We start from the raw sequence: 72,089 nt of genomic DNA, 5'->3' as shown, positions 1-72,089 counted from the left end.
CCGCAACTAACTCATTAGTCGCATTGCTTGCAAGGCTTATCTGATGTGCATTACCGAGAGGGCCCAGAGATACCTCTCTGATACTCGGAGTGACAAATCCTAACCTCGATCTATGCCAACCCAACAAACACCTTCGGGGACACCTGTAGAGCATCTTTATAATCACCCAATTACGTTTTGACGTTTGATAGCACACAAGGTGTTCCTCCGGTATTCGGGAGTTGCATAATCTCATAGTCAAAGGAATATGTATAAGTCATGAAGAAAGCAATAGCAATAAAACTTAACGATCATTATGCTAAGCTAACAGATGGGTCTTGTCCATCACATCATTCTCCTAATGATGTGATCTCGTTCATCAAATGACAACACATGTCTATGGTTAGGAAACTTAACCATCTTTGATTAACGAGCTAGTCTAGTAGAGGCTTACTAGGGACACTGTGTTTTGTCTATGTATCGACACATGTATTAAGTTTCCGGTTAATACAATTCTAGCATGAATAATAAAAATTTATCATGATATAAGAAAATATATAAATAACAACTTTGTTATTGCCTCTAGGGCATATTTCCTTCAGTAAGAAGACATGCAATTGCGTGCCCATTGTGGGACATGAAACTGGCAAAGTCGGAGTTACAACCAAGTTATAAGACATGCAGTTGTGTGCCTAGTGTGGGGCATGCAACTGGGCCCCTCTCTCTCTCTCGATGCCGTCACCTCCGACAAAACAAAGGTCCCCCAAGCTGCGACCAAGTTAGAAGACATGCAGTTGCGTGCCTAGTGTGGGACATGCAACTAGACCCATCTCTCTCGACGCGCCCCCTCCGACAAAACAAAGGTCCCCCCAATTGCGACCATGTAAGAAGACATGCAGTTGCATGCCTAGTGTGGGACATGCAACTCAGCCCAATCTCTCTCGGCGCCGCCCCCTCCGACAGAATAAAAGGTCCCCCAATTGCGACGAAGTTAGAAGACATGCAATTGCGTGCCCATTGTGGGACATGAAACTCGCAAAAGTCGAGTTGCAACCAAGTTATAAGACATGTAGTTGCGACCATGCTCGAAGACATGCAATTGCGTGCCTAGTGTGGGTCATGCAACTGGGCTCCTCTCTCTCGATGCCCCCCCTTCGACAAAGAAAAGGTCCCCCCAAGTTGCGACCAAGTTAGAAGACATGGAGTTGTGTGCCTAGTGTGGGACATGCACCTGGACCCATCTCCTTCGATGCGGCCCCATCCGACAAAACAAAGCCCCCCTCCCCAGTTGCGACCAAGTTAAAAGACATGCAGTTGCATGCCTAGTGTGGGACATGCAGCTGGGGCCATCTCTCTCGACGCTGCTCCCTCTAATAAAACAAAGGTCCCTAGTTGCGACCAAGTAAGTGTTGGGGAACGTAGTAATTTCAAAAAATTTCCTACGCACACACAGGATCATGGTGATGCATAGCAACGAGGGGGGAGAGTGTGTCCACGTACCCTCGTAGACTGAAAGCGGAAGCGTTAGCACAACGCGGTTGATGTAGTCGTACGTCATCACGATCCGACCGATCCAAGTACCGAACGTACGGCACCTCCGAGTTCAGCACACGTTCAGCTCGATGACGTCCCGCGAACTCCGATCCAGCAGAGCTTCACAGGAGAGTTCCGTCAGCACGAGGGCGTGGTGACGGTGATGAAGTTGCTACCGACGCAGGGCTTCGCCTAAGCACCGCTACGATATGACCGAGGTGGAATATGGTGGAGGGGGGCACCGCACACGGCTGGAATAGATCAATAGATCAACTTGTGTGTCTATGGGGTGCCCCCCTGCCCCCGTATATAAAGGAGAAAGGGAGAGGCCGGCCCTAGAGGGGGCGCGCCAAGTGTGGGGAGTCCTAGTAGGATTCCCCTTTCCTGTCCGGAGTAGGAGAGAAGGAAAGAGGGGGAGAGGGAGAAGGAAAATGGGGCTGCACCCCTTGTCCAATTCAGACCAGAGCGGGGGGGCGCGCGCCTCCTTCCTTTTGGCCTCTCTCCTATATTCCCGTATGGCCCAATAAGACCCAATACTTCTCCCGGTGAATTCCCGTAACTCCCCGGTACTCCAAAAATACCCGAATCACTTGGAACCTTTCCGATGTCCGAATATAGTCGTCCAATATATCGATCTTTACGTCTCGACCATTTCGAGACTCCTCGTCATGTCCCCGATCTCATCCAGGACTTCGAACTACCTTCGGTACATCAAATCACATAACTCATAATACAAATCGTCATCAAACTTTAAGCGTGCGGACCCTACGGGTTCGAGAACTATGTAGACATGACCGAGACACGTCTCCGGTCAATAACCAATAGAGGAACATGGATGCTCATATTGGCTCCTACATACTCTACGCAGATCTTTATCGGTCAAACCGCATAACAACATACGTTGTTCCCTTTGTCATCGGTATGTTACTTGCCCGAGATTCGATCGTCGGTATCTCAATACCTAGTTCAATCTCGTTACCGGCAAGTCTCTTTACTCGTTCCGTAATACATCATCCCGCAACTAACTCATTAGTTACAATGCTTGCCAGGCTTATAGTGATGTGCATTACCGAGTGGACCCAGAGATACCTCTCCGACAATCGGAGTGACAAATCCTAATCTCGAAATACGCTAACCCAACAAGTACCTTCGGAGACACCTGTAGAGCACCTTTATAATCACCCAGTTACGTTGTGACGCTTGGTAGCACACAAAGTGTTCCTCCGGTAAACGGGAGTTGCATAATCTCATAGTCATAGGAACATGTACAAGTCATGAAGAAAGCAATAGCAGAATACTAAACGATCAAGTGCTAAGCTAACGGAATGGGTCAAGTCAATCACATTATTCTCCTAATGATGTGATCCCGTTAATCAAATGACAACTCATGTCTATGGCTAGGAAACAGAACCATCTTTGATCAACGAGCTAGTCAAGTAGAGGCATACTAGTGACACTCTGTTTGTCTATGTATTCACACAAGTATTATGTTTCCGGTTAATACAATTCTAGCATGAATAATAAACATTTATCATGAAATAAGGAAATAAATAATAACTTTATTATTGCCTCTAGGTCATATTTCCTTCAGTCTCCCACTTGCACTAGAGTCAATAATCTAGATCACATCGCCATGTGATTTAATATCAATAGTTCACATCATCATGTGATTAACACCCATAGTTCACATCGTCATGTAACACCCAAAGGGTTTACTAGAGTCAATAATCTAGTTCACATCGCTATGTGATTAAGACCCAAAGAGTACTAAGGTGTGATCATGTTTTGCTTGTGAGAGAAGTTTAGTCAACGGGTCTGCCATATTCAGATCTGTATGTATTTTGCAAATTTCTATGTCAACAATGCTCTGCACGGAGCTACTCTAGCTAATTGCTCCCACTATCAATATGCATCTAGATCGAGACTTAGAGTCATCTAGATCGGTGTCAAAGCTTGCATTGACGTAACTCTTGACGACCAACCTTTTGTCACTTCCATAATCGAGAAACATATCCTGATTCCGCTAAGGATAATTTTGACTGCTGTCCAGTGATCTACTCCTAGATCACTATTGTATTCCCTTGCCAAACTTATGGTGAGGTACACAATAGGTCTGGTACTCAGCATAACATACTTGATAGAACCTATGACTGAGGCATAGGGAATGACTCTTCATTCTCTTTCTATTTTTCTGCCGTGGTCGGGTTTTGAGTTTTTACTCAACTTCACACCTTGTAACACAGGCAATAACTCTTTCTTTGACTGTTCCATTTTGAACTATTTCAAAAACTTGTCAAGGTATGTACTCATTGACAAAACTTATCAAGCGTCTTGATCTATCTCTATAGATCTTGATGCTCAATATGTAAGCAGCTTCACCGAGGTCTTTCTTTGAAAAACTACTTTCAAATACTCCTTTATGCTTTGCAGAATAATTCTACATTATTTCTGATCAACAATATGTCATTCACATATACTTATCAGAAATGTTGCAGTGCTCCCACTCACTTTCTTGTAAATACAGGCTTCACCGCAAGTCTGTATAAAACTATATGCTTTGATCAATTTATCAAAGTGTACATTCCAACTCCGAGATGCTTGCACCAGTCCATAGATGGATCGCTGGAGCTTGCATATTTTGTTAGCACCTTTAGGATTGACAAAACCTTCTGGTTGCATCATATACAACTCTTCTTTAATAAATCCATTAAGGAATGCAGTTTTGTTTATCCATTTGCCAGATTTCATAAAATGCGGCAATTGCTAACATGATTCGGACAGACTTAAGCATCTCTACGAGTGAGAAAATCTCATCGTAGTCAACACCTTGAACTTGTCGAAAACCTTTTTGCGACAATTCTAGCTTTGTAGATAGTAACATTACTATCAGCATTCGTCTTCCTCTTGAAGATCCGTTTATTTTCTATGGCTTGCCGATCATCGGGCAAGTCAACCAAAGTGCACACTTTGTTCTCATACATGGATCCCATCTCAGATTTCATGGCCTCAAGCCATTTCGCGGAATCTGGGCTCATCATCGCTTCCTCATAGTTCGCAGGTTCATCATGGTCTAGTAACATGACTTCCAGAACAGGATTACCGTACCACTCTGGTGCGGATCTTACTCTGGTTGACCTACGAGGTTCGGTAGTAACTTGATCTAAAGTTTCATGATCATCATCATTAACTTCCTCACTAATTCGTGTAGGCATCACTGGAACTGATTTCAGTGATGAGCTACTTTCCAATTCGAGAGAAGGTACAATTACCTCATCAAGTTCTACTTTCCTCCCACTCACTTCTTTCGAGAGAAACTCCTTCTCTAGAAAGGATCCATTCTCAGCAACGAATATCTTGCCTTCGGATCTGTGATAAAAGGTGTACCCAACAATTTCTTTTGGGTATCCTATGAAGATTTACTTCTCCGATTTGGGTTCGAGCTTATCATGTTGAAACTTTTTTCACATAAGCATCGCAGTCCCAAACTTTAAGAAATGACATCTTAGGTTTCTCGCCAAACCACAGTTCATACGGTGTCATATCCACGGATTTAGATGGTGCCCTATTTAACGTGAATGTAGCTGTCTCTAATGCATAACCCCAAAACAATAGTGGTAGATCGGTAAGAGACATCATAGATCGCACCATATCTAATAAAGTACGGTTACGACGTTCGGACACACCATTACACTGTGGTGTTCCAGGTGGCATGAGTAGTGAAACTATTTCACATTGTTTTAACTGAAGGCCAAACTCGTTAACTCAAATATTTTACCTCTGCAATCATATCGTAGAAACTTTTATTTTCTTGTTACGATGATTCTCCACTTCACTCTGAAATTCTTTGAACTTTTCAAATGTTTCAGACTTGTGTTTCATCAAGTAGATATACCCATATCCGCTCAAATCATCTGTGAAGGTGAGAAAATAACGATACCTGCCGCGATCCTCAATATTCATCGGACCACATACATCAGTATGTATGATTTCCAATAAATCTGTTGCTCGCTCCATTGTTCCGGGGAATGGCGTTTTTAGTCATCTTGCCCATGAGGCATGGTTCGCAAGCATCAAGTGATTCATAATCAAGTGATTCCAAAAGCCCATCAGCATGGAGTTTCTTCATGCGCTTTACACCAATATGACCTAAACGGCACTGCTACAAATAAGTTGCACTATCATTATTAACTTTGCATCTTTTGGCTTCAATATTATGAATATGTGTATCACTACGATCGAGATCCAACAAACCATTTTCATTGGGTGTATGACCATAGAAGGTTTTATTCATGTAAATAGAACAACAATTATTCTCTAATTTAAATGAATAACCGTATTGCAATAAACATGATCAAATCATATTCATGCTCAACGCAAACACCAAATAACATTTATTTAGGTTCAACACTAATCCCGAAAGTATAGGGAGTGTGCGATGATGATCATATCAATCTTGAAACTACTTCCAACACACATCGTCACTTCACCCTTAACTAGCTTCTGTTCATTCTGCAACTCCCGTTTCGAGTTACTACTCTTAGCAACTGAACCAGTATCAAATACCGAGGGGTTGCTATAAACACTAGTAAAGTACACATCAATAACATGTATATCAAATATAGCTTTGTTCACTTTGCCATCCTTCTTATCCACCAAATACTTGGGGCAGTTCCGCTTCTAGTGACCAGTTCCTTTGCAGTAGAAGCACTCAGTTTCAGGCTTAGGTCCAGACTTGGGCTTTTCACTTGAGCAGCAACTTGCTTGCCGTTCTTCTTGAAGTTCCCCTTTCTTCCATTTGCCCTTTTACTTGAAACTAGTGGTCTTGTTAACCATCAACACTTGATGCTCTTTCTTGATTTCTACCTTCGTCGATTTCAGCATCGCGAAGAGCTCGGGAATTACTTTCGTCATCCCTTGCATATTATAGTTCATCACGAAGTTCTAGTAACTTGGTGATAGTGACTAGAGAACTTTGTCAATTACTACCTTATTTGGAAGATTAACTCCCACTTGATTCAAGTAATTGTAGTACCCAGACAATCTGAGCACATGCTCACTGGTTGAGCTATTCTCCTCCATCTTGTGGCAAAGTACTGTCAGAGGTCTCATACCTCTTGACATGGGCATGAGTATGAAATACCAATTTCAACTCTTGGAACATCGTATATGCTCCGTGGCGTTCAAAACATTTTTGAAGTCCCGGTTCTAAGCCGTAAAGCATGGTGCACTAAACTATCAAGTAGTCATCATACCGAGCTTTTGTCAAAACGTTCATAACGTCTGCATCTGCTCCTGCAATAGGTCTGTCATCTAGCGGTGCATCAAGGACATAATTCTTCTGTGCAGCAATGAGGATAATCCTCAAATCACGGACCAAGTCCGCATCATTGCTACTATCATTTTTCAACATATATTTCTCTAGGAACATATAAAAAGTAAACGGGGAGCTACATCGCGAGCTATTGATCTACAACATAGATATGCTAATACTACCAGGACTAAGTTCATGATAAATTAAAGTTCAATTAATCATATTACTTAAGAACTCCCACTTAGATAGACATCCCTCTAATCATCTAAGTGATCACGTGATCCAAATCAACTAAACCATGTCCGATCATCACGTGAGATGGAGTAGTTTTCAATGGTGAACATCACTATGTTGATCATATCTACTATATGATTCACACTCGACCTTTCTGTCTCCAGTGTTCCGAGGCCATATTTGCATATGCTAGGCTCGTCAAGTTTAACCTGAGTATTCCGCGTGTGCAACTGTTTTGCACCCGTTGTATTTGAACGTAGAGCCTATCACACCCGATCATCACGTGGTGTCTCAGCACGAAGAACTTTCGCAATGGTGCATACTCAGGGAGAACACTTATACCTTGATAATTTAGTGAGAGATCATCTTATAATGCTACCATCAATCAAAGCAAGATAAGATGCATAAAAGATAAACATCACATGCAATCAATATAAGTGATATGATATGGCCATCATCATCTTGTGCTTGTGATCTCCATCTCCGAAGCACCGTCATGATCACCATCGTCACCGGCGCGACACCTTGATCTCCATCGTAGCATCGTTGTCGTCTCACCAACTTATGCTTCTACGACTACCGCTACCGCTTAGTGATAAAGTAAAGCATTACAGGGCAATTGCATTGCATACAATAAAGCGACAACCATATGGCTCCTGCCAGTTGCCGATAACTCGGTTACAAAACATGATCATCTCATACAATCAAATATAGCATCATGTCTTGACCATATCACATCACAACATGCCCTACAAAAACAAGTTAGACGTCCTCTACTTTGTTGTTGCAAGTTTTACGTGGCTGCTACGGGCTAAGCAAGAACCGTTCTTACCTACGCATCAAAACCACAACGATAGTTCGTCAAGTTAGTGCTGTTTTAACCTTCTCAAGGACCGGGCGTAGCCACACTCGGTTCAACTAAAGTTGGAGAAACTGACACCCGCCAGCCACCTATGTGCAAAGCACGTCGGTAGAACCAGTCTTGCGTAAGCGTACGCATAATGTCGGTCCGGGCCGCTTCATCCAACAATACCGCCGAACCAAAGTATGACATGCTGGTAAGCAGTATGACTTGTATCGCCCACAACTCACTTGTGTTCTACTCGTGTATATAACATCTACGCATAAAACCAGGCTCGGATGCCACTGTTGGGGAACGTAGTAATTTCAAAAAAAATTCCTACGTGTCATGGAATTGTCACGGCAGATGTCCTCGTGCAAGGACTTAGTCGTGGAGCCATCGCAGCTAGGAAGCTTAAAGGGGTTAAACGGGACAAAGGACACGAGGATTATACTGGTTCGGCCCCTTACATTGAAGGTAAAAGCCTACTCCAGTTGAGGTGGTATTGCTTAGGATTTCGATGACCAGGAGCTAAACCGCTCTGCTTGGCTATCGATCTGATCTTCCTTGTCCTGAACCGCCGCCGGGTCGTCCCTTTATATAGAAAGGTTAACGCCCAGCGGCTCTCAGAGTTCCGGCCGGCTCATAAACTGTGTCCGGCTTGGACTCTTAACTATTCTTGCCTTACACTACAAGTCATGCCACAACGGCGGTTTACCACTACGGGCCTTAAGTCGCCTCTGGGCCTTAGGCCTATTACTAAACCGCCATCCTTAACCTGTCCTTGGGCTTCTGAACGAAGAGCTGTCGCAACGTAACCCGGCCCATCTTGGGCGGGTTACACTAATAGCTATATCCTCAACATTAGGCCCCAGATTGATTTGTACCGGTTCATGTCAATCTTCAATACCTTAAGAAAAAATCTGCCGGCTTCTGTTTGCGCAAAGGTTATAACCCGCCATGATGTCATCCTCTGGATTCTTGGTAACCCGCCATGACGTCATCCTCCATTAATGCACGTTCTGCCCAACGTATCTCAACGGATCCTTATCTTTAATAATTATCCCAAAAATCGAGGCGCCTCAGCAGCTGGATAATCATGTCTTCAGCCTCCTCGTTTCTCGCGCCCACTTAACAGCCGTCCCTTATAAATAGGCCTGACCGGGTCCTCTCTCACTCTTCCCTTTTCATCGTCTTCCTCCTCTCAACACCTCAGAGCCCGAGCTCCGCCGCCGCCGCGCCTCTCGTCTTCCTCAGCCTCGGCCGCTGCATCAACCTGAACTAGTAGAGAACGGCGGCGACTCTCCGCAGTGAACCTACAACTGTAAGTCCTCTTCTTCTCAAACGTCAGATCCGCATTAGGGTTCCATGTTCCTCCCTGTTCTTCGTAATTCATCTCAGTTCTTTTATAGTTCTTCCACCGCGACTTCTTTTGATTCGAAAAACAGTACAGAACTCCTGCGGCAGTGGTTTCGCACCCATTTCCAATACTAGCAGATCCCTTTTGCTTGCAAAAAGACCTCATTAGAACTTATGAACTTCTCTGTGCCAGTTTTTAGGTCTAGAAAATTTTCCTTTCTGGACGACCGTTTGATCCAAAATAATTACTGCAACCTGTGAAACTTGTTTGTGCAACACTCCGGCAAAAATTGCATCTGTTAGCTATGGCGGCTCATATCACCGGCTTAAAAAAGGCGATGCTTCATGAATATTCCGGGTCATCCATAACAGAGTCAAATAACTTAATTGCTCATGATATCCATAGCGGCTTAAATGACCTGACACAATTGGCCATATATCATTAGGCCCCTTCATAAGCCGCCACCTTAAATACTGAACCAAAATTTTCCTCCGGCTTAAATTTGAACCGAAAATTTTATTTTGTTATAGGCTTCCATCCTTCACAATGCCGCCCAAGGCTCCCAAGGCGCCCATTACATGCAACTGGGTTAGATCCAACGTTACTGATAGCACCTTAGCTGACTTCGTGAAAACGGGTTACCTGCCCAAGAAAGAGGTCATGTCCTATCGTGCTCCTGACCCGTCCGAAGAGAGACCTCAACCCAAGGATGGAGAGGTTGTCATATTTGCTGATCACATGAGCCGGGGCTTTGCTCCTCCCGGCTCAAAATTCTTCAGAGATGTTCTGCACCTTTTCGACCTGCGACCTCAAGACATTGGACCCAATTTCGTGTCAAACATTTGTAACTTCCAAGTGTTCTGTGAGGTGTACCTTGGAGAAGAGCCCAGCTTGCTACTCTTTAGGGAGTTATTTTATCTGAACCGCCAGAATGAATGTGCCAACGGGCCTAGCTTGGAACTCGGTGGAATCTCAATCCAACGACAGAGAGATTGTCTCCTCCCTTATGCTGAGCCGCCAAGCCACCCAAAAGATTGGAACCAGACATGGTTCTACCGCCAAGATACTTCTCCGGCTGATGAAAACCCTCTGCCCGGCTTTCGCGCCCTGCGTCTGGAGTCAAATCACCCCCTGCCAGACAAATTATCAGCTGAATGTCAACCACTTATTCCCACCATCAACAAAATCAAAGCTCTTCTGGGGAACGGCCTAAATGGCATTGATCTGTTCCGGGTCTGGATTGCCTGGCGGGTGATTCCTTTAAGCCGCCGCCCCGGCTTAATGTGTGATTACACGGGCCGGAAGGATGATCCTCTTCGGCACAGTCCTGATGACTTACCTGAGGACGTCATTGATGATATGACCAAGTCTCTTCTGAACGAGAGCCTGACAGATTGCGGGAGGACAGGCTTAAGTCCTTTCTGTAAGGCTAACCCGGCCCCAGCGGTAAACTATTGACCTGAACACCTCACCTTCCATTTTAATGATTTCGTCTTAACTTCAAAAACCTTTGTTGTATTTTACAGGCTAATGAAAAATTCTGGAAGGTCAAGTATGACCATGAAGCTGCTAAGAAAGCCAGAAAGGTTAAAAAAGCCGCCAGGAAAGCCGCTCCCCGCAAGAAGGGGAGTAAACCTAGCGCCTCGGACCTGCTTCACCTAGAAGACACCTCCGAGTCAGAGGTAGCCCTTGAATCTTTAGGCTCCTTTTTTAACCATCTTATTGACATGGATTATCAGCAGGAGGACACCGGAACGAGTCATGAAGTGATTGAAGAGGTAACTATAATTTCCTCCGACTCGGAGCCCTTGCTAAGACTGAAAGTCCGAAGAGTAACCCGGAAAGTAAGATTTTCACATCCTTTAGCTTATCAAGATCCTCAATTTCTTTTGAAGCGACAGATTTATGAAAATCGGAGGCAGACCCGGACCAGCAAGGATGCAGACCTCTCCTCCGGCTTACCCGAAGCATCAAGGAAGCGCCAGACTGAGGTTATCTCCGACTTATATCCTTTTCATCCTTTGGCGGGTGTCACTCGTCAACCACTCAATTCTTCTGATTCAAACTACCAGGGAACTTCACCTTCCTCCGGCGACTCCATGCAGTCTAGCCTGCCGGCTTTCAAAACCGCACCCGGGTAATGATGATCAGCTTATTTTGTGCTTATCTTACTCATGTTTTTGCACTAACCCTTTGACTTTCAGTGTACATGTAAAGCCCAGCAAGAGGGCGAAGAAAAATAAGCCGGCCGAAGAGCCGGTCCTGACTGAACCTGATGCTTCTGCTCATGAGCCGCCGTCTGCACCAGCTCCTGAAACCGCCACTGCTCCATCTGATGAACAAGTTATGGAAGGTTCTGATAACCCGGAGATCCCCAGCCCGGCTCATCCAGATGATCCGGACGTTGTAATTACCCGGACCGAGTTTGTTGAACCGGGAAGACCCACCGTGTTGGCTAGGTGCTCTGCCAAGGAAGAACTTCTGGAACGCCGCAGGGCCAGGCTGGACATCACTGATTATGCTCATCTGAGCATTGGAGATATTGTCTCTGGCTATATTAATCAAGTGCACAACAGCCGGGACCTGGAAATTGATATGGTGAAGCAAATACAGCAAAAGTCTGAGGTATAACTCTCTTGCTTACTCCATAATTATCCTTACCATGCCAGCCCCCAAGTCTATTACTTATGATGAAATATGTTGTAGACTTAATGCCGGCTTAGTAATCACTGCAAGAAAACCGGCTTACCTGGTAACACTCGAGGGCCGGTTTAAACAGCATAGTTGAACCGGTCCTTACCTTGTTTTAATCAAGTAGTTGAGCAGCTTTACGCATTAGCCCCCAAGTGCCAAGTACCTTTGCCTGCAAAGTGCTTGGGACTTATTTTCATGATCCGGCACTGTAAACAGAGCTCTTCAGCATACATTAGCCCCCAAGTGCCAAGTGTCTTTGCTTGCAAAGTGCTTGGGACTTAATGTTGCATTATAATCACCCTAACCGTAACCCGGAATTTGTACAGGCCGTCTGTAAGAAATTTGAATCGGAAAACTCTGATCTGAAGAACCGCCTGAAGACTCAGGAAAGTGAAACCCAAAAGGCCAACTCTAAATTTGAATTCAGTGTATCTACACAAGAGAAACTGAAGAAAAAGTTTGAAGCAGAAAGAAAAGCCTGGGCAGATGAAAAAACTGCTTTGCTCAGCCGGGCCGAACAAGCGGAGGCCACTCTTACTGAAAGAACCGCCGAGCTATCCGGCTTAAAACGCCATGTATCTCAGATGGTCTCCGCAATCTTTGGTAAGTTACTCTGTAAGTTTCTAACTAGTTTACATCGTTCATTTCCCATAAGTATCTCAATTGCCATCAGCTCACCTGACTTTGTAATGCAGGTCCCAGGAGTTCCAATCTCAACCAGAACGTGCTGACCAAGCTGAAGGCGGTTTATACCTTGGTAGAACAACTTTACACCGGGTCACAACGTGCCTTAGCCGTTGTGGCTCTGTCAAACGAAGTTCCCACTCATCTGGCAGATGTACTCAGGCGGCTTGCCGTGCTTCCTCAACGCTTCCAAGAGTTAAGACGAGCTTCTGCAAGAGCCGGAGCCATAGCCGCTCTAAGCCGGGCCAAGGCGTTTCTACCGGAGCTAGACCCGGCCGACATCGCCCTTGGGTATCCTAGCTTGAAGGAAGATGGCACTCCCTTTGACCAGAAAGACTTCGCCGCTTGTGTGAAGAGTGTACGCCCGGTGGCCACTTTGATTGGTAATGATACAGACCTTACCAAATATCAACCGGGCTATGACGCGGAGAATCAGAGGATCCAAGCAGTCAGCCTGATTCCTCCGACTCGTAAGCATACCTTCGCCCCTGAAGTTGACCCGGCCGGGTTAATTGATGATGAAGCTCAATTTGAAGCCTTGAGTGGCATTGACTGGAAATCATCAACCTTCCAGGACATGGAAACAGCCGGAGGAGCGGAGAGGGATGAGCCGGTAGCTTCAACCCAACAAGCACCTTTGATTTCTTAGGCGGCTCATGGTTATGTCTCAAAAACAATGCCTCACCTTTTGGACTCGGGGAGTCCTGTAATAGAGTAGGACGAACACTTAATTTTGTCGTGCCATCGTGCACGTGTGTAGCGCTTAATTCTATTTAAACTGCCCTTTTATATTCTTCCGGGTTATGTTTGATCCTCTGCTTTCCTTAAGTTTAAAGAGCTGTCTTTAATTGTCCTGCATAGAAAACAAATCACAAGTCCCTAGGCGGCTCACCGCATGGAGAGTCATATATCGTACATATAACCCGGAATATGAATCAGAGTCATAATAACCCGGTTCTCAATTATATCTTGGAGATAACCATAACAGCATACCTGCGAGCTTTCGAGTATACTTCCGGTTTATGTAACCCGAATAATGAGGTTAAGAACTCAACTCCGGTTCACCAGCACATATAATGCTTATTATGTGCTATCAACATTATTAATCAAGGTTAAGCCGGTGGAATAAGAACCACCCTTGAACACTTTTGATATGATCAAAAGAACTTGTTTGCAACAAAAAGATTTCAAAAATTTAGGGGCTTCTGATTCGAATACGACCAGAGAACCGTCCCAAAGGGGTTAAGCTAAGATTCGAATGCGATCATATAGCCCCCAGTGGCTTGGCGTTGCCGATCAAGAGGGTACCGACAGCTATGTTCTCTTTGGTTCGAATACGACCTATGTTTGAACAGGAAGCCCCCAAATGACCTTGAGAGTTGTTTAACGACGCTGATTCGAATACGATCCACGTCGGTTCTCAAAGGGGGTTGAGCTATGATTCAAATATGATCAAGCAAAACTCCCCAATGAGCTCGGCAATATGCCAATCAAGTGGGTATCGACAGCTATGTTCTCTTTGGTTCGAATACGACCTATGTTTGAACAGGAAGCCCCCAAGTGATCATATTTTTAACGGCTAGATTCGAATACGATCATAAGCCGGACCAACCTCCAAGTGACCATGTAATATTACAATGAAAATAACAATGATACATTTACCTTTGGAGGAAAAAAGGATAGAGGTCCTGCTTTATTATTTATCACAATATATACATGGCTATAGAAATATGTACATTATGAGAGCTGGTGGCTCAAGTGTAATAAGGCTGAAGCTGAGCTATGTTCCATGGCCGGCGGGTCTCCTCCTCCGACTTACGTGAATCTTTGTGCTCTCGAACATCGATGAGGTAGTATGACCCGTTGTGCAAGTTCTTGCTAACCACAAAGGGCCCTTCCCAAGGTGGGGATAGTTTGTGTGCATCTGTTTGATCCTGGATGAGCCGGAGCACCAAATCACCTTCCTGAAAGACCCTGGACTTAACCCGGCGGCTGTGATAGCGGCGCAGGTCTTGTTGGTAAATCGCCGAGCGAGCTGCTGCTACATCACGTTGTTCGTCCAACAAGTCAAGAGCATCTTGACGCGCCTGCTCATTATCCGCCTCGACATAAGCCGCCACTCGAGGCGAGTCATGACGGATGTCGCTAGGGAGGACCGCCTCAGCTCCGTAAACCATGAAGAAAGGTGTGTAACCCGTAGACCTGTTAGGAGTAGTATTGATGCTCCATAATACAGAAGGTAATTCCTCCACCCAACAACCCGGCGTCCGTTGCAAAGGGACCAAAAGCCGGGGCTTGATGCCCTTCAAGATTTCCTGATTGGCTCTCTCAGCTTGACCATTGGATTGAGGGTGAGCCACTGATGAAACATCAAGCCGAATATGCTCTCGTTGACAAAAATCCGCCATGGCGCCTTTAGATAGATTGGTACCATTGTCAGTTATAATGCTGTGTGGAAAACCAAAGCGAAATATCACCTTTTTCATGAACTGAACCGCCGTGGCTGCGTCACACTTACTAACTGGCTCTGCCTCAACCCACTTTGTGAACTTGTCAACCGCCACCAAGAGGTGGGTCTTCTTATCTTTGGACCTTTTGAAAGGCCCAACCATATCAAGCCCCCAGACTGCAAACGGCCAAGTGATTGGAATCATCCTCAACTCTTGAGCCGGCACGTGAGCCCGTCTTGAGAACTTCTGACAACCGTCACATTTACTGACCAAGTCCTCTGCATCAGCATGAGCCGTCAGCCAATAAAAACCATGACGAAAAGCCTTGGCCACAAGGGATTTTGAGCCGGCATGATGGCCACAATCCCCCTCGTGAATCTCACGTAAAATTTCTTGACCTTCCTCAGAGGAAACACAACGCTGAAAAGCTCCAGTGACACTGCGATGATGCAGCTCGCCATTGACAATTATCATTGACTTAGACCGCCGGGTTATTTGTCTGGCCAAAGTTTCATCCTCAGGCAATTCTCCCCGGGTCATGTAAGCCAAGTATGGCACTGTCCAATCTGGGATAACGTGGAGAGCCGCCACCAACTGTGCTTCTGGGTCAGGAACAGCCAAGTCTTCCTCTGTAGGCAACTTGACAGAAGGGTTATGCAGAATATCCAAGAAAGTATTAGGCGGCACCGGCTTTCGCTGAGAACCTAACCGGCTTAATGCATCAGCCGCCTCGTTCTTTCTGTGATCGATGTGCTCTACTTGGTAACCCTGAAAATGTCCAGCAATGGCATCAACTTCGCGGCGATAAGCCACCATGAGCGGGTCCTTGGAATCCCACTTGCCTGATACTTGTTGGGCCACCAAATCTGAGTCGCCAAAGCACCTTACCCGGCTTAAGCTCATCTCCTTAGCCATCCGAAGACCATGGAGCAAGGCCTCGTACTCAGCTGCATTGTTAGTACAGGGAAACATCAACCGTAGTACATAACAAAACTTGTCACCTCGAGGGGAAGCTAACACAACTCCAGCCCCCGAGCCCTCCAATTGCCTGGACCCGTCGAAGTGAATAGTCCAGTATGTATTATCCGGTTTCTCTTCAGGCACCTGCAGCTCTGTCCAATCGTTGATGAAATCCACCAATGCTTGAGATTTGATAGCAGTGCGTGGCACGTACTTTAGACCATGAGGCCCAAGTTCTATGGCCCACTTAGCAACTCTTCCTGTGGCTTCTCTGTTTTGGATGATATCTCCTAGGGGAGCAGAACTAACCACAGTGATAGGGTGGCCCTGGAAATAATGCTTAAGCTTCCGGCTTGCCATGAACACCCCATAAACAAGCTTCTGCCAATGTGGATACCGTTGCTTGGACTCAATGAGTACTTCGCTGACGTAGTAAACCGGCCGCTGAACCGGATGTTCCTTACCCGCTTCCTTACGCTCCACCACCACAGCCACACTGACGGCTCGTGTGTTAGCGGCTACATACAACAATAAAGGCTCCTTATCGACAGGAGCAGCAAGGACTGGCGGCTCAGCTAGCTGTCTTTTCAAATCCTCAAAAGCAGCATTAGCAGCATCATTCCAGACAAAGTCATCTGTTTTCTTCATCATCTGATATAGTGGCATGGCCTTTTCACCCAACCGGCTTATAAACCGACTCAAAGCAGCGATGCGACCCGCCAGACGCTGGACGTCATTTATGCACGCCGGCTTAGCCAGAGAGGTGATTTCCTTGATCTTCTCCGGGTTAGCTTCAATGCCTCTGTGAGAAACCAGAAAACCCAAGAACTTGCCTGCAGGAACACCAAAAACACACTTGGCCGGATTAAGCATCATCTTGTAGACCCGGAGATTATCAAAGGTCTCTTTCAGATCATCTACCAAGGTTTCCTTCTCTCTGGATTTGACCACAATATCATCCACATAAGCATGAACGTTGCGCCCAATCTGATTATGAAGACAATTCTGCACGCAACGCTGGTAAGTCGCCTGTGCACTCTTGCGCCCGGAAGTCATAGACACATAACAAAAGGCTCCAAAGGGAGTAATGAACGCCGTCTTCTCTTGGTCCTTAACAGCCATTTTGATCTGATGGTAACCAGAGTACGCATCCAAAAAACTCAAACGCTCACAACCTGCCGTAGCATCAATAATTTGATCAATACGGGGGAGAGCAAAAGGATCAGCCGGACAAGCCTTGTTTAAATCCGTATAGTCCACACACATACGCCAGGTGCCATTCTTCTTGAGCACGAGCACCGGGTTAGCTAACCATTCTGGATGAAAGACTTCAACAATAAACCCGGCCGCCAAGAGCCGGGCTACTTCCTCACCAATGGCTTTCCGCCTCTCCTCATTAAACCGCCGGAGGAATTGCCTGACTGGCTTAAATTTCGGATCAATATTGAGAGTGTGCTCAGCGAGTTCTCTTGGTACACCCGGCATGTCAGAAGGTTTCCATGCAAAGATGTCCCTGTTCTCACGGATGAACTCGATGAGCGCGCCTTCCTATTTCGGATCCAGATTGGCACTGATGCTGAACTGCTTAGATGAGTCACCTGGAACAAAGTCAACAAGTTTAGTCTCATCGGCTGACTTAAATTTCATTACCGGCTCATGCTCCGTGGTTGGCTTTTTCAAAGACGTCATATCTGCCGGGTCAACATTATCCTTGTAAAACTTCAATTCCTCTGTCGCACAAACAGATTCAGCGTAAGCAGCGTCACCTTCCTCACACTCCAAGACTATCTTTCGGCTGCCATGAGCCGTAATGGTCCCATTGTGACCCGGCATCTTGAGCTGCAAATACACGTAACACGGCCGTGCCATGAACTTGGCGTAAGCCGGCCGCCCAAATAAAGCATGGTACGGGCTTCTTATTTAACCACCTCAAAAGTCAGTCTTTCCGCCCTGTAGTTGTACTCATCTCCAAAGGCTACTTCCAGCTCGATCTTACCGACTGGATACGCCGACTTACCAGGCACCACCCCATGGAAAACAGTGTTGGACTGGCTGAGGTTTTTATCAGTTAGTCCCATACGACGGAAGGTCTCATAATAGAGGATGTTGATGCTACTGCCTCCGTCCATGAGCACTTTGGTGAATTTATACCCCCCGACCTGAGGAGCCACCACCAAGGCCAGGTGACCCGGATTATCAATCGGGGGAGGGTGATCTTCCCTAATCCATACAATAGGCTGCTCAGACCATCTTAAATAGCGTGGAACCGCCGACTCAACGGCATTCACAGCCCTCTTATGAAGCTTCTGATCCCGCTTGCACAGACTGGTAGTAAACACATGATACTGTCAACCATTGAGCTGCTTTGGATTGGTCTGGTATCCCCCCTGCTGCTGCTGCTGATTACCCTGGCCAGATTGCTGATTAAAACCCCTTTGAAAATTCTGAGAATTGGAATTAGAGCCGCCGCCCGGGCCATGGAAGCTGCCGGCGTCTGAGCCGCCGCCCTGTCCATTGTTGCTATTAAAAGCATTGGAACTTTTGAAGGCTTTCATGATTGCGCAGTCTTTCCATAGATGAGTGGCCGACTTCTCCCTAGAGCCATGCCTTGGACAGGGCTCATTCAACAATTGCTCAAGCGTCGGGCCTGACCCGCCGGCTCGGGGAGGTGGTCTCCCCTTGCGTCGGTGGTTGTTACCATGCGCATTGGTGTTGGCCACAAACTCCATACTGCCATTAGCCTTACGTTTGTTACCTCCCTAGTTCGTCGGGTTATGCTGAGGGCCCTTGCCGTTGCCATTCTTCTTTCCCTTCCCTATCCTTTCATCATCAGACGCGGGATCCTTGGTACTATCAGAGTCGGCGTAGACCAGAGCCGCCATCAGCGTACCCATATCATTGCAATCGCGCTTGAGCCGCCCGAGCTTCATCTTCAGGGGCGCAAAACGACAATTTTGCTCCAACATTAAGACTGCAGAGCCGACATCCATCTTATCAGACGAATGTATTATCTCTTTGACCCGGCGAACCCAATGGGTTGTAGACTCGCCCTCTTGCTGCTTGCAGTTAGTCAAATCCACAATTGACATAGATTGCCTACATGTATCTTTGAAGTTTTGGATGAACCGGGCTTTTAGCTCTGCCCATGAGCCGATAGAATTAGGCGGCAGTCCTTTCAACCAAGTGCGGGCAGTCCCATCCAACATCATGGTGAAGTATTTGGCCATTGCCGCTTCGCTGACCTCCAGCAACTCCATAGCCATCTCGTAGCTCTCGATCCATGCTCCGGGTTGTAAATCAGCCGTGTAATTAGGTACCTTCCTAGGTCCTTTGAAATCCTTGGGCAGACGTTCATTACGGAGAGTCGGCACCAGACAAGGGACACCTCCGGTCCTCGTAGGTACGCCCGCCTCGATAGAAGCCGTCGGATAAACCGGGAGGGGCTAGTAGGCTGTCAGCTGAGCCGCCTGCTCCGCCTCTTGTCGTGCTCTGTCTTGGTCTACCGCGTTAAAGGCTCCATTATGTGCCGGTCCATGGCCAACTGGCAAGTCACGGCGCCGGATGTTGCTTGAGCCGGTCGCTGAAACCATGTGTCTGCTATAACTTGGGCTCCGGTTTGGACGAGGGGTTGAATGAATCCTGTCCCGGCTATATGAATATGCCTCCTGTTGCGCCAGAGCCGTCTGAAGAAGTTCTCTGACCCGGCGGGTTTCGACCGCCGTCGGAGAGTCGCCCTCGACTGGGAGAGCCGCCAGTCGCGCCGCTGCGGCGATCATGTTTTCCAACGGGTTGGCATAATGACCCGGTGGTATAGGCACGTATTGAGGCGGGGCAGTGTTCACACGGGGAGGCCCCATCACTTGCGGTTGAATCGGCGTTCCAGCCCCGGGTGCCGTGATTTCTGGCGGGTTACTGGGCCCTGCACCAGGCGTGTTGAAGAGGTTTCGAGGATCGTAAACCGGAGGGAGTCGAGATTGAGCCTTCTGATGCCTCCTTCTCATGATCTCATTGGATGCGTTCTGATCCATCGTGAGCCGGAAAGACTGCGCCTGAATCAGCTGAGTCTGGGCGTCGAGAGCCGCCCGCTCTGCAGCCATCCTGATCCCTTCCGCTGCCAGATCTTCCTTGGCTCTTGCTATATCCAGCTTTAACTGTGCCACCTCCGCATCATGTTGAGCTTGATCCGCTGGGACGACCGTAGCGGTTAACAGGGCCGTCATCTTATCGTGAGATCCATCAGCACCTGAGCCGGCGAGTGCAAGGGCCTCCTGCCCCAGCGGCGGTTTTGAACAGGTTGTGCCGGCCATGAAGATTCCAACCCGGCTGGCGGCTCAAAGGGGTCCGGAATACTGTCGCCATCGGAACAACCCCTGAGCCTGCCATCTTGAAGTTGATATAACGAGTCGGTCTCACCTGTGGACGACTCACCGTCAGAGCGGCGGCCGTCCTCGCCAGATCCAGATCCTTCAGAGAGTCCTCCATGGACGCATCCCACGAAAGCACGCTTCAAGGCAGGCAGAGTCCGGGCGGGTCTGCACGCTGAGCCGTCTCGAGGGTCGGTGCAGAGGTCCGGCTCAGGGCCCGGCTCGCCAATCTTGCCAATGAAAACGTGGATTCCGCCGAAGGGGACCCGGTACCCGTACTCGATTGAGCCGGCGTCGGGCCCCAGCCTGCGTCGTCGATGTAGAGCTTGCCGCGACGACTCTTGGTCATCCGGCCCACAGCGTATCCCTTGAGCCCTTCGAAGCTGCCCTTCAAGAACTCAAATCCACCGTGCGCTGGCCCCACGGTGGGCGCCAACTGTCGTGGAATTGTCACGGCAGATGTCCTCGTGCAAGGACTTAGTTGTGGAGCCATTGCAGCTAGGAAGCTTAAAGGGGTTAAACGGGACAAAGGACACGAGGATTATACCGGTTCGGCCCCTTACGTTGAAGGTAAAATCCTACTCCAGTTGAGGTGGTATTGCTTAGGATTTCGATGACCAGGAGCTAAACCGCTCTGCTTGGCTATCGATCTGATCTTCCTTGTCCTGAACCGCCGCCAGGTCGTCCCTTTATATAGAAAGGTTAACGCCTAGCGGCTCTCAGAGTTTCGGTCGCCTCATAAACTGTGTCCGGCTTGGACTCTTAACTATTCTTGCCTTACACTACAAGTCATGCCACAACGGCGGTTTACCACTACGGGCCTTAAGTCGCCTATGGGCCTTAGGCCTATTACTAAACCGCCATGCTTAACCTGTCCTTGGGCTTCTGAACGAAGAGTTGTCGCAACGTAACCCGGCCCATCTTGGGCGGGTTACACTAGTAGCTACATCCTCAACACTACGCACGCACAGGATCATGGTGATGCATAGCAACGAGAGGGGAGAGTTTGTCCACGTACCCTCGTAGACCGAAAGCGGAAGCGTTAGCACAACGCAGTTGATGTAGTCGTACGTCTTCACGATCCGACCAATCCAAGTACCGAACGTACGGCACCTCCGAGTTTAGCACACGTTCAGCTCGATGACGTCCTGCGAACTCCGATCCAGCAGAGCTTCACGGGAGAGTGATGTCTACTACCCAACCTTCTCCTTGTAGACGTTGTTGGGCCTCCAAGTGCAGAGGTTTGTAGGACAGTAGCAAATTTCCCTCAAGTGGATGACCTAAGGTTTATCAATCCGTGGGAGGTGTAGGATGAAGATGGTCTCTCTCAAGCAACCCTGCAACCAAATGGCAAAGAGTCTCTTGTGTCCCCAACACACCCAATACAATGGTAAATTGTATAGGTGAACTAGTTCGGCAAAGAGATGGTGATACAAGTGCAATATGGATGATAGATATGAGTATTTGTAATCTGAAAATATAAAAACAGCAAGGTAACACGTGATAAAAGTGAGTGTAAACGGTATTGCAATGCTAGGAAACAAGGCCTAGGGTTCATACTTTCACTAGTGCAAGTTCTCTCAACAATAATAACATAATTGGATCATATAACTATCCCTCAACATGCAACAAAGAGTCACTCCAAAGTCACTAATAGCGGAGAACAAATGAAGAGATTATGGTAGGGTACGAAACCACCTCAAAGTTATTCTTTCCAATCAATTCGTTGGGCTATTCCTATAAGTGTCACAAAGAGCCCTAGAGTTCGTACTAGAATAACACCTTAAGACACAAATCAACCAAAACCCTAATGTCACCTAGATACTCCAATGTCACCTCAAGTATCCGTGGGTATGATTATACGATATGCATCACACAATCTCAGATTCATCTATTCAACCAACACATAGAACCTCAAAGAGTGCCCCAAAGTTTCTACCGGAGAATCACGACGAAAACGTGTGCCAACCCCTATGCATAGGTTCATGGGCGGAACCCGCAAGTTGATCACCAAAACATACATCAAGTGAATCACGTGATATCCCATTGTCACCATAGATACGCACGGCAAGACATACATCAAGTGTTCTCAAATCTTTAAAGACTCAATCCGATAAGATTACTTCAAAGGGAAAACTCAATCCATTACAAGAGAGTAGAGGGGGAGAAGCAACATAAGATCCAACTATAATAGCAAAGCTCGCGATACATCAAGATCGTGCCAAATCAAGAACACGAGAGAGAGAGATCAAACACATAGCTACTGGTACATACCCTCAGCCCCGAGGGTGAACTACTCCCTCCTCGTCATGGAGAGCGCCAGGATGATGAAGATGGCCACCGGTGAGGGATCCCCCCCTCCGGCAGGGTGCCGGAACGGGCTCCCGAGAGGTTTTTGGTGGCTACAGAGGCTTGCGGCGGCGGAACTCCAGATCTATTCTGTTCCCCGAAGGTTTTAGGGTATATTGGTATATATAGGAGGAAGAAATACGTCAGGGGAGCCACGAGGGGCCCATGAGGGTGGAGGGCACGCCCAGGGGGGTGGGCGCGCCCCCCTGCCTCGTGCCTCCCTCGTTTCTTTCCTGACGTACACTCCAAGTCTCCTGTATTGCTTTCTTTCCAAAAATAACTTTTCCGAAGGTTTCATTCCGTTTGGACTCCGTTTGATATTCCTTTTCCGCGAAACACTGAAACAAGGGAAAAAACAGAAACTGGCACTGGGCTCTGGGTCAATAGGTTAGTCCCAAAAGTAATATAAAAGTGCATAGTAAAGCCCAATAAACATCCAAGATGGATAATATAATAGCATGAGTACTTCATAAATTATAGATACGTTGGAGACGTATCAGCATCCCCAAGCTTAATTCATGCTCGTCCTCGAGTAGGTAAATGATAAAAGAAATAATTTATGAAGTGTGAATGCTAGAAGGTGCACAAGTTTGATCAATGATAGTTTCAATCACCTTTTCTAGCTTCATTATATGTCATAACAGTAGCTCAACTCATAAAACTTTGAATGATCAAGTAACAAACTATTCACATGTTAAAGTATAGATCATAAACTTTCTTGAAAACTAACAAACCGTGTTATTAGTCATCAAACAATTACAATTCATCTTATTTTCAGGAAGAGTCTATGTCAGAGCTTTGATTTAGCAAACTCCACATACTCAACTATCATTTAGTCTTCCATGATTGCTACCACTCAAAGCATATTTTTAGAACAAATAATATTCATCGAACACAGAGAAAGATAGGGGCTTAATGTTTCGCCTCCCAACCTTTTACCTCAAGGGTAATGTCAACAGTAATAATTCATGATCAAATATATTTGAATGGCCATATATGCTCAGATATTTCCATCATATGATGCTTGCCAACTAAAGTGTAGGTTGGAATGAGAAGGAATACTATGGACTCTTGCATAAAAGTAAAAGATAGGCCCTTCGCAGAGGGAAGCAGGGATTTGCAGAGGTGCCAGAGCTCAGAGCAAAAACAGAGATGAAAATAATTTTGAGAGGTATGCTTTCATTGTCAACATAACGACCAAGAGTTCCCAATATCTTCCATACTACATACATTATAGGCGGTTCCCAAACAGAAAGGTAAAGATTTTTACTCCCCCTCCACCAACAATCATCAATCCATGGCTTGCCCGAAACAACGGGTGCCTCCAACTAACATCAAACCTGGGGGGAGTTTTGTTTGCAATTATTTTTTATTTGATTTCAATCTTTTGATCATGGGACTGGGCATCCCAGTTACCAGCCATTTTCTCGTGAATGATGAGCGGAGTCCACTCATCGTGAGAATAACCCACCTAGCATGGAAGATACTGCTAACCCGTAGTCGCTACATGAGCGATTCGGGCATACAAAATAGATTATTATTTGAAGGTTTAGAGTTTGGCACATGCAAATTTACTTGGAACGGCAGGTAAATACCGCATATAGGTAGATATGGTGGACACTCATGGAAGAAACTTGGTTCAAGGAATTTGGATGCACAAGCAGTATTCCCGCTTAGTACAGATATTTTGGCTAGCAAAGGATTCTAAATAGCAAGCACCACATGTTAGAGGATCCATAACAATATAACTTCTATACAAATATACCCAAGCATAACTCATTATGTTGTCTTCCTTGTCCAACTTCAACTAATTTGCTCAAGTTTGAAAATAATTAATGGGGCTCACAATCATAGAAGATGTCCAAGATAGTATATTTATATGTGAAATCTCTCTTCCTTCAATATTCTTTCATGAATTGTTCAAGTGACCAATACAGAGTTTGCCAACCTTAAATAAATTTACCACCTCTACTTCTTATATGTGAAGGTATTACTCCCCATGGGAAAGGCATATGAAACATATATAATTTCAGATTTATGATATTCAATACATTCAACCATTTACTCATAGGATATAAGTGAAGCACACGAGTCAATGACAAACTACTCCAAAAAGATATAAGTGAAGATCAATGAGTAGTTAAATAATTATTTAGCTATGTGAAGACTCTCTCTCATTTAATAATTTCAGATCTTGGTATTCTATTCAAACAGCAAGCAAATCTAAAGAAAATAAAATGACGCTCCAAGCAAAACACATATCATGTGGTGAATAAAAATATAGCTCCAAGTAAAGTTACCGATGAACGAAGACTAAAGAGGGGATGCCTTCCGGGGCATCCTCAAGCTTAGGCTATTGGTTGTCCTTGAATATTACCTTGGGGTGCCTTGGGCATCCCCAAGCTTAGGCTCTTTCCACTCCTTATTCCATAGTCCATCGAATCTTTACCCAAAACTTGAAAACTTCACAACACAAAACTCAACAGAAAACTCGTGAGCTCCGTTAGCGAAAGAAAACAAAACACCACTTCAAGCTACTGTAATGAAATCATTCTTTATTTATATTGGTGTTAAACCTACTGTATTCCAACTTCTCTATGGTTTATAAACTATTTTACTAGCCATAGAGTCATCAAAATAAGCAAACAACACACGAAAAACAGAATCTGTCAAAAACAGAACAGTCTGTAGTAATATGTAACTAACGCAAACTTCTAGAACTCAGAAAAATCTACCAAAATAGGAGGACCTAGATAATTTGATTATTGATCTTATGCAATTGGAATCAACTGAAAAGCACGTTCCTGTGATTTATTAAAACTAATCTCGTGCGCACAAAGTTTCTGTTTTTTACAGCAAGATCAAATAACTATCACCGTAGGTTATCCCAAAGGTCTTACTTGGCACTTTATTGAAACAAAAGCTATAAAACATGATTACTACAGTAGCATAATCATGTGAACACACAAAAACAGTAAGGGTAAATATTGGGTTGTCTCCCAACAAGCGCTTTTCTTTATTGCCTTATTAGCTAGGCATGATGATGACAATGATGCTCACATAAAAGATAAGAATTGAAACATAACGGGAGCATAATGAAGAATATGACTAGAACATTTAAGTCTAACCCACTTCCTATGCATAGGGATTTTGTGAGAAAACAACTTATGGGAACAAGAATCAACTTGCATAGGAAGGTAAAACAAGCATAACTTCAAAACCTTAAGCACATAGAGAGGAAACTTGATATCATTGCAATATGTAAAAGCACATGTTCCTCTCTCATAATAATTTTCAGTAGCATCATGAATGAATTCAACAATATAACCAGCACATAAAGCATTATTTTCATGATCTACTTGCATAGAAATTTTACTACTCTCCACATAAGCAAAATTCTTCTCATTCGGAATAGTGGGAGTATCATAAGAGACTTGAATACTATAAATTGTTTACACATTAAAAGAGTAATGTTCAGAAAAAGGGGAATCATAATCATGACAAGTTTTATAAATATAATCATCACTACTTTTTATAGCATAAGTTTCATCACAATAATCATCATAAGTAGCAACTTTGTTCTCAGCATAATCGATTGAAACCTCTTCCAAGATAGTGGACTCATCACTAAATAAAGTCATGACCTCTCCAAATCCACTTTTATAAATATTATAAGATTCAACATCCTCCAAAATAGTGGGATCATTACTTCCTAAAGTTGACACTCTTCCAAACCCACTTTCATCAATATAATCATCATAGGTAGAAGGCATGCTATCATCATTATAAATTTGCATATCAAAACTTGGGAGGCTAAAAATATCATCTTCATTAAACGTAGCATCCCTAAGCTTGGGACAAACATTAATTGCAGAAAATATATTCTCAAAAACATCATCTTCATCAAACATAGCATCCCCAAGCTTGGGCCTTTTCATATCATAAGCATAATCACTCTCATCATTAATAGTATGGATAACACCAATAGTATAGCAATTATCATATTCCAAGCAAGTGCCAAAAAGATTTTCAAGATCATAAGAAGTATCATTATCTTCCCAATCATAATCATCACAACAAGCAATAGGCATAACGAGATCATCATCAAGTGCATCATCTTCATTTTCATGAGGCACAACAATAATAAGATCAACATTATTTGGGAGAGATATCTTTTTACCTCTCTTCCTTTTTCTTTTCTTCTTCTTCACCACATCATGTGTGGGTTCAATCCTCTTTTTGGAGCTCCTTATTAATGAGATTGGTTGAATAGAAGGCTCCTCCTCGTTACCTGATTCATCATAAGAAATAATAGGAGAATACTGGGAAGTCTCTTCCCTTTCGTTAGCATTCTCTTCATCTTCTATTTGTTTTATTTTCTTTATGTAATTGCAATATAAGGATTTTCAATGCAATTCCCCGCACAATACATATAAATTTCCTCTAGATCAAAACCAAGAAGTTTGTAACAGGCAAATTCTGGAAGAGGCCTAGTTATATGTTTCATTTCTTCGCAACCCATAAGCAAGCTAAGTTCATTATAATGTGCAAGGGAAATCAACTCATCACAATTTTTGGACACGATTAGATCATGAAACAATTTGCATCGGACAGCTAAATGACCACTTTCATTGCAAAGTCCACAAGTACGCCCAAGAAAATTTAAAATTTCAGCACAAACATCTAGCCTTTCTTGCAACAATTTAGTTTCTAAATGCTTATGTCTCTTGCAATATCTATCTTCACTATTTGGTGTGTACTTGCAAACCCAATGCACTCCACAAAAATTGACATGTTTATAGGAGACATTTTCATCATAACTAGTGCAATCATCATTAGTATCATGGATATTCAAAGAATTCGTACTAACAACATTGCAATCATGCTCATCATTCACATATTTTATGTCAAGCATTCTATGTAATTCTTCTTCTAGCACTTTGGCATAATTTTCCTTTCCATCATACTCACGAAAGATATTAAAAAGATGAAGCGTATGAGGCAAACTCAATTCCATTTGTTTGTAATTTTCTTTTATAGAATAAACTAGTGATAAAACAAGAAACAAAAAGATTTGATTGCAAGATCTAAAGATATACCTTCAAGCACTCACCTCCCCGGCAACGGCGCCAGAAAAGAGCTTGATGTCTACTACGCAACCTTTTCCTTGTAGACGTTGTTGGGCCCTCCAAGTGCAGAGGTTTGTAGGACAGTAACAAATTTCCCTCAAGTGGATGACATAAGGTTTATCAATCCGTGGGAGGTGTAGGATGAAGATGGTCTCTCTCAAGCAACCCTGCAACCAAATGGAAAAGAGTCTCTTGTGTCCCCAACACACCCAATACAATGGTAAATTGTATAGGTGCACTAGTTCGGTGAAGAGATGGTGATACAAGTGCAATATGGATGATAGATATGAGTATTTGTAATCTGAAAATATAAAAACAGCAAGGTAACAAGTGATAAAAGTGAGCGTAAACGGTATTGCAATGCTAGGAAACAAGGCCTAGGGTTCATACTTTCACTAGTGCAAGTTCTCTCAACAATAATAACATAATTGGATCATATAACTATCCCTCAACATGCAACAAAGAATCACTCCAAAGTCACTAATAGCGGAGAACAAACGAAGAGATTATGGTAGGGTATGAAACCACCTCAAAGTTATTCTTTCCAATCAATCCGTTGGGCTATTCCTATAAGTGTCACAAACAGCCCTAGAGTTCGTACTAGAATAACACCTTAAGACACAAATCAACCAAAACCCTAATGTCACCTAGATACTCCAATGTCACCTCAAGTATCCGTGGGTATGATTATACGATATGCATCACACAATCTCAGATTCATCTATTCAACCAACACATAGAACCTCAAAGAGTGCCCCAAAGTTTCTACCGGAGAATCACGACGAAAACGTGTGCCAACCCCTATGCATAGGTTCATGGGCGGAACCCGCAAGTTGATCACCAAAACATACATCAAGTGAATCACGTGATATCCCATTGTCACCACAGATACGCACGGCAAGACATACATCAAGTGTTCTCAAATCTTTAAAGACTCAATCCGATAAGATTACTTCAAAGGGAAAACTCAATCCATTACAAGAGAGTAGAGGGGGAGAAGCAACATAAGATTCAACTATAATAGCAAAGCTCGCGATACATCAAGATCGTGCCAAATCAAGAACACGAGAGAGAGAGAGAGAGAGAGAGAGAGAGAGAGAGAGATCAAACACATAGCTACTGGTACATACCCTCAGCCCCGAGGGTGAACTACTCCCTCCTTGTCATGGAGAGCGCCGGGATGATGAAGATGGCCACCGGTGAAGGATCCCCCCTCCGGCAGGGTGCCGAAACGGGCTCCCGAGAGGTTTTTGGTGGCTACAGAAGCTTGCGGCGGTGGAACTCCATATCCATTCTGTTCCCCGAAGGTTTTAGGGTATATTGGTATATATAGGAGGAAGAAATACGTCAGGGGAGCCACGAGGGTGGAGGGCGCGCCCAGGGGGTGGGCGCGCCCCCCTGCCTCGTGCCTCCCTCGTTTCTTTCCTGACGTGCACTCCAAGTCTCCTGTATTGCTTTCTTTCCAAAAACTTCCGTTTGGACTCCGTTTGATATTCCTTTTCCGCGAAACACTGAAACAAGGGAAAAAACAGAAACTGGCACTGGGCTCTGGGTCAATAGGTTAGTCCCAAAAGTAAAGCCCAATAAACATCCAAAATGGATAATATAATAGCATGAATACTTCATAAATTATAGATACGCTGGAGACGTATCAGAGAGTTCCGTCAGCACGACGGCGTGGTGACAGTGATGAAGTTGCTACCGACGCGGGGCTTCGCCTAAGCACCGCTACGATATGACCGAGGTGGAATATGGTGGAGGGGGGCACCGCACACGGCTGGAATAGATCAATAGATCAACTTGTGTGTCTATGGGGTGCCCCCTGCCCCCGTATATAAAGGAGCAAGGGAGAGGCCGGCCCTAGAGGGGGCGCGCCAAGTGTGGGGAGTCCTACTAGGACTCCCAAGTCCTAGTAGGATTCCCCTTTCCTGTCCGGAGTAGGAGAGAAGGAAAGAGGGGGAGAGGGAGAAGGAAAATGGGGCTGCACCCCTTGTCCAATTCGGACCAGAGGGGGGGCGCGCGCCTCCTTCCTTTTGGCCTCTCTCCTATATTCCCGTATGGCCCACTAAGGCCCAATACTTCTCCCGGTGAATTCCCGTAACTCCCTGGTACTCCGAAAATACCCGAATCACTCGAAACCTTTCCGATGTCCGAATATAGTCGTCCAATATATCGATCTTTACGTCTCGACCATTTTGAGACTCCTCGTCATGTCCCTGATCTCATCTGGGACTCCGAACTACCTATGGTACATCAAATCACATAACTCATAATACAAATCGTCATCAAACTTTAAGCGTGCGGAACCTACGGGTTCGAGAACTATGTAGACATGACCGAGACACGTCTCCGGTCAATAACCAATAGCGGAACCTGGATGCTCATATTGGCTCCTACATACTCTACGAAGATCTTTATCAGTCAAACCGCATAACAACATACGTTGTTCCCTTTGTCATCGGTATGTTACTTGCCCGAGATTCGATCGTCGGTATCTCAATACCTAGTTCAATCTCGTTACCGGCAAGTCTCTTTACTCATTCCGTAATACATCATCCCGCAACTAACTCATTAGTTACAATGCTTGCAAGGCTTATAGTGATGTGCATTACCGAGTGGGCCCAGAGATACCTCTCCGACAATCGGAGTGACAAATCCTAATCTTGAAATATGCCAACCCAACAAGTACCTTCGGAGACACCTGTAGAGCACCTTTATAATCATCCAGTTACGTTGTGACGTTTGGTAGCACACAAAGTGTTCCTCCGGTAAACGGGAGTTGCATAATCTCATAGTCATAGGAACATGTATAAGTCATGAAGAAAGCAATAGCAGAATTTTAAACGATCAAGTGCTAAGCTAACGGAATGGGTCAAGTCAATCACATCATTCTCCTAATGATGTGATCCCGTTAATCAAATGACAACTCATGTCTATGGCTAGGAAACAGAACCATCTTTGATCGGCGAGCTAGTCAAGTAGAGGCATACTAGTGACACTCTGTTTGTCTATGTATTCACACAAGTATTATGTTGGTTAATACAATTCTAGCATGAATAATAAACATTTATCATGAAATAAGGAAATAAATAATAACTTTATTATTGCCTCTAGGGCATATTTCCTTCAGTAAGAAGACATGCAGTTGCGTGCCCATTGTGGGACATGAAACTGGCAAAGTCAGAGTTGCAACCAAGTTATAAGACATGCAGTTGCGACCATGCTCGAAGACATGCAGTTGCGTGCCTAGTGTGGGGCATGCAACTGGGCCCCTCTCTCTCGACACCGCCACCTCTGACAATACAAAGGTCCCCCAAGTTGCAACCATTGTAGAAGACATGCAGTTGCGTACCTAGTATGGGACATGCAACTGGCCCCATCTCTCTCGATGCTGCCCCCTCCTACAAAAACAAAGGTCACCCGGTTACGATCAAGTTAGAAAGCATGTGGTTGTCTGTCCTGGTTTGGGACATGCAACTACCCCTCACCCCGTACAACAAAAAATGAAAAGGTCGAGTTGGGACCAAGTTATAACACATGCAATTGCGCCCATGCTGGAAAAGGACCTACAGTTGCGTGCGTACAGTTTAGCATGCGGCTGGGCCCCTCTCTCTCAACGCCGCTCCCTCCGACAAAACAAAGGTTCCCAGTTGTGACCAAGTTAGAAGACATGCAGTTGCATGCCTAGTGTTGGGACATTTAACTTGCCCCCTCTCTCTCGACGCCGCCCCCTCTGGTTGTGGGACATGCAACTGACACTTGTCCCCGTACAACAAAAAAATGGAGTCGAGTTGCAGCCAAGTTATAAGACATGTAGTTGCGACCAATTTAGAAGACATGTAGTTGCGTGCCTAGTGTGGGGCATGCAACTGGCCCCCTCTCTCTCGACGCCGCCCCTTTAATATGCTCCTTTTAAAAAAACTAATCTAAATGATTGTCCAACATTTCTTTAAAAAATCCTCCAAATAAATGAACAACACACATATGCAATTGTTATTTTCGTTTCAGAACATGATCTCATAATTGTTTCTCTCGTTCGTGGAGGCATTTTGAAAAACTAATGAAACTACAAAACACAATAAATGCACATCAGGAAAGAATGAAAAAGATGCTTCATCATTAGGGGGAGGAAAAAAATAAAGAAAATATTTCAAACATGGATAGAACATACTCATAGTTTTCCCACGAAAAAGCATAACAAACTTAGTTGCATTAAACATAAACACACAACGACGGATCTTGACATACGAGTTAGAGAGTTCAACATAGCATAAAAAGAAGGGTACGTTGGGTCTCATCCTCGAATCCTTCATTCTTCGGTGCCATTCCCGAATTAAATCACACATACAACTGCCCTTGAGGAAGGCCAGTCCAAGTAGAAGAGCTTCCCCAACTTGTTGTCTGAAACGAACTTCCTCCAACCAGTCCCATACATTGCACCCTCTCTGGGCCCCTTGTGGCACTTGACGGTGTATGTCCATTTGTTTGCCTTAAACTTCAGCCTATCTCCTGTCAGGTCGTTGAAATGAACTCTTTCGCGTTGCATGGCACAACCTGTTTTGTTGAGCAGAAAAGCAAAAAAACGATCATGAATCTGCCTAAAAAGCATTTCAGCACTGATAGAAAAGTCAAAAAGCTGCCTCAAACCTAAAATTCAGTCTAGAAACTAGTGTATATTACTAGGCATGACTGAAAAAAAAACCAAAAAAAATGAAAAAACCCTACACGAAAACAAGGTACAAAATCAGGATTTTTTTGACAAAGTGACGGGAACAAAAAAAATAAACAACCTACATCGTTTGAACACGAACAACATACCATAAAAATTCTACAAAAAGTCTATGCCCTCACATTGTACATTATACATGGGCCAGAAAAAAAATGGCTAGAAAAAAGATACACTGAACACTTAAAAAAAATGAACCAACCATATCAGAAGAGCTAGGCACGCTTGATAAAAAAACAATGATTGAATGTAAACAACTCGTTAAACTATGGGCTCCCCTCTATTTCAAAAACTCCAGGATCAGACAATGAAAAATAAACCTTCAACAAATATATTCTGTGATAATGAGTATAAACTAGAAAAATAAGGATCAGACAATGAAAAGAAACAAAAAAAATATAGAGGCTGTGGAGTTACCCCTGTATTTTTGAACTCCTTCCAGACATACATGCTGATGCCGCTTGTTGCTCTCACGGTAGCAAGGGCTCAGACAAACTCTGCAAACCATCTCCTGTGCACATAAAAAAAGGCCAAAAACATAAATATGTGCTACTGATATGCATACATATTCAGCTAAATGATTTTTAGTGCAAAATAAACTTGTATGCTTCCGAAGAAAAAGGATTTCGAGATAATGATATATATCATTAGCGTCGCCGCTGATGAAACAAAGAAGCATACATACATTTGCGATGTGGAGAGAAAAAAGATGATGAATACTCCCTCCGCCCTTTAAAGAGTGTACTTCCAACTTTGTTGGAAAGTCAAACTGTTTTATGTTTGACCGTATTTATACAATAGTACACCAACATTTATGCCATCAAATGAGTAGATTTAGATTCATGATAAAATATATTTTCATCGTATGCCCATTTGTTTTCACAAACATTGATATATTTTTGCATAAACTCGTTCAAAGTTTGAGATAGTTTGACCCTCCAACAAAGTTGGAATACACTCTTTAAAGGACGGAGGGAGTATATCAAAAGACCAGATTAATTCATATACAAAATAAAAATGAACATCACACTAATTTCATATGGTTTTTAGGGAGAAAAAAAGAAAACTAAAGAAAACATGCTGCTGCTAGAAACTTACTTTCATTAAATCATTCTCTTTTTGAATACGCAAAAAAATGATAGATTTGAACATGCTTCTGAATTAAAAAAGAGTCGAAGCAAAATAAAATAAAAAATAAACAACCCACTCCCTAGTGATAAATTTCAGCAGTAATATCTCCTGTTTACAAAAAAAAGATTTCAGATTAAACATGCTGCAGATTAGATAGGGATTATGAGAAATAAAATAAACATACCACACTACTGCTAATACATCCAGTAATAAAAAACCTCTCTTGTTTCGAGAGAAAAGATTTCAGCGAAAAACCTAAGTAAAACAAACAAAAGGACTATACAACTCCTAGTGATGGCCCAGTAATACATATGAGGGGATTTGAGTTCGGAGATAATCCTCAAAAAACATGGAACTGATTTCGCGAAAGTAATGTTTCAGCAAAATCATATTCTTCGACCTACTACTCTCGACTAGAATAAAACAAAACAAGGGATTGAATCACTCCCACTAATGGTTTCAGTAATTTGTATGAGGGGATATGAGAGAAGCACTTCTTGAGACACCAAAAATTTCCCAGTTAAGAACAGTATAAGTGATAGCCCTCACCCGATAAAAAAGAAGAAGAAAAAGTGTCCAAAAAAAGGATAACTAGCAGAGGTTTATATACTAAAAAATAAAAAAGAATGTTCAACATAGCAAAAAATCCTAAACACACATCTCTCTTGTCACCTACTCATGAACAGAGGGTGTAAAAAAAGTGCACTATACTCTCTGTACAGAGGATGTACAGAGCGGTGTAAAAATTTCTCTATATGTACCTACAAGCATAAAAAAACATGTTGATAAAAAACGACTTCCAGTACAATCCAGCGGAGAAACACACTTCATCTCAGTCTCTTGGCCTACTAAGAAATTTAGTGCTACTGGTTGTAAAATAATCTTTACTGGAAAGAACCTCAAAAAACGCAGCAAAAAATCTGAATGACAAAAAAGGTGACACATAAAAACGGGGCTTTATTTATCGAGGTAAGTGAATCTAGCTACAAGCAAAGAATCCAGTTTCATCATAAAAAAATCCACCACACCGACATTGCCGATAGACACGCGAGAGCGAGAGACTATTGTGCATCAACGCACAAAAGAATCAAACCTAAGAAAATAAGGTCTAAACTATGGGGGTGATTCTCTGCTTGAAACTACTAATCACATATTTGATACAAAACAAAAAAAGAACAGGCGGGGGCCGGGGGGGGGGGGGTAATATGGACATACAAAATCCCATCTACTCTAATGGATACAGGGGCACAGTGACGAACTCCTACAGTGTAGCAGACATGAATTTCAGACTAAGAAGCAAAATAACTAAACTAACTGAACCTAACTGAAATTAAACACTAAAGAGTGCAGTTTACTTGGTGTTACATCTGCATCACCTAACAGAAAAACAAAAGCACCCGCTCACTCTGGCCGCTCTTGATGCACTACAAAAACTACCCCAAACCTTACATCTGCATGAACCACAGAAAAAACACCTCCAATCTATTGACTGCTTAAACAATAATGACATGAAAAAATAACTAAGCTATTAATCTTCGCTTGATCCACACAAAAAACGAACCTAATCTCTTCAGATCTACGGTGTACCACGAACAAGAACAAGACAAACAAGAAAAAGATGCACTGCTAGGAAAAAGGCTATTAGTAGCGTGGGTTTTTTTGGCTATCAGTAGCGCTGGTGCCCGCGCTAATGCTACGACGCTACAGCTAAATTTTAGCAGTAGCGCGTTTTTTACCCTGCACTACAGCTAGTTGTGATCCCATGCTAGTTGTGATAGTAGTAGCGTGGGATGCACACGCGCTACAGCAGCGCAGGATGCTGCCCCGCGCTACTACTAACTAATTAGGATTTTTTTTTAAAAATCCACAAATTCCAATTTATGCTTTTGAGATGTACACAATTCAATCAGCATCTTAATTAACTGGACAGACAACACAAATGTTTGCTTTTGAGATGTATACGCTCCAAACATCAATTGATCACTTGCATTAACTAGTACACGGTGCATTGGGTTGGAGATGAGCCGCAGCCACCGGCATCCAAGTTGCCAGATCCACTCGCCATCCACGGATCCAAGCTAGGTAGGACGAGATCTACAACAAAAAAACATGGGCTCCCTTGTTAATTTTTCTGACATGGAGCATGAAGAAGAGTGAGACGGGAAGAAGAGGGGGCTCACTGTTGCTGGCCGGATGGGAGACAACCGGGACGGGGGATGACATGAGCTGCGGGGAGGGAGATGCTGAGTAGCGTGTCAGCCGCGTCCTCGCCGTTGGCGGACGTGTAGGTCACCGTGAGCTGCTGCACAAGGAACGACACGACCCCCACGTCGGCCAGCGGCCGGCGCCCGCACCTCGCCGACGGGTGGAGAAGTAGCATACCTCGCCGCTCTAAGGTGGGTGAGAGGAAACCTTGGCTGTGGCCGGATCCAGTGGTGGAGGAGGATGAGGATGCAGAGGCCAGATAGGGATAAGATGTGGGGGAGGGAGAGATCGAGGCGACAGGACGCATTGGCATTTTATAAATACACGGTTGTAGTTACAGCGCAGCCAGCGACGAAATAATAGTAGCGCGGCATGTTTCACCTGCGCTACAACTATAGCATGTCCGGGTGGTCTACTTAGTAGTAGCGTAGGCCTTATAACCCACGCTACTACTCTCAACTTAGTAGCAACGTGGGATTTATACCCCGCGCTACTACTATGGCCGATCCCGGGGGTACGGTGGGAATCACTTAGTAGTAGCGTGGGATTTATACACCACCTACTACTATCAACTTAGTAGTAGCGTGGGTTTATACCCCGCGCTACTGCTAAGCTTCTATCTATAAGGTATTTTCTTGTAGTGATGGAGAAGAATGGTAGGGGGAAACTCGCTCCATCAGCAACGCTGGCCATCCCTCTCTCTTTGGGTGTGCAGTAGCACGCCAATCTTCGAGCTCGGCCTCTCTTCTCCCCCTGCGGAGTTCTTTCGATTTGAGACCGAGGGAATGGAGAGAGATGAAGTAGAATGAAACCTGACTGCTCGTTACCCTCTTTTTTTTTTGAGCAAACGTTACCCTCTTTTTTTTAGGGGCACGTTACCCTCTTCTTAATCACCACGGGGTGACCGCTTCCCCTTCTTCACTTTAATGCGGCCCAAAAAACAAAGACAGAAGAAAAAAAAAGAATGACCCGCACTGAAAACACAGCCCAGCCCCAGCCCATCAGCAGCGCTTGCATATGGGATCATCGGTTCGACGGGAAAAAACAAAGCGGGCCGGTCCACGCCTTAGACAGGCCGAAACAAGGACAAAAGCGCCCCCAACGCAAATCTACAAGCTGCTGAAGATCGGACGGCTGGCCCGTCGACTGAGACTTCGCGAAATCTCAATCGACTGATTTTTAGCAGTACCATTATACTACTGTGTTGTGAAGTCCAAGTTTTGGTAAAGTTGACTTGTGGAGTACGCACTTTATCTCAAGCGTCAGAAATAAATGGAGCATGCATGTTCCTTAACTGTCATGCCAAATCTAAATTACCGCCACATCAAAGCTATACAAGAAAAATGAATTCACACCCCGACCCTATATGACTAGGATGGACATAACAAAAACAATCACACATTCTCTGAAAAATGCGGCAAAAAACAAAGTCCTTCAAGACTAGATAATGCCTCAGGTAAGGAGTAAGGGAGCTGATCTGTAGACTATGTTGTAACCTATGTTGGATAAAAATATCATTGGCCGCCTACTCGAACCGTGTACACAATGTCATTAATAGACAACGAATCATAGCTATTGTGTACATTGATAGATAACCTGTAGCGCGGAGAACTTTTTATCATTAAAAACCATATTATTTTTAGATAGCCTTAGTGACTTGTAAGGTGAAATTTATATGGAAATATAACTACATCATAATCTCTCTAAGAGAAATCAAGAATGGGAAGTATAGTCAACCGCTGGGTTAGCTTAGTTGTTGGTTGAGTTATACCTTACTGTGCACAGTTGCAACTTCTAGAAATCAATTGGACTTCCGAACATGTAAATGTAATTAAAAGGCCATATCAAACCCGAAGCTAGTGCATATGTTAATGTGCATCGTTTTCAGAGCACAATAACGTGGAAGTCCATCCACTCATGACATAGTAACATAAGCCACAAGGAAAGACCAACATTTTTATATAGAGAGCTCAAGAGCTTATGTACCGTGCGTACCCAAAAAGACCACGGAACAAAGACCTAGAATTTTAGTTAAACCGGTTGCTAACAAGGAGGCAACAGCTGGTCCGACCCGGTCCTACGTCAAATCAATCGTAGTAGTTGGGATCAAGAGTTCGGTCTCGAGCCCATGTGACGAATCTGAAGGCACAAATCCTTCGCGATCCAATGGTGGCCTTCTTCTTGGCCGATCGATTTGCGACGCCGTGCTCGTCAACATGGAAACAACGGAGGACATGGTCGGTCTGTCACATGGAGTTTCCTGGACGCAGAGGAGCCCAATCTGGATGCATCGTGTCAGCTTGGACAAGAGCTCGGGCTCAGACTCGGAGAGTGGCACCATTGTTGTGTCCAGAAGTTCTGCGATCATGTTCGTCTCCCACAATCCCCAGGCCTGCAAAAGGAGATTCGCCAACTACTGTAAGATTATGTGTAGATAATCTTTTTATAATATGTTCACGCTTGATGCTTCGTCTCAAGAAGAAAAGGAATTATGTGTATCGACCAATTATAAGATGCAGATGCATTTGTGAGATAGTAGCACTTACATGCGAAAGGAGGCCTTGCATGCCACCGTTCCTTCGCCCACTGAGTGTCTCCAAGAGAATAACTCCGAAACTATAGACGTCACACTTAAGTGTCATGTTCCCTTGCCGCGCATACTCCGGCGCTGCATACCCCCTTCAAGAAACTCAATAATATCAGGATATTTGTATTGAGTTGATTCCACTCAATTTGAATGGAGAAACAAAGATCCTAGGGATATCGATGCTTGCATTTTTTTACTTACGGTGAAACTACAATTGTTTGATCAGGCCCAATCTGATCCACAGCGAACAACTTGGCAGTTCCAAAGTCTGCGATTTTAGGCTTCCATTCGTCATCTAGCAGAATGTTGCCTGGCTTGAGATCCCTATGGATAACATTGTCACCAGATCCTCCGTGTAGGTATGCAATGCCATGCGCAATCCCTTGGATTAATTCCAGTCTCCTTGCCCAGTTCAGTGAGGCACGAAGGTTAACATTGCCTGTCAATGTCAAATATGCATTCATTAGATACAAACATATGAGAGAAAACTTGAGGAGCTTCCCCACCATATATATGGTGGTCCTGTTGGTATTCCTACATGAGAAAGTTCAGTTCTCGTAGCAACTTGAGAAAACACTTTTGTTCCAGCAAGTAGCGAGTACCGAAAATGTGGAAGTTTAGGCTCTTGTTCTGCATGTACTCGTAGATGAGTATCCGCTCCTTGCCTTCGTTGCAGTAGGCAAGGAGACGGACAAGACTACCTTGCCGGAGCCCAACCATCACCTCCACTTCTCTTGCAAAATCTTTCTTGCCTTTCGTGGTGAGCACCGACTGCTTAAGCCTCTTGACAGCAATTGTTCTTCCTTCAGGCAGCTGCCCCTGATGATTTTGGAGTTTGAGATGTCAGAAATGAATTTGTCAACGGATACTTTTCTATATGGGAATGCCACAACAAATGAAAGAATCATGTGTTTCTTGGAGAACCTTGTAAACGATGCTAAATCCACCCTGGCCGATCATATTACTTTCGGAGAAATTTCCAGTGACATCCTTTATAATAGCTAGACTAACTAAGGGAACGGCCATGGCATGGCTCTGAGGAATAGCACCTGTCAACAGAGCTTATATACATTACAACATTGCATGTAACCATGCATTTCCTTATTTCTGCTTCATGCAAAATAATTGTAAAATTGAGCCATTAGAGCAGAATTTACCTATGATTGTGCGCTTCCTTCTCCACCAAATCGCAAAGACGACCAGTAGAATAATAACAATGGAAGCTAAAGGTATGGCAACAGGTATAACAGGAAACCTTTTATGGTCATCTGTTATCGCAGCAAAAGAGAAAGATCAAAATGCAATTGAGCACTTATACAGACTTAGAATCCATTAAAGAAATAAAATTTCAAATTGGAATTAATATAGTTATTTCAATAATATTTTATGATGTGGCGTCCGAGTGAGCTTACACATAATAAAATACGGCAAATTATACAGGCATGACTAGAAGTAAAAGAGAAACAAAATTTAAAAGCAGATAATATTTATCAGATTTGCTATTCTTAGGCAGCTGAAAAATAAAAAGTTGCAATTCAACGCTCACAACAATCTGATCAGACTTCCGGATGTGTACAACCGCTCACAATCAAAAATCCTACACTTACGGACTACTAGCTACGGACTCCTCGTACGGACGGACGTGTCCTCCCCACGCTAACCTCTTCGCCCCTGATTTCCGGTGGGGGGGGGGGGGGGGGGGGGGGTTGCAATGTTACTCAATAGGATAAGGCCACCATCAGCCCATAACTACAATCCGTAAGTTTCATCCCGTAACTGTAGCAAAGCTCCACTACAATAGATGATCGTGAAATAGCTATTTCTAATTGAGAAAGGTGTAACAGCTCCCAGGTGCCCCTACACCCTCATGAACAGTAAATTCGTAAAAAAAATATGAAAATTTCAGGAATCAAAGATTTGATGTTCTTGCAAAGTTTCAGCAAAAAATAATCTTCGTGGAGCCTCACAAAAAAATCACTGCTAAAAATGTACATAAATTTTGAACAATGGTTTTGTTTTTTTAGGTGAGGGCTCCTCAAACGTTGTTTTTAGCTAAAACTTTGCAAGGTCATCAAAAGTTTGATCATGTTTGATGTCCCAAAGTTGTGGACTTTAAAAAAAATAACTTACTGTTCACAGAGGGTGTAGGGGCACTCGGGTGCTGAGAATTCTGTCTCTAAGTCGATCAGTTGAGTGAGTATTTCAAAATCAAAACCATGATTTTTTTTGTTAATTTTTTTTAAAAAATATTTGTTTGTCCAATGTGAGTAAATCCAGTCAGTTAACTTTTTGTAAGACAATGGAAAAAACATGCACGGCGAGTGTAGAGATTCTGTACATACCAAGTTCTGATTTTGACAACCTCAGGTAGAGATTCTGCCCCATGTCAACGAGACGTAGATCAACGATGGCATCCGCCCACATGACGCAGCCGGAACCATCGCCGCCTCCCCTGATGTCGGCGGCGGCGTAGGCCAAGCACGAGCAGTTGGCGAAGCACCTCGCCCTGCACTCCTCCAGCGTGACGCCCATGTCCACCGACGCGTTCTGCGTGTCGGGAAGCTTCACCCCCCGCACCACGGCGAAGCCGTCCGTCGTAGTGCCGCCGGCACAGTCCAGCGCTGCGTGCCTTTGGCAGGTGGTACCCTTCACCTCCTGCGCCGGCGGAGTTGCGGCGGGAGGGCTGCCGAAGCTGAAGCCCTCGACGCAGCCGCAGAACCCCGATGACGCCGCCTCGGGGTCGCAGAGGCCGAACGGCCCGCATCTCCCGTACTCGTCGCACGGGTCCCTCGGCCCCTGGAATATGCGAGTCCACGCCCAGCTGCTCGCGTCCCACTCCCACCGCTCCGCCTTGCCGGTGTGGTTCACCACGACGCGGGTCAGCGGCGCGCCGGGCGCGGCGGTGTAGCCGTAGGTGACCTCCCACGGACTCGTCGTCGCCCGCAGAGGGTACTTGCCCGCGTACGCCGACACCTCCGGGACGCCGTTGAAGTAGAGACCGTTCCACGGCCCCGTGCGGTACGTCTTGACGTTGCCACGCCACACGACGAGCTCCGGTAACCCCTTGGTTTCCAGCGTGCGGCGGTAGTCCCCCGGAGCCGGGTCGTCCGCCGAGCGCCACGACGTGAGCTGCCACTCGGCTCCGGTCCAGCGGTTCTTGCCCAGCTTCATGTCGGGCAGCAAGGTGTCCGACGGGTGGTCGAATGATTGCCACAGGGAGACGTCGCTGCTGCCATTGTGTACGACCAGGTTGCCGGACACGAGAAGCTGAGCCGCCGCGGCGGAAGCGCCGCCGGAGAAATCTGAAGACCAGACCGTCCGGCGGGAGCCATCGAGCAGAACAAGGCTGCCGAGGTCGTTGAACACCAGCATGCCGGACTTGTCGACCAGAGGCTGGTCGCGGTTGGCGACCCAGCAGGCGATGGTGGCGTTGGACACGGAGAACCATACGCCGAGGTACCTCTTCGTGGAAACTCCGGGAGAGAAGAAGCCGAGGGTGAAGGAGCCGCCGGCCGAGACGAGCGTGTCCCCGTCGGTGAGGTTCTGGCCCTTTTCGAGCTTGTCACCAACACCGGCGGCGCCGAAGGTGTGGATCGAAAGGAGGTAGAAGCAGATCAAGAGCAGCCGCAGTAGACTGGTCGCCCTCATGCTGCCGGACGCCTCTTGGAGAATGCAATGGATACATGCATGTACTCAAGTTATTAGCTGTTAAATACGAGTAGTATGGTATTCCGCATGTACTGATAGAGATTGAAATACAGTTTGTCTAATTCATATCTAGATGTTTTTTAAGGATGTCACATCTAAGCTTCTACAAATAACACAACAACCAGGAACAAAAAAAATAAGACAAAAAAAATAAACCACAAACATAGTAGACATCAGGTTAGATGTGACATAATTAATGTCACATCTAGATGTGTCCTAGACAGACTCATTGAAATAACTTCTTTTTTTGACGGAACTCGTCAAGATTAGGGCAGGAGCACTGTAGTTATATTCTATTTTTGAATTTAGAAGAAGAGAAAATTCTCATCTTCCCATCTCAAACCAGTAAAATAGGAACAATTCCACGTCGTGCCTTCGCTGTCAAGAGTAGCCAAAAATGTCCAGGAAGTTGCAATCTTCGTTGATTTTCTTCAATTATAGATGCAAGGTGATGTTAAGGGCATATTCAAACCGCATGTGTCTGCAGATCGATGGGGACCAATCCTCAAACACCGATGCGGGAGCCGGTCATCCAGCCGTAGCCGTAAGCATCCGCCTCTTTTTTCTAAAGCTTGCAAACTCTAAATAACCACATGTCAAATCCTGTCGGATGAATCAATGTAGTGCTCTTATATGTACTGCATATCCGAATCCATTGCTTCAAAGAAAAAGGGACAAAAAATTTAGCACAGGCATTTCACCAAACACTTGTCGGGCGTGGTGAGTACCATACGGCCAAATGGTACCTAGGCGGAGGAAGAGGAGGAGAGGTGTGGACCAACGAAGAAGCTAAAAGCGGTGTGGGAGCCGGGTGTAGCGGTGGAGGTCGCGGAGCTCCGGGAAGGGTTTGGCAGGCGGCCTGGAAGGTGGTGCGGCGGTGTCAGCGAGAGAGAAAACAGATGCAGAGAAAGAGGGAAGAATAGAGACACTGAGCCCCGGAGGGGATTTGGGTGGGCCGTGGTGTCGGAGTCCTACATAGTTGTTGTCCGGTCTTCCGCAAAGCCCCCCTACTTTACTTTCGGTTTGAGGGAAAAAGGAGGTATGGACCGGCCACCGAACGGATACACAGCCGTGTTGGATGACAAAACACGTCTAAACCACGTGATGGTTTAAGCGTTCATTGTGAAGTTGCTCTAATGGTTTAGCCTCCGGCTGACCTTTCAAAAACAAAAAAGAAAAGAGCAATCCAATCATAGAGTTAAAAAAATAGCTCGGTTCTCCTTTGAAGAACAATACAAGTGGTTCAATAGTCATTAGACTGGACTAAGGCGGCCACCGTGGCCGGCGCATGTGATGTGTCTATTATTCTAGTAAAATGCAGAGCATGTCATCAATCCCAGCCGGATGCCAAGCATGTTGGCGGACGTCATTATTCAACGTCACGCATGACTGAAACTGCTCTCGAGTAAATCCTGTAGGAGGTTGATTGGTCATCCTGTAATCCCAGACCAGTTTAAGTACACTTGGGAGAGTCCTTTGTCATTCTTGAAAGAAAAACAAGTCTTTTGTCCTTGGACCACGCGTAGTGGCCGGCTAATCTTTGGCAAAGATCGGCCGAGCCGGGTGTCATTGGATATTTTCCATGGAGCCGTCCGACAATCGTAGCATGGATCATGTTGCAGTTATCCATTGCAACATGGACCATGCTGCGGTCACGTTTAGCATGATGTTGCAAGGGACCTTGGTCACCTATTGCAACATGGACCATGTTATGATCACCTCCAACTTGCATAGTGTTGAAAATCATGTGGGCCTTTGGTCATCCCTTGCAACATGAAGCATGTTGCGGTCACCTATTGCAAGATGCATCATGTTACAGTCATCTTCAGCTTGCATGACGTTGCAAAACACATGAGCCTCTGCAATGATGGTGTTGCGGTCTTAGCTGTCAACGCACCCCATGAAGATCCAATGGACGCCTACAGCAGCTGACTCCTCTCGCAGCAATGCTTCTCGCGCGGAGGGATGGCTAAGGATTGGGAAGAGAAACATAGAAGAGGGGGATGCTCTGGGTCGCAGCCGGAGGGAACAGAGAGAGGAGAAGGCCAACTGCACGGAAGAATTGAGAGAAGAAAAAAGAAAGGAGGGATAAGGTGGGCCGAACGAAAGAAGGGATAAGGATAGACGAGGAAGAGAGGGGTGCGTCTGCACGGGCCCACGAGGACACACATTAAATGGACCTCGCCGCCAAATCGCCTGAGCAACCAATCAGGTGATTGCCAGCGTATCCCTTTGTCCTTTGGTGTTAGCTTCCCTTCAGGACATTTGTGACGTGGTGCTCCACGCTGCACTTTATTTCTTTATTTTTCTTGCCAGTATCACCACTCGGTTGTAAGCTAAAATTGCACTATGAACCTTTTGCCGCTTTCTTGTCATTTATATGTAATTTTTTGGTCGTTGTAATTCTTGTTGGTTGCTGACTTTTTTTAAGTTGCTTATTGATGAAATTCTTAATTCAAAGTTGGGCTCGTCTTAAGCCTTTGTTAATAATCACAATAACCGCCTTCGGCTCGCTTCAATTTTTGTAGTCGTCGCTAGATGGTCTATAAATCTGGATGTAATTTTTATTATTTCTGGTGTTCATTGTACAACCATGATTGAAGTTTTCTCGTAAAAAAGAAACATACTCTCTCTATCCCATAATATCAATTTTTGACACTAGTGTAGTGTAAAAACACTCTTATATTACTTAACACTGTTTAACACCCACACTCACTCTTATAAACCCACCTACATCCATCTTAGTCTTATGAACACCTTCAAAAGACTGAGCTGACAATCTTGAGATTTATGAAATTGCCAAAGACAGCTCGTAGTTGACGTGCACGACATACCACAAAATGAATATTACCAAAAAACATACAATACATCCCGGAAAATGTGTACACCCGCGGCAAGTCTATGCAGTAGTTAATCTGGTGGAGCAGGGTACACCACAAGGAACCTGATAAATGCGGACAACATGTGGTTGGATGGTTAGAGGGACTGTGGTATCCCCAGCTCATCAAAGTTCAAATCCTGGTGCTCGCATTTATTCCTGAATTTATTTCAGAATTTCCGGCGATGCACATTTAGTGGGAGGAGACGTTCCCGTCAACGACGAGGTGCCTACGGTGACTTCGTAAATTTCAAGATGATATGTCGACTCAGTCTTTCGGAGGTGCTTATAGGGGTAGGGTGTGCGTATGTGCGTTCATAGGGGTGACTATATGCGCGTGTATATGAGCACTTGCGTCTATACTGTGTTAAAGAAAACCTGATAAATATTCGAAATAACTTCGTCTTCCTCATCAGACGAAAGTCATCAAGAGGGCAGGAACACCGCCATTATATTGGAAGAACAGAAAATAGGAACAACTCCATTTCGCTGCCAGGAGTAGCCAAATTTCCAGGAAGTTGCAGTCTCAGTTGATTTCTTTCGATTGTACATGTACGGAGTGATGATAGAGCAACCATAGAGTTAAGAAATGAGCTCAAACGAGTGGTCCCAATTGAAGAACAACACAAGTGGTTCAACACTCATTGACTGGACCAAGTCGACCGCCGCATGCGTTATTCCAGCAAAATGCCGAGCAAGCATCTGTTGTTATCACCGTTGGGATTCAAGCATGTCGGCGACGTAATTATAAACGTGACATGTAACTGAAACTACTCTCGATCAAGTCTTGCAGGAGAGGTTGATTGGTCATCGATCAAGTGGACTTGGAAAAGTCCTTGTCAATCTAATTGGGCACATATATAATTTTGTTCTGATTTTTATTGCCACGCCGGTTGAATCTTCTTCGCGATCGTAACGTATCTTTCTTGATAGACTACTCATGGTTGTGGTATTTTTATGGAGGTTGTTGCAACCTGCAGCATTTCGATCACAACTAAAAACAAAAGCTCCTAGGGAGTTGACCCAAGTTTTGGTCGTTGGAAAATTATTGCCCTACCATCTCTTGTTCATGGTTATCCATTCATCCCAACTCACGACACACTATTATAGAACTTGGACAGTGGTCCACACATTTCTATTGTTGGATTTTTGTATGTACTATTATATTTGTCTTTTTGTGTATTTCTTATAGTTAGCTTTAAGAAGTTGTTGGCCATCAGGTAGACACCAAAATCAGGACTGACTATTGGGTAGTCCATTGACAAAACATGAAGTCTCTTTCCAGGGCAGCTATGTATTATTCTTCGAGTAGACCCTTGGACAAACTAGCTAGGAGATGATATTGCCTTGTCAAGCTAGTTCAATTCCCTTGGGCAGTGTACAAAGATACAAGTTCTTTTTCTTCTTTTTTTGGAGGTGAACAACTTATTTTGCTAATTATCCGCCACGTTTGCAAATGATCTGGAGCCTGGAATTTTTTTAGGCCAAGACAGGGCCGGTGCAGGCTTGATTGGTTTCGGGTGGGAGGGGAGCGTTTTGACGGTCTATCAGATTCAACATTAGCCGAGCTCGAGACAGTGACGTCGCTGCGAGGGCTAACCAGGACCTTCTCGAAGATGAGGACACACAGCTCACCATGGTGTCCCCGTTGGATGAGAGGCGGGAGGGAGGGGTGGGGCGTTCAGACGGAGAAGATATGTGCATCCTGAGCCGGTGGAGGAGAAAGCCTGCAATTGCTGGAATTTCAGTCCAACGAAACTCAAGAAAAAAATAAAGGTGATTATTCGATAGTTAGTCCCATTACTCACATGTAGCTAATGCAGATCCTATTCCCATCGTAGGTCGGGGAATAACGATGAAACATGTACAACCCACGCGCCTCGTCCTCTATATGGGTCAGCCCATCCCGAGTAGTTTCCCCACTGATTTCGGGAAAGTTCTACAACCTCCTTGAACCCTTTTTATCTTTTGGTTTTCCTCTCGTTTTCCTAGTTTTATTTTTATTTTGTCAAATTCTCAAACTTTTATCCAAAATTCAGAAGAAAAAATCACGAATAATTTTTGATTCATGAATTGTTTTTTCTGAAAATCATGATTTTTGTTCAAATTCACAAACATTTATTAACAGTTCTAAACATTTTTCGGCTTCGAGAATAACTTTTGAAGTTACAAATCACGAGCATTTTTTTAAAGTCGTGAACATATCTTTAAGCTAATGCACATTTTTTTAAATACAATAAGATTTTTGAATTCATGACCATTTTTTGGAATTCACGAACATTTTTTGAACTTATAAATTTTCTGAAATTAGTGAACATTTTCCGAACACATGAGCATTTTTTGAACATGTTATTGAATTTGCAAACCTTTTCTTAAATCTTAAAAAAAAAAATTCATGACTATATTTGCTGAATTTATGAAGATTGTTTTTTAGTTATTTATGATATTTTAAAAAATTTGTAACATTTTCTGAAAGCCTGATTTTTTAAAATTTCCGAACATTTTCTGAAATCCTGATATTTTCAATTCCTAATATTTTAGAAATTTTGGGAACATTGTTTATACTTGCGATCATTTTTAAATTTGGAAACTTTTTTGTAATTTGGAAGTTTTCCAAACTTTCTGATTTTTTCATAAAAATAGAAATTTTTTAAATCCCGAATAATTGTCTTGGAAGTGAAAACCAGAAACAAAAAAGAAAATTTAAACAAGAAACAAAAACAAAAAAACAGGGGCGCCCTGCCCTCACATGGGCTTGCCTAAATGTGCGCGCTGCTTCTCTTTCCACCGTTCGGTCACTGAATAGGGACTCTCCGTAGCTAACAGCCTAACACAGCAGCAGGAAGCGAAATCACTGCTAGACTATTGTAGATGTTTCTCTTGGTGCATTGGGATGATCACAAGCATTATAAAGCAAAGGAAAACCCATGTTCCACAAAGAAGAGAACCCAGAGGCCGCCCACATTTTCCAGTCTCCAATCGTCGTTGAAACGGCAGATCCTGTATGACGCTCGTGTGCGTCCGATCGTCGCTGTTTCGCTGAAGCGAAGCGAGCGACGGAGGCAACACGGGCCGGCCCACTTCGAGCCAGCACCCGGTTTTGGGAACCTTCTAGGAGGTTCCCTGAACCGTTTTTTCTCTTTTGCCGGTTTTTTCCTGTTCTCTTTTTTCTTTTTTTCCTTTTTCTTTCTTTTTTCTGTTTCTGTTTTTATTTCTCTTCTTTTTCCTTTTCTTTCATTTTATGATTTTTCCTTTTTATTTGTATACTTTGTTCAAGAAAATGCTTTGACATCCCAAATTTTGTTCATCGTTTCAAAAAGTGTTCACAGTTTTAAAACTTTATTCACTATTTAAAATTGTTCAGCATATATCACAAAATGTTCAATGGGTATATCATTTTTAAAACTGTGAACACAAAATTGTTCAGCGTATATACACAAAATTGTGCAATGTATAGTTAAAAATGGTTCAGATTATTTTTACAAAAATGTTCAATGTATAAAATTTGTTCATCGTATATCACAAAAATGTTCAATATGTTTAAAAAAAGTGTATATCACAAAAATGTTCACTGTGTAGGTAAAAATTGTTCATCGTATATCTAAAAAATGTTCAAGTATATTTGAAAACCGTTCATCTTATATAAAAAAATCAATAAACTTTTGTTCATGTTTTGAATAATTGTTCACGTTTTCCAGAAAGAAAACACTTTTTAACAGTTCGAGTTTCAAAATTTGTTCAGGAAAACATTATACATTCTTTTGAGAGGAGTGAATAGCATAAAACTACCACTTTTCGTGCTAAGGTTCCAAAAAACTACCAGTTTTTTGTTTGTCGCTGATAACTACCGGAATCGGCGTCGGCTGTTTCGAAAAACCAAAATGACCGTGTGGTTTACAACTGATTGCGATTATGACAGGTCGGGCCCGCACCTAAACAAACCGTGTGTTTGACCATTGGTTTGACCGTTAATTGACATGTAGGACCCACCTGTTAGTGTCTCCTCATTTTCTCCCCGTCCTATTTGCCTCCCTTCTTCTCCTCTCTCCGGAGCACCGTCCCACAGCCATGGCCGCCGGCCACACTGCTGCCGCACGCCGCGCCCTATGCCACGTCCGGCCGCCTGCTTCGGCGCCTGTGGAACCCCACCTCCGTTGTTGCTGCTGCCCTCTGCACAGCCGGCGAGGATATTGCCGACGATGGACATGGAACCGAGCCCGCCGATCTGCTCCACGACGGCTACGGGCGTGGCAGGGCTGCTCGCAAGAACACGCCGCCTTGAGGAACGCGGCGGCCCAAGCTCCTGGGCGCGGCAACCAGAGTTCCTGAGCATGGCGGCCCGAACGCAGAGAGAAGCGGCGGCTGCTCCAACGGCGCGCCGCTGCGGCAGCAGCTCGCCTGGAGCACGACCAGGCACGGGGAGCGGCCGGAGGGACCCCGTCGCGGGGCACGTGGAGCCGCCAGAGGGAGCCTGTCGCCAGGAACGGGGAGCTGCAGGAGGGAGCCCGTCGCCGGGCACTGGGAGCGGCCGGAGGGAGCTCGACGAGGTAACTGCGCGCGGCTGCGGCTGCAGCTCGCCTGGAGCACGACCAGGCATGGGGAGCCGCCGGAGGGAGCCCGTCGCCAGGAACGGGGAGTTGCAGGAGGGAGCCCATCGCCGGGCACTGGGAGCGGCCGGAGGGAGCTCGACGAGGTAACTGCGCGCGGCTGCCGGACGACCTCCGAAGGACCCGATTGCTTTATTTGAAAAACTACCGGGACCGATTGCTTTTATTTTTTTTGCAGGGACCTGATTGCTTTTATACCATTTAACGGTCAAACAATCAGAGCTCTTACGCGCGGGCCCGACCTGTCATAATCACAATCGGCTGTAAACCACACGGTCATTTGGGTTTTTTGAAACAGCCGACGCCGATTCCGGTAGTTATCAGCGACAAACTAAAATCCGGTGGTTTTTTGAAAGCATAGCATGAAAAGTGGTAGTTTTATGCTATTCAGTCTTTTGAGAGAGAATTCCTTATTTGGCCCTTTCTTAAATTTTGATTCCCTTTTTGGCCCTAAAAATTTATTTTTTCCTTCTTTGACATCCTAACTTTATTTTCTTCCTTCCACACTTCCGTCGTCCTTTGTCGTTAACACCGTCAACTATGACAGGAAAAGTCGTTTTTACCCCTTCTTTATAGCACGCTAAAAAAAAGAAAAACGAACCCCCCCTTCTGCCCCCGATTCTCCCATCTCCCCCCGATTCCCCTTCTCCTCCCCGAGACCTAAACCTAGCGCAGCACCCAGCGGCGGCGGCGCGAGGGAGGCACCCAGCGGGCGCATGGAGGAGGGCGAGGTGGACGAGGGCCATAGGCGAGGCGGCCATGGTGGGGAGGCAGGGGGCGGCCAACCCCTGAAGGACGGGCGAGGCGGTCATGGTGGGGAGGCGGGGGCGGCCGACTCCTGGAGGACGGGCGAGGCGGCCATGGTGGGGAGGCGGGGGGCGGCCAACCCCTGGAGGACGGGCGAGGCGGCCATGGTGGGGAGGCGGGGGGCGGCCAACCCCTGGAGGACGGGCGAGGCGGCCATGGTGGGGAGGCGGGGGGTGGCCAACCTGCTGACGACGGGCAAAGCGGCCATGGTGGGGAGGCGGAGGGCGGCCATGGTGGGGAGGCCAGCTGTGCGGCGGTCTCAGCCTTGCGTGGTAAAGGCGCAGCACCGGAGCAAGGCCAAGTATCACCGAGGGATGCGGCTACATCGGCTTGTCTAGATGGGTGAGTCATCTCTTCTTTAAATTTGACAGAGTACTTAGAGATGGCTTTGAAGATTACTTAGAGATGGATCCCAAATGCAACATATTTGTTGCACCTCTCTTCTAGATTTGTCGAAATGCAACAGATTACTTAGGAGTTTCATTTAGAGATGATAATTTGATGCAAAATTTGAACTTAGAGATGGATCCCAAATGCAACTCATGATTAAGTTTATTTGAAAGATCAAAGAAAATGAAAAGCACAGCCGCCTCTACCTAGAGCAAAGAAGCTTTGCCAATTTTTCCTTTTTTTGATTCCTTAGAATCTTTTTTTTTTGTCTTTCTGGTTTTTACAGGATGGATCGAAATTCAACTTATGTGCTGAAAATCAATTTGCTTGGCAACCCAAAAAAGGCTAGAAAGGATATCAAATGCTTCTGTTTTGATAAGGTTATTGATTCCGACTTAACAAATTATAAGGACTTGGTTGAATCAATCGTAGAGCAGTACTCGCCTCGTTATTTGGAAGTTGAACATGTTCAGTACTATGATGATGTTCTTAAAATCTACCCTGAAGTAACATCTGACCAAGAATTGGTGTCGATGTTTGAGAAACACTCTAAGACAAAGGTTGTGCACATGTTTGTTGCATATTGTGATCCATCGGAACCATATGAGCCTATAACGGAGTGGCATAGTGATGCGCATAGCCAACCTAACAACATAGAACAAGATGATGATGATTATCTTCGCAACCCAGTACCTGAGAATGAGCATGTTGGTGTTGATGAGGAAAATATTTATTTAGAGGATGAACATGTACCTCTTATCATGGTTCCTTGTTCCAATAAAGAAAAGGACAAAGACTATGTTCCTGATCATGAGAGCGAGGTTGAGAGCGAGGATGAGAGCATGTCAGAGGTTGAAGTAGAGGAAGATGAGGAATATCACGAGGCAGATCATGCACCACACATTGAATATAATAAATTAGATCCTCCAATGAACGAAGGAAGAAAATATCCCAATATGGCAGAGTTTAAATTGGCGCTCTCTCGGCATGCAATCAAACATGAATTTGAGTTTGACACCGAAAAGAGTGCACCACATAGGTTCAGAGCTTATTGTTCAAGAAGGGATGAAGATAAGTGTCCATGGAGGATATATGCTTCTACAATGGAAGATGAGTGCACAGTAATGGTAATTTTTTAACTTTACTCATGTGTGCTTAATTTGTGGTCATGGTCTTTACTCTAGTACTAATTTTCTATGTTCATCTTTTGTAGGTGAGAAAGAACCCTTGTGGTCATGATTGCTCTAGTACAAAAAGAAAAAAGAAGTTGAAGAATGCAAACAAGCGGTGGATATGTGAGCACGTGAAGGACTGGCTAATTGAGGATGCAACTCTAGGACCAAAGGCATTGCGAAAGAAGCTTAAAGAGCATCATGGAATCGACATCAACTCTAAGAGAGTCTATATGGGTAAGCTGCTAGCCTTGAAGGAACTATATGGTGATTGGGATACAAGCTTTGATAATCTGTATAGTTTCAAGGCGCAAATTGAAAGTTGCTGCCCCGGTAGCATAGTGATCATTGATCATCACACAATAAAAGATAAAATCAGATTTAAAAGAATTTTTGTTGCTTTGAAGCCTTGCATCGACGGGTTCCTTAATGGCTGCAGGCCATACTTGGCAGTAGATAGCACCTTCTTGACAGGCAGGTTCAAGGGGCAGCTGGCTAGTGCTACTGGCGTTGATGGCCATAGTTGGATGTATCCAGTTTGTATGGGTGTTTTCGATTCTGAAACTAATGAGAATTGGACCTGGTTCATGCAAATGGTTAGACAAGCCATAGGATCCCCAAGGGGTTTAACCATATGCACCGATGCTGGGCAACCAGTGATGACAGGTGTAAAGGAAGTGTTCCCAGAGGCTGAACATAGGGAATGTATGTTTCACTTGGTGTCCAACTTCAAGAAGAAGTTTCATGGAAAGGTGTTTGATGACCACCTTTGGGCTGCTGCTTACTCATGGAACCCATATATATTTGAAAAACATTGGGCTGCAATGGACATAGCAAAGCCTGCGGCAACTGCATATCTTAGGAGGTGGCACACTAGGTTGTGGTCTAGGAGTCAGTTCTCAACAATTTCCAAGGTGGATTATGTTACAAACAACTTGGCTGAGTGCTTCAATAATTGGATTAAGCATCACAAGTCCTTGAACTTGGACGACTTCTTTGATAAGGTTAGGCAGATAATTATGATCATGTGGAACCGAAGGAGGAAAGTAGCAAGGAAGCTGGTTGGGTTGATTCTTCCCCACATTGACAAATTTAAGGCAGCCTATGACCAACTAATTCCTGCCATGGTTGACAAGAACCAATGGCCTAAATCTGACCATGGATTCTTCATGTTTCCACCACTACTAAAATCCACGGCGGGTAGGCATAAAACTGAGAGGTATAAAGGCTGCAGTGAGAAGAAAAGAAAAAGCGGCCAACACTTATGCCCTATGTGTAAGGACTATGGGCATCATTGGCATAAATGCAAGAAGGGTAACCCAGATGACATTGCTGCTATTTTAGCTGTGAGGTAATAAATTTAATTGTGTAACTTGCTTCACTTGCTTCACTTGCATTTTTTGTAAGCAGCCATACATGTTAACTACTTTTTTGTTGCTCATGTAGAGGACCGCCAAAGAAGAGGGCAAAGACCACCAAAGCATCAATTGTGCCTTGCGAGGATGATGCTCCAGCAGCCTCTATGTGCTTTCCGCCAAGGTTAGCCACTTTACACTCATGCTCATAATTATATGAAATCTGTGTTTGAATTCTAAGTAACTTCTCACAATAGCCAAAGCTTGGAACCTACAACTACGAAAAAGAGAAAACACGATAACTCAATTACTGGAGCATCAAAAAGGTAAGAACTAGTTCTGAATTTTGTAGTAGATTAGATGAAAGCTTGGTTTTGTATTCTAATTGCATTCTTCTCACTATAGCCAAATGTTGGAGAAAACAACTAAGGAAAAAGGGAAAGGGAGTAAATCTGGATCTAGAGTAGCAAAAAGGTAACCTATGGTTGTTTCCGAATTTTATGTTATGTTATGCATTGTTCTATTGTTAACCTGGGCTACTATATGTGATGTATGATGTGCTGCCATGAATGTGTATGTGTAGATCAAGAACTCAACCCATTTGTGTGGCCAACAAGAAAGCATTTGTTGCTTTGAAATTACATGCCAAAAGAAAAGGCAAAGAGGTTGCTGATAAGTTGCCACACCTTCCTATGGTGCCACATGATAGCCCTGCAATGGGCACACGTAGCAAAAAAATGAATCCCGCCAGCCCTGCAATGAGCACACGAAGCAAAAGGAGGCGTAGCTTGTGATTCTCATTGGATCCCTTTCCATATCATGGTTCATTTGGGAAACTTTTGAGCTGTTTATGTAATATATATGTGAACCTGGGCTTTTGTACGTGCTATATGTGACCTTCATGTGTTGTATTTGACATGATGTGAACCTGGACTATTATATGTGAACTCTATGTGAACCTGAATGTGTGTAGAGGACTAAATATGTGGACTGTTTCCGTATATGTGAACCTGGACCAAGTTTCTATGAACTTTTAGTTTGCATACATGTGAATCTGCTCCAAGTATATTATAATTTGTGCATATATGAACTGTACAGGGGATATATCATCAAAATACAAGGAGGTTCTGAACAATTATCCAATTAAAATTAAAGATGTGCTAAATAGCAGATTTGGTTTCATTTGGTAATGTATTCAAGACAAACAGATCACATCACCATTGCTTTTGACTTCCAGTGCACAATTTTGGTCACAAACTACACCAAGGGTAAAAAGGACTTTTCATGTCGGATTTAACGGTGTTAGTTGCCAAAACTGACGGAAATGTCATATAGGGAACAAACTGAAGTTTGAGTGCTAGAACAGGAAGAATTTTTTTACTAGGGCCAAAAAGGGAACCAAAATTTAAGAAATGGCCAAATAAGGAATTCTCTCTTCTTTTGAATGAAGATTAAAAACCGGATCTGCCTCCGTACATAGTACTTCAAGTTGACCTTGTACTTATAACCAATCCAAGTCGCTAGGTGCAGTGGCTGAGGACGCAGCCGTACAGCGTAGGTCGCCGGTTCGAATCCAACCAGGCTTTAATTTTTCGTTTGTAGCGTTTTTTCTTATGTTCACTCGTGGCCTGGTAATGGGCCGGCCCGTTTGCGCGAGCCCTGCGCGGAAGCTCTGCTGTTTGAAGCTAACGAGCGTCAAATAGGAGCTCCCCGTTGAAACGCATAGGAGGAGAGGGGGCGAATGAGAGTTAGATGGGCCAGACCACATTTCCACACGTTCTGGTTTGGGAACCTTCCAGAAGGTTCCTGACTGAGTTTGGGAAAGGAATCTTCCAGAAGGCTCCTGTACCGGTTTTCCGTTTTCTATTATTTTCTTTAATGGTTTTTCCGTTCTCAATTGTTCCTTTATAGTTTTTTCCTTTGATTTTTGTTTCTTTTTCTTCTCTTTTTCCCTTTTTTGCAAAAAATCACAATTTTTTTATAAACTTTTCGTGAATTTAGAAAAACACAATTTCAGAAATGTTTGTAAATTTTAAATTAGTTCACAATTCAAAAACGTTCAAATTTTATCAAATAATGCTTGCAAATTAAAAAAATGTTTGATTTTCCAAAAAGCTGTTCACAATTTCAAAAAAATATTTCTTCTCAAAATATGTTCGGAAAACTGAAAGAAGGTTGGCATATTTGAGGAATTATCACGTTTTCAAAAAGTGATCACATATTTGAACAATGTTCGAGTTTTAAAAAATTGTTTACTTTCAAAAATTGTCCAGAATTTCAGATTTTTTTGTTTCCAATTTTTTTTCAGAATTCTAAAAAACATTCCCTTTTTCAAAATTTTATTCACAAATTCAAGAAAATTTCATGTTTCCAAAACATATTCCCAATTTTATATAATTCGGAATTTCAAAAAATGTTTGTTTATTGAACAAAAAAAAATCCGCTACACTTCTTCGAGTCACTACAGTGGCGGCCGCTACAAAAGCTAGTTCATACCAGTCGTTCATTCCGCTACATGCGCCCGCTCACTACACCTAGTGGCCAATAGGCCGGCCCAGGCGACACGTCCTTTGTGAGATGGGGCGACTACTTGACGCTTAACGCATCATATAGGAGCTCCCGAGACCGCCCCGAGAATGCCGTTGGTGCTGCGGCCGCGCCATGTTTTATTTGATTTTCCCCTTTATGTGGCCTGCCTGTGGCAATGAACGACAAACTTTTCTTTGTGTGTAGCCTTCTGGCCGGGTACCAAAAATATCATAGGTTCAAAATAGTTATGATAGTACCTTTATGGGCCTTTTAGTTTCACCTAGAAAAATGGGAGGCGCGGTTATATCCCTTGTTAGCATATAATGTGGAATTGTCGGCACAGCTCTCCATCCCCAGCCGTTCGCCAATGGAAACCATGGAGACCGATGGGGATAGTCTTAGTCTACAAAGCAAGATGCGTGAGATGTTTAAAAATAAATCGGTTTATTTAAAGCACCATGCTTATTTGTGGAGGGATAAACGCTTGATTTGCTACCCCCTCTGGTATAGATAAGCATCTATTTTGTTGTTATGTATCCTTTTATTTTCTGTTTGTAAAATATATTTTCTTGTGTGTATATGAACATTTTTAAAAATACATTGTGATTATTTAATAAAGTATTCATGTATTTTTACAAAAATGTTCACGCATTTTTTTAAAAGTACATGTAATTACACAAAAATCATTTAAAAAATTGTGTTCTGTGTAAATAACAAAAAACCAATTGGAAAATTTAAAAAAGAAAGAAAACTCACAAGAAACCGCAGATGGCGTGCAGACAGTGCTAGACCCCCGAACTGAGCCGGCCCATGAACGCACGCGCCTGTGTGTTTCCTTGGCAGTTTGTCACACAGAGCAACAAATTGTAGGAGCACTCACCGTTCAAGAATGCACCCTAATGGCATATGGTGCAGAGAGTTGCTGTCCACACTAACCCAAATGCATTCAGGTAGTATATACACAGCCTGATATGAATCAGCTCTGATCTTCTGAAGTGTTGACACGAGATGCTTTTCGAAGTTCTAACAGCCTCCAATTCAATCGCGTTGGAAGCCTACCCGCAGAAAAAAAATCGCGTTGGATGCATGGAACAGGAGTGCTGTGGCCTACAAAGCCACAAAGTATAGCTGACCCGGAGAGGGCCAAGGCGTTTCTAGTTCGATAGCAGTTTGCTAAATGCCAGTGTTTTTTAGTAACATTATAGCTACCAAGAGCTACAGCGACAAGGAATAACAAGACTGCAACAAATGGCAATTGAGTTCTACAGTAGCATGCAAAGCTGTGGCTGGGGACTTTTGCTGAGAAGAATTGCGGACTAGCGATGAAATCAGTACATGTAGAAAGATAGTAAAATTCTTGTTGTTGTGCAAGTTTTTCTGTATGCTTATGTGGTTTAAGTGGTAGTTTTCAGTAGAGAGTTGTGAGATGTCCCGAACCTGTTACCGGAGGGTGTTGTGATTCCCCTGCAATGTCCTTGGAGAGTGAAATGCAAAAAGCACCACAGTAGCGGTGTCGTTAGCGAAAAACCACCACTTTATAAAAAGACTTTTTACGGTACATCATACTACTGGAAACAATGGGTAGTATATAAGTGATCTAATGGTCATTATTAATCCAATTTTTTTTCTGCATGACATTTTGGTAATTGTCTGTTAGGGGATTTGACCTTTCTTACTCTTATAATTGTAATGATTAATAAGTACTCTATATGAGTAATTGCAATTGACACCTGAAGAAAAGAATTATCCCCCATCTTAGTTCGTAGGTTGGCCCCTCGTTCTCACACAGTTCATAAGTTTGCCCCTCATCTCTCCGTACAGTTCACATCTCCCGCCCCTCCCATCCCTCGCGTCGCCCCTAGGGCGACTCGGGGGAGTCTAGGGTTCTCCCCCACCGCCACCCCCCACCCCCCACCCCCCTCGCCGCCACCGGAGACGACCGCCGGGAAAGCCCGCGCGGGCGCCGGGGAAGGTGGCGGCGGGGTCTTCGGCGCTCCTCTCTCGCGGAGGCCCTCGGATCCAGGGGCGGCGGCCCCTACTGGCGGGGCGTGCGGCGTGCCTGGGGGTTCGGCCGTGAGGACGGCGAGCCGCAGGTGGTGGCCGAGCGCGGCGCGGATCTTCCCGTGCCTGATCTGGAGGTATTGCCCTCCCTTCCATGCATCCCTTCCCAGTCCCCGGTTTGGCTTTGGATCTTGCCGGATCCACCTCCGGTGTGTTCTGGTGGAGCAGATCGGTGTCCGAGGGAAACCTTGGCCGCCTTGGCTGGCCGACAGCGGCGCCGCCGCCTTTTGGCGCCGCTTTCCTCCTTGGGGGCGCTGCTGAGGACACCATCTCTCCACTCCGACCCATGTCCTGGCGAAAGCCCAAGATCCGATGCGGATCGGGCGTCGGCGGCGCCCCGTGCACCGTAACCTTCCTGGAGGCGGCGCCAAGGACATTGGGATCGGATGGGAGGGTCTGCAGGTGAGGGGTGGGGGTGTGCTGCCTCCCTTTCGGTGGAGCGGTGTTTCTTTTCTACATGTTCTTGGCGGCGGCTCTTGGCGGCATGGAGCAGCGGAAGCTTGGCGTCAGATGTGTGATGACGGACACGCGCAGGAGGTCGACGTTGTCTGGTGTCATGGTGGCGTCGGCGGCAGCGAGACCGGGCAAGGCCGATGCAGCAGTACAGCTCTGAAGATGGATATGTGGCAGGTGGCTGTGGCGGCCTCATACCCGGCAGGCGTCCTGGTTGAGGAGCACGCCGGACTGGTGGGTGCCCATACCCGGCAGGCGTCCTGGTTGGGACCTCAGGCCTTAGATGTTAGGTTTGGCTGCGAGGTCTGTTTGATATTACGCCCAGATCATCAGCGCCCCTTCATCAGCTAGATAGGAGTAGCGACAGAGGTTGCTCAGATGATGGCTTTGGTCTTACCGTTGTACGACTTTATAAGGTCTTGAGTTAATAATTAATAAATTGGCCGTATGCATCGTCCAAATGCAGAGGTCGGGGTATTCCTCCTGTTCTAAAAAAGAAAAATCTCCGTACAGTTCATCATTATTTTGTCGACGCAGGCGCTCCGGCAGCCAACGGCCGCACAGGGCCGGCCGCTCCGTCTCCCGGCCTGTGGTCGTCACCTCAAGATATTCGACGGCGCAACCGCCACACGGCCCTTGTTTCGGCTAGTTGCTACCAAGATCGATCCGCCGGCCGGCTGCTCGTAGCCGTGTACGTGCACCTTCAAGCCAGGGGAAGAATCGATCCAGGAGCCTACTAGTCTGCTTCGTGTATACGTCTACCTCTCTGAAGGAACCGATTAGCTCTCTCTCCGTTGTCGAGGTCGGGCCTGTGCCAACAGCCCTCTCTCCGTCGCAGTTCTTCGGACGGCGCCTTAAATCGGTTCCTCCGCATGTCGTAGTGGAGATCCCTCGCATAGCTGGCCCTGCTGGTGCTCCCAAGACGCCATAGATGCGTATTTGCTAAACAGAACTACCGAAACTGCCCCTGGTCATAAAATATACTACCAATAAACGGCATAAACTGCCCCTGGTCGTATTTTCAAATCTGGACCGTCCAAACACATAAAATAAACGGCCAATATTGATCTGATGTATCGTAAAAGGTCTTTTTACAAACCATGGCAAAAATCACTGCAGCAAAAAAACTGACAGTGGTTTAGTTTTCAGCCCTGTCTTTTTTTCTCTCTCTCGAATATGCACGAATGTGCATATCATATATTAAAGAAGAAGGGTAAAAGAATGCCTTCACCATAGTTACAAGAGATTTAAGGCACTCTACTCCTCACGCCTATCCCACCTCGCTACCTGACTAAAGAAGGGGTTTACATCGCCCTTTAGTAGGCCTGCCGACAATCACACTAAACCCTCTAGCCTAATTCTACGTAGCAGCACCTCACACGAAGGCTGTGCGCCGTCAAAGACAATGGCATTCCTGTGCTTCCATAGTTCCCACATTGTTAGCCCTAGGATGGTGCGCAGATCCTTCATGCTCATGTTGTTTGATCCTTGTTTGCTGCTCAACCAAGGTGTAAGATTGTCCTGTTGTGCCAGCACCCAATCTGGCCGCCCCAGGGCCTCACAGATCACAGTCCAGACCATCCTGGCAAAGACGCACATGAGCAATAGATGGTTGATTGTTTTCCGCTCCTGGTCGCAAAAGGGGCACGCGTCCTAGTGCAGTAGCCCTCGTCGTGCCAGGCGATCCGGTGTCCAGCATCTATCTCGTAGAGCAAGCCAAGTGAAAAACTTGCGTTGTGAGGGCGCACGCAGTTAGATCCGTCATATGTACCGCTTCTCTCGCCCAAAACTTGGCCGCATATGCCGAGCGAACCGAGAACTGACCGTTGGTCTCCCAGGACCATGTAATTTCATCCTGCATGTTCTCCGTAGGCTACCAAGTGATAACTTTCTGCCAAAGCAAAAGAAATTCCTGCAATGCTTCCGGTCCTAGATTCGGACCCACATCCCGGGCCCATGATCCATCCTCTATGGCATGCCCGACCATCCTGGTAGTTCTAGTCCGTGCTGGTATCGTGCTGTAAATCAAGGGGGCAACCTCCTGAACCCTCTGCCCATGTAACCAACGGTCCTCCCAGAAGAGTGTCGTGATCCCATTGTGTGCAATGCTCCTCGTGGCTTCCTGGAAGAGAAGCATGGAATCATTTGGCACTTTGATTTTGAACTCATTCCAAGGCCTGGTCGTGTCTGTTCTTTTGAGCCAGGGCCATCTAGACTGCATGGCCACGTTCATCCAGCGCAAGTTTTGGCAATCCTAAACCACCTGCCCACATTGGTGTGCAAACTGTCTCCCAAGCGACTGCACAGTTTCCACCGTTAGCTTCCGTCCTTCTGCACCATATGAATACCCTACATATCTTGTTCATAGCTGCAATCGTTTTCATGGGCAAGTCCAACGCCATCATCGCATGGATCGGCATGGCACATAGGACGGACTGCACCAAGGTCAGCCTTCCACTCTTCGGCATTAGAGCGGCACTCCACTTCGACAGTTTATTAGCCATTTGATCCACGAGATATTGCAGTTGAGGCGCGGTCTGCTTTCGTAAAGACAGTGGCAGCCCGAGGTACTTAATAGGGAACGAACCCAAGGGGCATCCAAGCTGTGTGCATACCAAGTTGATTTCTTCTTCTGTACATCGAATTGGCAAGGCAGCCGACTTGTTCACATTGATCCTTAAGCCTGATGCTTCCCCAAACAGCTGGAAGATGCACTGGCAAACTGCAAGATCCATCGGAATCAGCCCTGTTCAACGGTGCGGTGATTTTTTGGTCTGGTGATTTTTGTCACGGCCTGAAAAGTGGTGGTTTTTCGCTAATGACATCACTATTACGGTTGTTTTTTGCATTTCAGTCGTCCTTAGACACACTGAAATAGTTGTACTGTCAGTTTTCGTGTCAGCAAAAATCGGTGTGAGAGCTGTATATTCGAAAAATTAAGGCAAAGTACCCTCTCATGGTTGTTGATGCTCAACGCATGTACAATTGTTGTTCGGTTTCTGAAGGTTGCTTAGTTTAGCTACAAAGCCTATGAACTGCTATGTGAACGTGTGAACGCAAGTGTAGTAGTACTTTATTTTTCTAGTATGAAGAAAGATGCAATCGTTTTCATGGGCAAGTCCAACGCCATCATCGCATGGATCGGCATGGCACATAGGACGGACTGCACCAAGGTCAGCCTTCCACTCTTCGGCATTAGAGCGGCACTCCACTTCGACAGTTTATTAGCCATTTGATCCACGAGATATTGCAGTTGAGGCGCGGTCTGCTTTCGTAAAGACAGTGGCAGCCCGAGGTACTTAATAGGGAACGAACCCAAGGGGCATCCAAGCTGTGTGCATACCAAGTTGATTTCTTCTTCTGTACATCGAATCGGCAAGGCAGCCGACTTGTTCACATTGATCCTTAAGCCTGATGCTTCCCCAAACAGCTGGAAGATGCACTGGCAAACTGCAAGATCCATCGAAATCAGCCCTGTTCAACGGTGGGGTGATTTTTTGGTCTGGTGATTTTTGTCACGGCCTGAAAAGTGGTGGTTTTTCGCTAATGACATCACTATTACGGTTGTTTTTTGCATTTCAGTCGTCCTTAGACACACTGAAATAGTTGTACTGTCAGTTTTCGTGTCAGCAAAAATCGGTGTGAGAGCTGTATATTCGAAAAATTAAGGCAAAGTACCCTCTCATGGTTGTTGATGCTCAACGCATGTACAATTGTTGTTCGGTTTCTGAAGGTTGCTTAGTTTAGCTACAAAGCCTGTGAACTGCTATGTGAACGTGTGAACGCAAGTGTAGTAGTACTTTATTTTTCTAGTATGAAGAAAGATGCAGGCAACAATGGATCAATCTCTTTGGATGAAGGAAAGCGGAACTCACAGGCAGCCGGTGCAAGTAAAGCCATGATTATGGCGCAACAGATACTGATAAGACCGCTTCAGATAACACCATCTGAATGGCAACTAGGAGAAGGCAAAGAACAATAACCGCGTCAACGTGAGATGTGGTACTGTTAGAGTACGTAATGGGCCTAATGGCCTGGGCTGGTGGTATAGCCCGTTAGTCCTAACTTATAACCATGACTCGACGCAACACAAACCTAACACCTAAAAACAAGCCTTTTACATCTCGGCTTGTTTTATTACTCTCAACCTGAAATGGACTGGGACACTTTATTTTGGACCCCTGACATAAAGTGGACACCATCCGCACGTCGGGCGTGCACGTGTACAGCCACCTGGATCCCATGAACACCATCTGGACAAAAGGAGTGCATGTGTATGGCCACCTGGAAGTGGTCGCAAGAGCGACCAGCAGAGGCGCCCTCGCGGCAGCCGGCGGCGGAGTGCAGTGGTGCTACGTGGTGCGCCCCTGTCGGTGACACCATGTCTTCTCCCCGCCGGACGGCTATTGGTCTGCACCACACAGAGAAGAGTGGAGGGCTATTGATGGAGAATGGCGAGGAGGGGTGTGCCTCCCCAACCGCCGACATCGCAGACTTTGAGGTCGCTGTCTGTGGGGAAAACAACATGCCCAAGATCCGCAACGCAGTGGACGAGATCGAGGTCCTTTGCGCAGTGAAGCGCAACTGGGAGTAGCGACAGCTGCAGACCACACATCTCCCGCACACTCCGACGCGCTAGGAGGCCGCGCGCAGCAGCCTGCAGCCTCACCGCTGCTGACACGTGGCAGGTAGTGATCCAAGCCGGAAGCGGTGACGGCGACGTCGGGAACTTGATCTGCTGGATGGGGATGCCCTGGGGAAACGGTGATGGCGACGGCAGGAACTTGATCTGGTGGATCGGGACTCCCCAGGTGCGGTCGATGAAGGGCCGGAGCTGACCGGCGGTGGCTGCAGCGGCTGCTGCGGTGCCGCGCCGGGCAGTGGCAGTGGCTGCTGCGGCGGAGCGCCGGGCGCGGCGGAGCCCGCCAGGAGCGGCGGCTGCCACTGCAGCCAGGGTGGGGCGGTGGTGGCGGTGGATGGCAGCTGCAGCGGCCCGGCGAGCGCGACGAAGGCCGCCTGATGTGGCGGCTGCCACGGCAGCCACGGCGGCGCAGCCGGGTGCGACCAGGTGAGCGCGGCGGAGGCCGCCTGGTGCGGCGTCTGCCTCGGCAGCCACGGCGGCGCTGTGGCGGCGATAGGCGGCGCAGCCGGGTGCGGCCTGTAGGACCCGACCAAGAACAGGCGGATCTCCTGGACCGCCTGGGTTAGGTCCCGCAGCGCCCCGGACACCTCCTCCAGGGTGAGGACGGCGGGGGCGGGCGCGATGGAGGAAGACATGATCGAAGCAAAGTTAGCTGATACCAAATTGCGCAAAGGACCTCGATTTCGTCCGTTGCGTCGAGGATCTTGGGCATACTGTTTTCCCCGCGGGCAGCGACCTCAAAGTCTGCGACATCGGCGGTTGGGGGGGCTCACCCCTCCTCGTCATTCTCCATCGCAAGCCCTCCACTCTTCTCTGTGCAGTGCAAACCAACAGCCGTCCGACAGGGAGAAGGCAGGGTGTCACCAACAGGAGCGCATCGCGTAGCACCACTGCATTCCGCTGGCCGCCGCGAGGGTATCTCTGCTGGTCGCTCTGGCGACTACTTCCAGGTGCCCATACACATGCACTCCTTTTGTCCAGATGGTGTCCATGGGATCCAGGTGGCTGTACACGTACACGTCCGACGTGCGGATGGTGTCCACTTTTTGTTAAGGGGTCCAAAATAAATCGTCCCAGTCCATTTCAGGTTGAGAGTAATAAAACAAGCCGAGATGTAAAAGGCTTGTTTTTAGATGTTAGGTTTGTGTTGCGTAGAGTCATGGTTATAAGTTGGTTAGGCTGCAGCTCGAGGACAAGCTGCATGTCCAGGTGGAGTGTAGTGTTAGAGTATGTAATGGGCCTAATGGCCTGGGCTGGCGGTATAGCCCGTTAGTCTTAGGTTAATTAAAGATAAGGATCGCTTGCTTAGGGGTCAAGTAAGCCTTGTTTGGGAGTCAAGTAAACCTCTCTATATAAAAAAAGGAGATGTATTAATCTAATCAAGCAAGAATTAAGAAGAAAATCCCTTCCCTCTTGTCCGGCCGTGGGCAAAAAGGCCCCCGGCCGGCCCTCTCGCACCCTCTTTCTAACAGGAGCGCCGTAACAGGTACCCTCTTCTCTGTGCCACGAGGAAACCATGAGTGCCGCGTTCCTCTTTCTTATGTACACGCCCAGCTGACTGATCAAGGTCCTGCTTCTCAAGATACCATTCCTTTCGACTTTCATTATCAGCTTGGCTCCGCACAAAAATGTTGTTCAGGTCTTCAGGGCACAGCAACAACTTATCAACACTAAGGCCCCGTTTGATAGCAAAGTACTAAAAAAACTACAGTATCAAAAACTACAGTAATTTAGTCAGTTGGTATGAAATACCGTGGTATTGACATAGCAGAGTATTTTAAAGTATTAACAGTACAGAGAAGCTGTTTGACACAGCGTTGTAAAATTAGTTGTACTGCTTCAAACACGTCCGTTTTTCTAAAGGAGCTAGCCATTGCATAGCGACCGGCCAAAGAACGGCCATGCACACGGCCATAGAGGCATTTTCTATCTAGTTACCCAGCTGGCCACTCCTTACCATCCGCATGCATAACAACCGAAGCTTGCACAAACTGAACTCCACTACACAGCCATGCTCAAGGCTTGCAGGTTATAAAAAAGGACGCTTGGGCAGGGCAGCAGCCGCGGCAGGGAGCAAAGGCGAGTTGTTGAGAATAGCGGGGGAGAGGATAACGGAGTGCCATGCCGTTCTTTACCGCTGCTCTGTTTTTAAAAAAGAGGTATGGGGCTTTTTTTTTAATACAGAGAAAAAACCATGATTTAGTAAATACTGTAGTATTGAAAACACAGTTTTAAAGGACAGCCAAACACCTCATTGTAAATAAAACTATGATAATCTAAAAAACTGTAGTATTGTCAAAAACTTAGAAAATACTTTGCTATCAAACAGGGCCTAAGTTGCTGACAACAACATAACCAGGTATTCTCTGCTAGCCGACTGTTTCGGTGCACCTGCACACAGAATGATAAGATAAATTTCGTATGATTTACTTAGAACGAAACCTTACACACAATTTGCAGAGGTAATCGTTTAAGCCAACCAATGAAGATCTTCTGTTGTCATTTCTGAATACCACAGTGTGAAGTCAGACATGTAAACCTAGCGCCGCCAGTTTCCTTGCTCCGTCTTGCCGTCGCCGGAGGGGCCGACCGACAAAGCTCGGCTGGCTCCTAGGATGGCGGCGGCAGGGCGCTTTTCGGGATGGTGTGGCAGCGGTGTGCGCGGCGTCGGCCGCGTGATTGGGCGCAGTTCCCCACGTGGGCTGCTGGATCTGGCGGCGGCGGCTGCCTCGGTGGAGTTGGTGATTCGTCGCGTCCGGGCTTGAGGCCATGGCGTACTGTGCTGGACGTCTGCAGCGTCGACCGCTGAATTGGGCGAGGGTGCACGCAAAGCTTGCTGGATCCTTCCCCCGATCTGATGCCCATGGGCTCGTGGTTTGACCAACAGATGATTGGTGCATCGTGTTGTAGGTCTCCACATTGGGACGGGCGGGCTGCTAGTGTTTCCTGTAGCTACCATTGATGTGCTTCGGCCATGCTTGAGCAGAACATTGGTCTTGGACTGGCTACAGCAGTGGTGACCTTGCTAAGTTTTGTGGTGGCCATGGAAAGTTCTTTGTGAGTTTTTTCTCTCCAGATCCGATGGCGGCTACCAGCGGCTCATACTGACGGCGTTGCGCGATGTGGCCGGATGGCTCCTTTGTGAGTTCCGGTAGCTCTTATTCCGGCCAGTTTGCTTTCGATGATAAGATGCAATCTATGGACGACACTTGACGCAGAGGGTATGAATGTGCAGCAGCGTCGGGTATTTCTCGCCAAGCATGCAGCTGTTGGGATCGGGGGAAAGTGGTGGCGACAACACATGATTGACTTCGATTTGATGGTACTTCTCGAGTACCCGATCTTAAGCTCCAGGGTGAAAAATCCTAGGTTTGACCCAAGTTGGTTACATCTGGCAATGATGATGTGTTTGCATCGTTACCTTGTTGAAGGCATTACTCGGATATGCTCGGATTTGTTTTTCAGGGTGAAAACCTAAAATATGGCCTCTAATGGTTTGATTCGGTGACGGCGACACTTGAGCGTCGTTTCCTTCCTGAAGGCGTTGCTGTTGAAGAATCTCGTGGTCCTTGTGATGTCAAGATATAGTTTGTGTGGATACGGTCGTTGTTGTAGTTTGTCGATCGTTGTTGATCGCTTCAGGTCCTTTTTTTCCTAGCTTAGGCATGGCTTTGGTCTTGTATTACTTTGCTATTTGCCGGCGGATTTATTTGTGTGGGTTAGTGTTGGCTGTGTGCATCTTAGTTATGCAGAGGCCGGGTGTGTATTCATTGTGTTTGTATCTTCTTGATGCTTCATTCTGGGCAATAAAATCCACCCTTTGTCAAAAAAAAGAAAGACATGTAATAGATGTGATAATCATGTAAATAGGCACGCAATACATCACAATAAGATCAAGTTAACCAATCACCAAATACAGAGAGGTTATGTTCAAGCTTGGAAACATGAGATGTCACGAACTAACCAATCACGAGGTTCGTGTATCCGACAAAAAAAGGCATGCTGCCGGACATTACATGCCACTTCTATTAGGAAAAATAACAGAAAACGCAGTCACTGAAGAACAAGCGGTACAGACCCACACCATGATGAACAAATGGGTGGTGCAGTGCTACACGCTTCCAACTTGATGATCCTCCTGCCTCTCAAGGATATCTGAATGAGTGAGCAAAGCCCACAGGTACGTAATGAACTCCCCACCCGGAGATGGCGGCGGCCGGCGAAGACGAAGCCTATGAGACGGTGGACCATGAGAGCTTCAGCTAGCTGTTCTTCGCGACGAAGCTCTAGGGGAAGAGCTTCTTGGACAGGCCGAAGCTGAACTAGCTAGCAGCGCCATAGCAGGTAATAAACCATATTGTTGGTCCCGCATCATTCTCCTTCAGATATTCAGATATCATAGTAGACATATGTGTAACCTTTGCTTTTCTCAAAGACATTGATAATTGGTTCTGCTGTCTCGAGCCCTCCAACTAGTAGTAGCTAGCTAGTTCCCTTTTTGTTCGGTGAGAAAGTTGGCCGAAGATAGCCTCGTCTAGTCTTGGCTTATATGAAAAAAGTAAAGAGGGCGCAAGCTGCATAAGGGAGCTGAGTTTAGCTAAACATGTCTGTATGGTCTTGGTCTACTTGAGCACATGTCGGCTTAAAATTAACTTTCATAAAAAGTGAATTGTGCGAGTAGGCCGGTGATTACGCTGACCTGTTTGGATGTGCGCAAGGCCAATTTCTGATTAAATATTTGAGAATTCCGATCCATTATCAACGTCTCACTAATGCAGAGTAGAAACATGTTTCGTAGCGCTTAGAGAAATGATTGAGCAGTTAGAAAGGCATGTTGCTCGACAGTTAGTATTTGTCAATTCTGTCCTCACAAATATGATTTTCTATATGCTTTTTTTAACTCTCAAAAGGATCTTGCAAAGACTGGATTATTTCAAATACAGATTCTTGTTGCAAGGAGACTAAATAAAAAAAAAGTATAGATTAGTCAAATAAAGCGTGGTTTGTAGGCGAAAAGACCAATGTGGTCTCGGCATTCACGACTGGCAGGTCAAGAATGATGTCTTACTTGAAAAATGGCTGTTTAAACTACTCCCTCCGTTTCTAAATATTTGTCTTTCTAAAGATTTCAACAAGTAACTACATACGGAGCAAAACGAGTGAATATGCACTCTAAAATATGTCTATATACATCCATATGTGATAGTCCATTTAAAATCTCTAAATATATATATTTTTTAACGGAGGGGGTACTTATTAAGGATGACGTTTGGCAAGCCTTGTTGCGCAACAATATCTAAGCCAAAAGGTTGTGTCTCAGGCTTATTGAAAACCTGAGACTCCCACTCTGTGTTGGTCTAACGACGGCAAACAAATATGTTTTCCTCTTTGGATTTTTCACGATTAAAGATGGGTCGGAAATTTATTTCAGAGAGAACATCTGGCTAGGCAATGCCATCCTTCTAGAACAATATCCGACGTTGCACCACAATGTTCGTGTTAAGAATGATACTCTTGCGTGGTTGCTCATTTTATTCCCGTCAGATATTTCTTTTAGACGAGACTTGGTTGACCCTTCGTGTTATGTCATGGAAAAATCTTCTATCCTGTTTGGATTCGATTAACCTGGCAGAAAGAAAGGATGTGTTTCGTTGTAACCTCACTACATCTAATTAAGTCATTCACAGTTGACTCTATGTACCATGCGCTCACGCATTCAGAGGTCACGGTGGATAATAACATGAAAATTTGGAGGTCTAAGATTCCACCAAAAGTCAAAATACTTATGTGATATCTTCGAATGGAGTTGTGCTTACCAAAGACAACCTCGCCAATCGCAATTGACATGGAAGTATGAAGTGTGGCTGTTGTACACGCGACGAGTCAATCAAACACCTCTTTTTTTAGTGCACGTTTGGGTTTGACATGGTCAACATCCAAATAGCATCCAACTTGTATCCGTCCACAAGTGTTGCAAATATTTTTGGTCACTGGTTGGATGGTATTTCAAATAGGTTTAAAACACTTACAAGGGTGAGAGTGTATACCTTATTATGGCCGCTTTGTCTATGTAGAAATGATTTGATTTTTGATGAAAGAACTCATCTCCTATGCAGGTTATTTTCCGATGTACACACTCTTCCGTATGTGGTCTACGCTACACCAAACGGGGTACTAACCGCTGTTCAAGGCGGTGCGTATGCGGTTGGAGCGGGTGGACATGAAGGTTTTTACCGAATATGGTTGACAACATAATCTATGGATCATTCCACCTCCTCCTTTAACATAGGCATAGTATCGGTCTTATATGACTCTACTGTTGGGGTGAGGGCTTTTGGAGGCCGAGCTCCTTGGAGCTCGTTTTGAAAAAAAAATGTAATTCCACAAGGTGAAAAAAATTGAAACTTTTGTGTTTTGTAGGCTGTACAAAAGAAAACAGTCCATGGAAAAATTTGGAACTTTGAAATATGACTTTTTTTTTTGAAATAACGAGCTCCCTGGGGCTGGGCCTCCATAGGAAGTTTCCGTCTATTGTTGCGCATATGTCATTTAAAAAAAATCTTTGTCAGACTGTTGGTGCTTGCTTGTGTGCATCTTAGTTATGCTTATGCAGAGGTGCGGTGTGACTTATCATGCTTTGTATCCATTTGATGCTATATTTTGAGATAATAATAATGCCCTTTATCGAAAATATGGTCTTGGTCTTGTCTAGTCTGGTCTGGTATATTAGAGCAACTCTAGCAAAATCGTCATATCGATCCAATCCATATAATAATCATATGTATGTCGGTTTTAATTGAAAATCCGCTCTAGTAGAGTCGCCATCTGGCAGTGGATCACTATGATTTATGAAGGGCGCAACATATCAAGAAGACGATCCTCCATATTTTGAAGGTTGTGGGGTGTTGGTTCGGAGCGTGGTCCATTTGCCAACCGTTCGCGCGGGAGGGAACTTTCACCTACCTTCCCAGTCTTCTGCGGGGCTCATCTCTTCTTCCTCTCAATGGTGCAGATAGCTAGACGCCTATGACATCGGGAAGTGGGCCAATTGATGGAGACCGCCACGTGCCCAATTGCCGACGCCTCTTCCCGCCACGTTTCCGCGTCACCCGTTCCACTATATTGCATCGAGTTCCTCATTTTCTCTACTTCCATAACCATTTTTGCGATGTTGCCTCCCCTTCGGCCAGGCTAGGTTTCACTCTCGGATATGGAGGAACGACTGCTCAACAAGGAGGAACGGCGTAGGAGGCTGTCGGCATCGCTGAGGAGGAGTGGGATCACTACGACATGAAGGAGACCCTACAGGGGGAACTCACCATCTTCACTGAGTGGAAGGGTTGGGATCCCAAAATGCACGGGCTGATTTGGGATAACTAGCATGGTTATGTGAAGATCCCAAACTCGCCCGAGATGTCTCTCTGATGCAACGTCTAGTGTCCAACTTCACTGTAAAGGAGGCATGAGATGAGTGGTACGCCGCCTACGCGTAGGCAATCCGCCCAAGGAAAATCTTTGAGCAGACTGTCGCTTGGCAGGCACTGGCCGTAGAGCAGAGTGCCCAAGTATGGATCCACTACGAGGAAGTATAGGAGAATTTCGCGGTGGCCGGTGGAGTGTGCCAATTCGATGCTAATATGATGAGATTCGAGGAAACAACTAACACCATATTGAGCCTTTTCCGAGTTGAGAAAGCCGTCTCCGACCTCACGACCGCATGGGACAGGAATGAAACGAAGACAAGGTCGCCGTACCGACACGCCACCGTACATGGAGGGCGAGTGGACTCGTCACATATGCATGTGCCCCGTGTAGAGCATTCACACATCGACGTCGTGGGGCTCAAAATCATGCTATAGTCGTTAAAAAGGATAAAATTTGAACCTATATGAAAATTTCACTAGAAACTTTTCTCCCCCTATGTAAGAACTTTGTAATGTAACATTAGTTGAAAATTAGTGTTTTAATCCTTCTAATTGAGTGTGACTATTGAGTTGATGCAACAAAAATAGGAAAGAAGAGAAAATATATGAAAACATTCAATATAGCGCCTCTGAGTTTGCACATCGCCTCGACAACCTTCATATTTGTATTATGAAGCGCGCTCCATGCACTCTGCGATATGGAGAAGGTCAATACGTCGATTCTGCTAAATTTGCTATTAGATGGGTAAAAGTGGTGTGACATTGTGTTTCATGAATTAAAGGTTTCGAGTCAACCTTGAAAAGAACATAGTACTACTACATAAAGTGGCGCCACCAACAAAACAACAGAACACAATCCCCACAAAATCAGGAGCAGCGTGAGTCCGGTCCGTACTCCAAAGAGATCATCCGCCCATCAGCTTCCGAAAGAAAAGAAATAAAGATGGGAGCAGGAACATACTCCACTACACAGGTGGCGAGTGGCGACGAATTGGAGCTGAAAGCTCCGTGTCTCTGAGCAAGAGACGACACGGATCAAGTTCCAAACAACGCCCCATTTTCTGCATCTCCTTTTTGGAAGCAAGAGCTGAGCTCCAAATTAAGACAGAGACAACAAAGCTTCGTCCTGCGGTCGGTGTGGCCCGAGCCAAAGTACACGAGCCCGCCCCTCAACATTCTTTCTTCTTCTTGCACCTCCCCTGTTTCCAAGTACACGAGTGCCTCTAGTCGCTTAAAAGTGACACATTTTAAACTTATGACATGAAAATGTCACTAATCCCCTTCTCCCCTACGTAAGAATTTTTAATACAATGCTAGCTCTGATTAGTGTTTTAATTCTTCTAAATGTGTAACTACCGAGTTGATGGAAAAAAAATAGAGACATCCAATATAGTGACTCTGAGTTTGCGCATTGCCTCGACAGCCTTCATGTAATTTCGAAGCACGCCCCATACGGGAAGCACGCTCCCAACGAGACCATCCATCCATCAGCTTGAAATATGGGGGCAGGAACATAATCCAGGTGG

General features: G+C 45.3%; 2 protein-coding genes and 1 long non-coding RNA gene across 3 annotated transcripts; 1 reads left to right on the top strand and 2 right to left on the bottom strand.

Moving 5' to 3' along the window:
- Nucleotides 1-32,083: 32,083 nt before the first annotated feature.
- On the bottom strand, nt 32,084-36,221 carry LOC123050481 (uncharacterized). Its single transcript, XR_006423780.1, has 3 exons — nt 35,926-36,221; nt 33,032-35,839; nt 32,084-32,442 (listed from the first exon to the last, which is right to left on the bottom strand). It is a non-coding gene; the product is annotated as an uncharacterized lncRNA (long non-coding RNA).
- Nucleotides 36,222-37,761: 1,540 nt separating this feature from the next.
- Nucleotides 37,762-42,185, bottom strand: LOC123050480 (receptor-like serine/threonine-protein kinase SD1-8). Its single transcript, XM_044473268.1, has 7 exons — nt 40,880-42,185; nt 39,695-39,805; nt 39,462-39,586; nt 39,140-39,356; nt 38,739-38,976; nt 38,497-38,629; nt 37,762-38,342 (listed from the first exon to the last, which is right to left on the bottom strand). The coding sequence occupies exons 1-7, from the start codon at nt 42,183-42,185 to the stop codon at nt 38,028-38,030; spliced, it is 2,445 nt and encodes an 814-aa protein (XP_044329203.1). The 3' UTR covers nt 37,762-38,027.
- Nucleotides 42,186-50,784: 8,599 nt separating this feature from the next.
- Nucleotides 50,785-53,784, top strand: LOC123056069 (uncharacterized). Its single transcript, XM_044479819.1, has 5 exons — nt 50,785-50,879; nt 51,214-52,054; nt 52,141-53,450; nt 53,546-53,638; nt 53,712-53,784. The coding sequence occupies exons 2-5, from the start codon at nt 51,215-51,217 to the stop codon at nt 53,782-53,784; spliced, it is 2,316 nt and encodes a 771-aa protein (XP_044335754.1). The 5' UTR covers nt 50,785-50,879; nt 51,214.
- Nucleotides 53,785-72,089: the final 18,305 nt, after the last annotated feature.

This window comes from Triticum aestivum, chromosome 2D, assembly GCF_018294505.1.
Source record: "Triticum aestivum cultivar Chinese Spring chromosome 2D, IWGSC CS RefSeq v2.1, whole genome shotgun sequence".
In the NCBI taxonomy this organism is placed as follows: Eukaryota; Viridiplantae; Streptophyta; class Magnoliopsida; order Poales; family Poaceae; genus Triticum; species Triticum aestivum.
Note: the sequence above shows the minus strand (reverse complement) of the source record. Positions and strands in the feature narration are given on the sequence as shown.

Excerpts from the sequence above, each read along its gene's own strand:
- LOC123056069 (XM_044479819.1), top strand. The coding sequence starts at position 51,215 with ATGGATCGAAATTCAACTTATGTGCTGAAAATCAATTTGCTTGGCAAC. Across the intron at positions 52,055-52,140 it reads AAGATGAGTGCACAGTAATG|GTGAGAAAGAACCCTTGTGG; the intron begins GTAATTTTTTAA and ends CATCTTTTGTAG. Across the intron at positions 53,451-53,545 it reads GCTGCTATTTTAGCTGTGAG|AGGACCGCCAAAGAAGAGGG; the intron begins GTAATAAATTTA and ends TTGCTCATGTAG.
- LOC123050480 (XM_044473268.1), bottom strand. The coding sequence starts at position 42,185 with ATGAGGGCGACCAGTCTACTGCGGCTGCTCTTGATCTGCTTCTACCTC. Across the intron at positions 39,587-39,694 it reads AAGGAAGCGCACAATCATAG|GTGCTATTCCTCAGAGCCAT; the intron begins GTAAATTCTGCT and ends CTCTGTTGACAG. Across the intron at positions 38,630-38,738 it reads CAAACAATTGTAGTTTCACC|GGGGTATGCAGCGCCGGAGT; the intron begins GTAAGTAAAAAA and ends AGTTTCTTGAAG.